Genomic DNA, 72089 nt, shown 5'->3' on the forward strand with positions numbered 1-72089 from the left:
ATACCTCCCTTTCTGAACTTCCTGCTTTTGTCTTGGGTTTGAATAATGTAGATATGATGCAATTCTAGTGTCTCTTTAAATTAGTCTTCTGCCCTCATCCCAGTAGTCCAGAATTTGTACAGATTCAATGTTCTAAACTTGGTTCAATGCACACTTAAAGAGCGCTGGATGAAAATGCTGTGAACATTAGCTATTATATCTGATAATATTTAATCTCTGAATTACAAATAAGTATTTGTGATAAGACAGTTATTTTTCTTTACTTAATATATTATATTTTGAAAAGATATATATATCATTTACTTTCAAGTAATAAATAAATCTCTGCTCTATTCTAAGAGTGTGCAAACATACTAACTAATTATTTTGATCAGGTTTGATAAAGTTGAGTTTGAATTGAATGTGAAAGGCAAGATCATCTTACATTTGTAAGATGACTAGGCTCAAAGAGGTAACATTCCACACATGTGTGATATATACAACATAACATATGAAGTGCTTCTTAAGGGTCCTGATGCTGATTTTTATGCATCATTGGTGTTATTTGAATTATGTCTTATTAAATCTGTAAATTAGATGCAGAATTTCATTTTCTTTTTAGAAGAACAGATGAAAAACATAGATCTGATACTCTCCCACCATTAACACAATTGAATGGCCTTAATTTCTCAATAGAATCATTCAATATTCATTTTTTAATTTCTGCATTTACACATAATATCTCTCTGGAGGCCTCTAACAGATTCGACTGCCGCAGTCTTAATGAGAACTATCAAAGGTTACTGTGAGATGATGATCTATACTTAATTCAGAGATTTCCCCAGACATTTGTGCAGTTCAGTGCTGTTTAGAGACTTTCCTAGTTGTATTGTCTTGAAACATCTATCCTTATTTTAACTGTATCTTTAATCATTATTAGCATAACCCCTTCATTCCTAAAGTTAATATTTTGAGAATTAATGCAGAAAAATTATGGATTTCTTAGGAAATTTAATAACTAATTCTGATTGTGAAGAAGCACGGAGAAATTATTTTGCCCACACATGGTGTTTCAAAATAAAGATTGGTCAGACTTTTCCCAGAAACCCAAAATATTCATGTTTCTTCATCCCAAATTTCAAATTATGATTTTTCTTGTACAAATGTTTCTTTTAAAGTGAATATATCATTTTGCCCATGTATAGGTTACTGTTAATACTTATTGATTTTATACTGTGTATATGTGTAAATGCAAAAGTATTGATATAAAAGAAAAAACCAAGTGAGTTCCAGGAAAGCCACAAAGCTACACAGAGAAACTCTGTCTCGAAAAACAAAACAAAACAAAACAACAACAACAAAAAAAAAAAAGAAAAGAAAAGAAAAAGAAAGAAAGATAAAACTAAATTAAAATCTAAAGTAAAAATCTTTGGATCAGTGTTTTGGATCACTTAGAAGTTATGTGATCCTATTAAAAATGGAAGGCTTTGTCATATATAGGTAACAATATGAACTCACATCAACAAGGTCAAACACAATAGTTGGCAATAAAAAAATCAAGGTTTGAGGGAAAGAAAGCTTAGGGGAGCAGGAGATCCCAGCTGGATCAAGAACAGAAAGGGAAAACAAGGAATAACAGACCATGATAAACAAAGACCACGTGAGAACAGGAAGAAGCAAAGTGCTAGAGAGGTCCCCAGAAATCCACAATGATACATCCACTGTAGAGTACTGACAATGGTGGAGAGAAAGCCTGATCTGACCTAGTCTGGTGATCAGAAGGCCAAACACCCTAACTGTCGTGCTGGAATTCTCATCCAATAACTGATGGAAGTGGATGCAGAGATCCTCAGCCAGGCTCCAGGTGGAGCTCCAGGAGTCCAATTGTTGAGAAAGAGGAGGGACTATAAGAGTGTGAATTGTTGAGATCAAGATTGGAAAAGCACAGGGACAAATTATCAAATGAATGGAAACACATGATTTATGAACCAAAAGCTGTGGAGTCCCTAGCTGGATCAGGCACTCTGCATAAGTGAGACAATTGAATAGCTTGAACTGTTTGGGAGGCACCCAGGCAGTGGGACCCAGACCTATCCTTAGTGCATGAGCTGGCTGTTTGGAACCTTGGACTTACACAGGGACACTTTGCTTAGCCTGGAAGGAGGGGACTGGACCTGCCTGTACTGAATCTACCAGGTTGAATTGAATTCCCAGGGGAGTCTTGGCCCTGGAGGAGATGGGAATGGAGGGGAGGGGCTGGGGGGAAGGAGAGGGCAGGAGTGGGAGTGGGGAGGACAGGGGAACCCATGGCTGATATGTAAAATTAAAACACAAATATAATAAATAAAAACGGAGAAAAAATCAAATATTTTTTTTATATATTTTGCTTTGTGATGTGAGGCATGCAAATAAATTAGATCTGTTTAATTGGAATGGAATATAATCCCTGCCACTACATTCTTATTTAAAATGTAACTTTAAATTTAATAAAGTTCTCTACTTTAGTGGGAGCTTTCTGGGTCAAAGCCAGGCAACTTTGATAGCTGCCCTCTTAAGCATCATCATAGATTATTCCTTCTCACAGAAATTATGAGAATGCCTAACAATTCTTAATTTTTTTAAAGGAGTGCATGTTATATTTCTGTTTCTGACTTTGTAATTTTATCCTAAGGAAGCTGAACTTGTTCTGACATATTACTAATTTCCATCTGGCACAGTTTGATCTTTCACATTGTTAAACATTTCCTAGGAAGCCTTTGGTAGCCATTATAATACAGTTAGTTGAGACCCGGTGCTGGTTGTGGTTCATGTCAGGTGTTAGAAAGCTTTTGTATTTAGAGATCTCTCTCTGTCTCAGTCAAATGCAATGTGAAAAGTCTACACTAGTCATAGATAATTTTCATCTTATAGTTCAGTGGTAATGTTCTGTCTAAGAGCTGTTTCATCCAGGCTTTATGAAGATTTATTCTGTGCATCCACAAATACACTTCATCCAAGGACATAGATTTCATTATAACATCTAGAATGATTTCTCTATGTAGTCTCCCCTTTATAGTATACAAGTAGCTCTTATTATTTAAGTTTTATCTTTTATAGTTTTCATTTCCCCATTCAAAAATGTTCTGAAAGATTAAATGGAAAATTGGAGAAATAAACAATATTAGTTTAGGTATTTTTTATTTTCTTTATTTTCATTTTAGGCAAATTACTTTCTTACTGTGTCTAACTTGTCAATTAAAGCAACATATGGGAGACTTTTGCCTCTTGTTGCATAGACATGTTCCCATTTGGACTTATGCTCTTGTTGTACATGACTAGATATCTAAAGAAAATAGTAAGCAATTATTTTGGATGCTAGAGAAAGACTCAGTACAGGATTGTGATTCTTGGAGTAAATGAAGTGACTGATCTAGAATAAATATCTCTGAGAAAAGACAAATCAGGTAACTTCACATTGAAAAGTTCCTATACATTGGTCCAAAGACCTTCAGGTTGACACCATAAGCATTATACACAATCACATGTCTAGTCCAAGCAATGGAGTTCTCTCTCAAGCTGTAGTCACCCATTAAGTGTCTTGAAACATGACTCTCATTAATGTAGAACATTGCTCTATTCTACACATTCCAGAAATCTAGATACCACCTAAACCAGTTTGTCCCTCTCTCTCTACTCAGCCATACACCCTACCCTTTGCTTGGTTTTATAGCCTCTACAAATATGCCTGGTATCTAAGCATAACATCTTTGATGCCTAAAGCTTTGAGTACTTTTCCTTTGGCCAGGAATCACAGCCCTGTGAAGTCTTATCAACTATTTGAAACAAGCTGCCTTATCTTCTTAATACAGCAAGAAAATAAGTCCCAACCTAGACATGTCTACAGTATTTCCTGTGGTTGCTTTCTTATCATTTAATTGTGTGTGTGTGTGTGTGTGTGTGTGTGTGTGTGTGTGTGTGTGTATGTGTGTGTGTGTGTGTGTGTTGCTGGGGGTGTTTTCTTAATGTGCTGTGAATATCACTCTGTATGCTGTAAATGTGTTGCTCTGATTGGTTAATAAATAAAATGCTGATTGGCCAGTAGCCAGGCAGGAAGTATAAGGGGGACAAGCAAGAGGAGAATTCTGGGAACAGGAAGGCTGAGGGAGGAGACACTGCCAGCCACCACCATGAGAAGCAATATGTAAAGATACCAATAAGCCAAGAGCCACATGGCAAGGTATAGATTTATAGAAATGGGTTAATTTAAGATGTAAGATCTAGCTAGCAAGAAGTCTGAGCCATTAGGCCATACAGTTTTAATTAATATAAGCCTCTGTATGTTTACTTGGGTCTGAATGGCTGTGGGTCCAAGCAGGACTGGAGAAAACTCCAGCTACATTAATGCATTTTTTAATTTTGGAGAATTTGAACTAGAAAGGTAGATCAGTGATTAGAAGCTTTGTACAAAGGCCTGCCACACTGAGTTTGAATTGCAGATCTCACAAGACAGTAGATGTGAAATGACTCCTGATAGTTGCCCCTTTGCCTTCTACAAGCAAACAATCAAACTTCTGACTTTAAAATAACATCTTTAAAAATAATTTTCTTTTTGTTTCTATTTCACTTTTTATCATTATACTTATCCTTATTATTATGTATTAATATTATTTTTTACAATATACCCATAAAATAGAATTTATAGTTACTACATGCCATGAAGTAGCAATTAAATAGGCGAATAAACTATGAGATTTGCATTTGTCAAAATATATTTTAGATATTTAGTGTTGTATGTCTTTTGTGTTGTATCAATGCTGAGGATGGAATACAGGACACCACATATGTTAGGCAAGCATTCTATCACTGAATTATACCATAGTCATAGGTACATAATTAAAAAAAGAACATTAATATTAGTCAGTCTAGATGGCACATGTCTATAATCCTAAAACTGGTGACAAAGAGGAGGTTGTTCGCTGTGAGCCCAGGCTAGCCCGAGCTGAATAATGAGACCCTGTCTCATAACAATAACAAAAACTGTAAATGTTAATGTATCTTGATTCTCATATTTAGTAAAACTGTTGATGCAAATCCAAGAGGGGTTTGAGGAATCTCCACTATGTATACAAAAAACAAGATAAATGTCTAGTCCCATAGTATGTGCTGGTACAAAGCACAATATAGGACATGTGGCTACCATTAGTTGAAGCATAAGAGATGAGAAGAAAATCTATTAAATGACAAATGGTAAAATCAAAGAACACAGTATATGAAACATATCATTTCTATGTTTGGAGTAATGAAAAACTGATACTTTATTATCCCATCTAGCTTCTACACTACAAGATCACAGTTTGGTTTTAGATTGTAGTCTAGTGGAGGTATGTACATAGAAAATTGACTTACATGAATTTTGACATTGAGTTTCCTGAAGTACCAATGGTTCATGTGATGGAGTTAACCACTTTTAATATTTGTAACTGATAGAAAACTGGATCTTTTCAGCAATACCTATGACAACTATGGTCTTTGCAAAGTATCAAGAAATATTTTATCCACATAATGTATCCAGTTACTTATATCCAACAGTTTCATAGTAGATTTCTTTTAATATAAGCAACATAGTTTAACCCTTTCATATAATATAGTTATATAGTAGATTTATTTGAATATAAGCAACATAACTTAATCCTTTCATATAATTTTGGACCATGCTCTATAGTTTCTCAGTTAGATCTAATTAGGAGCTATTGATGTCTAATAAATGACCAAGTTATTAGTGGCTTAAAGCTGTTAATTATCAACTAGTATAGATTCAGAAAGTCAAGTGGATAGTTCTTATCATAAGTGACAAAACAAATTACCAGTGAGAATCAGTTGTCTTTGTGGTTATCTGGAGATCGATTCTTGTTAGATTCTTTTATTCTAGCTGTGTGCTATTATCCATCCATCTGTACCTTGGGTAGGTAATTGGACTATGACTCAATCTTTGTTCCTTCAGGAAGTCTCATTCTCATGGCACAGTGGTATTCACATTACAAGCAGAAATTTGCAAGCCCTCATAAGAGCAAGTACCTGAGGTCACACCTGCCTAATTCTTTTAGACATAGAGACATAGAGATTTCGGAATGTGCTGATGAAGAAACACACTCACTCTTGATGGAAGAGATGGCAATTGTATACTTTTAGTATAGTAGTTTTCCTACTAAAGGAAGTATTGGTAGCTGTTTTAGCAATTTTTCAAAGAAGTACTTTTTTAAGGAAACAAATATATGGCTTTGTAGCTATTATAGGTATAACAAATTAAATTTATAGTGTTTGCTACTATATCACTTTCTCCTCAACTGATGACAACAGCAATAATGTCTGCAGACTCAGAGCATCTACCAACTCTATTTCTTGCTCCCTGCAGGCAATGAGATAGACCCTGTTTTCTTCTCATAATTATAATGCAATTTACTGAGATTGTTTTCCATCCCAAAGTTTGCCACTCTTTAAACATGGTCAGATGCCAATTAATTATCTTAATCTTCTCTCTCCATTCACATCAAACTGAGTTCTAAATTGACATCTTTTTTAGCTGGATGGTTGGAACTATTCCCTCAGAAAATAAGGCTCGGGTTAATCTAAGTCACTTGATTGCTCTTTTCACCAATAATCCAGATGGCTTTATTCTGTATTCCTCTGGTAAAATGGAGGTTTGCTTACTGGCTATGTGGGGACAGCAATATTAAGATTGACTCATTTTGAGTTTTATAGGTTTTATGCGATAATTATGTTTCTATCTATTAGTGCTTCTAACCAAGCAGATCAGCCTCCCCAAAGTGATAAAGTCAGTTAAGCAAAGCACTGTGATCTATCATAATCATCTGGAGAACTTTCCTTTCACTCATTATTTCTCCAAGTAAGGCTTGAAATGGAGGCAATAAACAATATATAAGGCAGTATTTGGTATCTATATTGAGACATATAAATCACATACCAGAGAGGCATGCTTTTATTGAAGAACCAAGGGAACATAGGTGTATGTATGCAGCTTTAAGCAGAAAGAGTTCTGCCACTTCTCAAACCATGGGGAGAAATGCTCATTTCCTGCCTTCAGAGATAAAGTTAGTTTAGAATAATTAGTGATTTAAAGATGAAAGTATAATAGTCTCTAATCTGTCACCTCATAAAATTAAATTTCAAAGTAAAATAACCTAGAAAATTTAGCAACTAGAGACTCTGTTAGATCATTAACTTTCCCAAATGTTCTATCAATCTTGATGGGCATGTGGGCAATTTTAGGAGCAAAAGGAATAATATTAGAGAACATAGTTGTATAAGTGAAATAAAACCCAGGCCTTAAAGCATATATATATGGAGATGTGAACCAACAAACACCTATGTCTTCTCAAGCACTGTTAAATCCTTTAGCATGAGCAAAAAGGAAGATAATAGCTTTTGTATTGTCTTGGATGAGGTGACTGTTTGACTTTTGTCACTGAGAAAATATCTACAATCAGCAGTGGGGTGACATTCTAACATTCAAGAAAGCCATGGAGGTAAGAGCAGGGATCTGACAGATCATATGTCATCATCACAGAGAATACAGAAAGAGTGGGGTGGGTAGGAACAGTGAATGAAGTCTAACTATGAAACCTTAATGAAGTACCTCCTCCAAAAACATTCCATCTTCTAAAGGATCAGGGAGGGCCACCAGCTGGGGACCCAGTTTTCCAAACACTAGCCAATTAAGAACATTTCATATGCAAACCACAACAGCACCTAACAAGTTAGTGGCTTTGTCATTCAGTTTAGGTCCTTCTGGGGTAACTGGCTGTTCTGAATCCATGATGGGTCAAAAAGGTGTCTCTGATAGTCTTGGCTAGTTTCTCAGATCTATAGCATGTTTGCTAGAACTGTTGAATTCTCATTATACTGCAGCTCACATAGACTCTTTTTCTTAACACAAGCAAGCTTTCAAAGGAGGACAGATGTAGGCAAGGGCATGTGAGACTCAAGCCATTCTATTATGTCATTTCCAAAGATTTTTATTAGTGAAAGTGTTAGGGTGATTTCATTTTTCTTTCTTTTTATGACTTTGATTTTTTAAGATTATAATAGAATTACTTACACCATCTTCTTTCCCTTTTCTCCCTTAAAACTGTCCCATATACCCCTCTGTGGTGGTTTGAATGTAATTGGCCCCCATAATCTCATAGAACGTCACTATTAGGGGGTATGGATTTGTTGGTGTGGATATGGCCTTGTTGGAGGAAGTGTGTCACTGTGGGGGGTAGGCTTTGAGGCTTCCTGTTCTCAGAATACCACCCAGTGTCTCATTCAACTTTCTGGTGCATGCAAGATGTAGGACACTGGGCTATTTCTCCAGTACTATACCTGCCTGCATGCAGTCATGGTCCCCACCATGATAGTGGATTGAATCTCTGAAACTGTAATGAAGTCCCCTCAATTAAATGTTTTCCTTGTAAAAGTTGCTATAGTCATGGTATTTTTTCACAGCAATAAAAACCCTAAGACACACTCCTTGCTCTCTTTTAAATTCATGGCTTCTTTTAAACTAATTGTTGTTAAATGCATATATCTACATGTATATATATATATATTCCTAATTACAACCTGCTCAGTCTAGGTAATGTTATTTGTATGTATGTTCTCAGGCCTGAACATTTTGCATTGGATAACCAGTTATTGTGTTCTTCTATGAGAAAGGCTTTTTTCTTCCACTCTTAGCATTCCTTAGTTGTCTATAGATCTTTGTGTAGGATTTAGACATCATGGTCCTTCTCCTTCCACTCCAACTTCTCTATTCTAGTTCAGCTCATGTTTAGCTAAAAACCACCATTTTACCAAACTGGCACAATCCCTGACAACATTCTAGGTATTGTTTTTATACCCATAGGCAAGTATAGTCTTCAATACTCACCAAGCAAATTTATCTTTGCAACAGATGGAGACCATTACAGAAAACCACAATTATTCAAAATGCAGAATTGTGAAGCTCAGTGAAAATGGATATATCTGCAAAACAACTTCCTCCCCTAATGCTCAGAAAACATTGTGAAATAAGAGCCAGAAAGACTGTAAGAGAGAGGAGATCATGGACTTTGCCATGAACATTTGTCTCCTAATAATGTCAGAAGCCACACCAATGATACCACATTTTTAAGTGGTCGAGAATAATCACTGCCACTGAGAAAAAACAAAAAAACTGCTAACTCAATAATAAAAGGAAGTAGACACAGGGATGAAAATGGTTGTAGATACTTTTCTAGTAAGCTATCACTTTGATTTATATGCCTGGGTTTTGTTTTTGATTTATTTTCTTTGCTTTATTATTATGAGCCAAGTTTGCACCATGCATCCCAGGTTGAACTCAAACTTACCATCCTCCTGCCTCTACTTCTATAGTGCTGAGAGCACAGGCATCATGTCTTCCTTCTTTTGTTACATTTGTTAAAAAGAGATGGAGTCATCTGACTCTTGGAGTTCTAAGTAAAATTTTGAGTCATGAATATATACTTCATTTTTTTCTGAAATGCAAAAGAAAAGTTTAAAGAATATTTGATTAGATCTATACCCACTCAAGAAAGAATTAAAGAGATGTTCAACATCCTTAGCCATCAGGGAAATACAACTCAAAACTACTCATTTTATACTCACCAGAATGGCTAAGATCCATAAAGAAGTGACAGCTCATGGTGGCAAGAATGTGGATTAAGGGGAACACTTATTTATCGTGGGTGGGATGAAAACTTGTACAGCCACTATGGAAATCAGTATGATATTTCCTCAGGAAGTTGGGAATTGATCTATCTCAAGATATAGCTAATCTACTCTTGAGCATATAGCAAAGGACAATTCTTCCTTCTGCAAAGACACTTATTCCCATTGCTGCTTTATTCATAATAGCCATGAATTGGAAACCATCTTGATATTCCCTGAACAGAATAATGGATTAATGACAATGTGGAACAGTTACACAATGGAGTATTATTTAGCATTTAAAAAATGAAATCATGAAATTCACAGGTAAATGGATGGAACTAGAAAAAAAAATCACCCTGAATGTGGTATCCCAGAGCCAGAAAGATGAATATGGTATGTATTCACTAATATTAGGATGTTAGCTGTTAAATCAATGATACCCAACTTCAATTGGTAGACCCACAGAGGACAGGTATAGAGTAAGGGACTAGAGCAGTGGTTTTCAACCTCCCTAATGCTGTGACCCTTTAATATAGTCTGTCACATTGTTGTGACCCTTAATAAAATTATTTTTGTTGCTACATTATAACTTTAATTATGCTACTGTTATGAAATATAATGTAAATATTTTTGGAGATAGAGGTTTGTCAAAGGGGTCACAACCCACAGGTTGAGACCCATTGGACTAGAGGATACAGAAGAGCCTGTTAGGAAAGGGAAAAGAACTTATAGTTATTAATAGATGGGGGAGGGCTCAAATGGCAAGATCAAGTGGGGATGAGGGGAAGGGATGGCAGGAGGAATATGGGGAGAGGCAGCTAAAATTAAGGGTCATTTAAGGAGGAGTGTAGAAATTTAATACAGTAGAAACTTCCTAAAATTTATAAATATATGAAAGTAATATAAATGAAATTACCAAACAATGGGGAAGCAGAATGCTAACTGGCCATCTCTTAAGACCAATAAAGGTTCTAGTACTAGGATTGGGTTACATCTAACTGAATTGTTGGCCATAGGGGCCCCACAATAGTTCCTTCTGCCTAACCTATGCTGTTGCCAAGAATATAGGTTGCTTTGCACAAACAGACAGGAAGTCCTTATTGATGAAAACAAGTGCTACACAACTCATTCTACATGGAGAAACATAGCTCACGCCTACATAAACTCTTCAGACCTACACAATACTGTTTCTGATAGAGGAAGGGACTCTGAAGACTACACAAACAGAAATGTAAACACCAAACCAGCCATAGAGAACTTGATCTTCAATGGTGTCCCGCCTGCTAGGTGTGCTTTAACAATGGCATCACAAAGCTGGAGGGAAAAATCAATCAATGAGAGTAAGCAACTGTTATCTGATTTGATTTAAGACCCATTTTAGGGTGGGGAGCCCATACCCAACACTGCTTGAGAGATCAATAATTGGAGACTAGATAGTTCAGGGATCTAGGGAAAAACAAAATATCCTGGTTAAAAAAAAAGAAAAGAAAAGAAAAAAGAAAAAAATATCCAGTTATAAATTGACTCATGATAACATTCTGCTTTACAAACAGGCCACTTCCTTGCTCAGCCATCATCAGAGAAGTTATTCTTATAGCATATATGAACAAACATAGAGACACAAGCCAGACATTATGCAGAGAAGGAGAGCCCTTGGGATACTCAGCCTTAAAAGGGATGTCTCTATCAAATCCATCCCCTCAGATGTAGCTGGAGTTTTTCTGGTCCTGCCTGGCTCACAGTCAGGACAAATCTCTCTCACCTGCCAGCCCCACAGTTGCTCAGACCCAACCAAGTAAACACACAGACTTATATTGCTTACAAAGTGTATGGCCAAAGCAGGCTTCTTGTTATGTAGTTCTTCTATCTTAAATTAACCCATTTCTATTAATCTATACTTTGCCACATGGCTTGTGGTTTACCGGTACCTTACATCTCACTTGTCATAGCGATAGCTGGCAGTGTCTCTTTGCCTCAACCTTCCACTTCCCAGAATTCTCCTCTCTCCTTATCCCACCTTTACTTCCTGCCTGGCTACTGGCCAATCTGTGTTTTATTTATTAACCAATCAGAGCAACACATCTGACATATAGAACATCCCACAGTACTTCCTCTTTTCTTTTTTTCAAAAAGGAAGATTTTAACTTTCACATAATAAAATTACAGATAACAAAAACAATTGTCAAGCAAGAATTACAGTTATAATATCTAGTCTATTTATAATAACTTGTCTATTTGGCAAAATTAAAGAATATTTCTTGTCTTTTATTTTTGAGTCTAAGGTTTCATATCTAACTTATCTTTTATCATAACTAAGGAAAATTATAACTATCTCTTGTCTTCAACTACATCAACGACCTCAGAAGGATATAATACTACCTGAGAAATGGAAGAAGGATGCAAGTAACTTTTGGGAGTCTTGCAAGAGCAGACAGAGACAGCTGGTAGCCTGGGCAGTCATCCAAAGTTCTTCTGTAAAGTTGGGGTATCTGTCTTCAGCCCACAGGTTTGGAGTCTATTAGTCACTTTTCTCAGTGTCCTGTAGAATGTCTGGCAGTTTCCTCTGCAAAGCAGGAACCTGAAAGACCATTTTGCCAAGCAAAGTTCAGGGGTCACCTTTCTACGGGTCCTGCATGTCCAGTCGATCAAGCAGTCCAGGCAAGAACAGTTTCTTGCCCAAATAGCTATATTTGCCAAGGTGAAGATAAACTCCATATGAAGTGTCTTTGATACCAATCCTCCTTTCTGAAGTAAATCAGTGATGCCAGGAGCAGACATGTCTCACTGTCCAGAAAGTCTAAATTTTTAAAAATATTTTAAATGCCATATTCTGTAGGTCTTTGGAGTGTTTGAAGATTACCTATCTATCTGAAATATATCTATGTATACCTAGAAAACTTAACATGACTATAAGTTTGACTATCATAGCAGACTATGTGATCTGTATTTAATTATCCATTACAATCTAAATGATTTATATAAACATAACACCTTAAACTAGAATAGAAATATACACACAGTATAACAAAATTAACTTTAAATTTGTATCAATAAACTAAAATCCATAGCAATATAAAACATTTTAAACAAGTTGTTGCTCTTTAAAAGTAGGTTCATTAATCTACCCTATCATCCTATTGATAATTACATGTAATCTACGCGCATGCGTGGAGTACACACAGGAGTCCCTGTACGCATGCACGGCCCAACCTTTAAAAAGCCGGTGCCACCTTGCAGGACTCTTTCTCGGGCTCTCAGTCTCTCTCCTCCTCCTCCTCCTCCCCCCCCCCCTCCCCCCTTCTCTCCCCACCCATGTGTGTTTCACCCAGGCCTGTCACCTCTATCCACTTTAATAAAACTCTTCCGTGGTCTTGTTGTGTTTGGGACGTGTTTCTAGCGCAAAATAACTAACATTTTGGTGCCGTGCGAAAACGGGCGCTTCCGGGCACTCTGTGCCTGGAAACCCGGGAACCGGGACGTAAACTGCGCTACACACGCCGGGAACTCTGCTCCGTTTGCGACAGACCACTCTCCATTTGCCTGGTCGCACAAATCGGCATGCAACACCGCTACTGATTGGTGAGTTTTCCCCTTTTCTTTACTGGCTACCGCTGGCCCCCATTGCGGGCCCGGATTTCCAGCCACTTCCCACGTCTGCAGCTTGAGATATTTTGCGAAGGGACCACCACCGTCAGGTGCGTTCCGGGGGTCGTGTGAAGCCGGCACGGTCTTCGTACCCGACAAGGTGGCTGACCGTGAGAGAGGCTCCTGGGGAGACCTTCCTTCACACGACCGGCCCCCCGCTTATCGGCTGACGAGCTGATAAGGCGGCTTGTGCCCGAACAGATCTACATTCGATATTTGGGGACGCCCAAAATCGGACCTCTAGATCACGTTTTGTTTTTTTAATTTTTTATTTTTTGCCTCTCCACTGCGGACATGGGAAATAAGTTTTCCAACTCGATCAGCCCTACTTACAGATTCCTAAGCTTATCCGTCTCTGTACTGAGAGATGGCCCAAGTATGCTTTAAAAAAATAACAAAAAATCCCAATCTTTTATGGGAGTTATCTAATTCTGGCCAGCAAACAGGCAAATGGAAAGAGTTGCTCTTTATCTTAGCTTTCTTTCTCTCTAAAAGCTCTAAAAAGGTAACCATGGCTTCTGATTCTTCCGCCAACCAGCACGTACCTCCTGCTGGCCGCCGCAGGTGGTGACCAGCCATGAGAAGCATGGCTTTCCATTATTGATACCGCCATGATTTTTCACAGTGAGTCTGCTGTTCTAATGGCTGAAATCTGAGCTATATGTTTGTGACGGACAATCCTGGGGGTTGTCCAGGCTGTGCTGGCATTGGCAGGCACATTTTTGCTCGGAGCAAGAATGGCGTCTGGGTCTACCAGGTGGATCCACCGCAGCACAGTCACAGCTCCTCCCATCCCTTGACGAAAGGGGGGGGACTTTAGCTGAGCTTAGATCTTACTTCATTCTCAGGACGCCTGAGTTGGAGTCTGATCCCGGTTTGTTATTTTAATTTTTTATTTTCCACTCAGTTACAGCCATGGGACAGAGGGCAGATACCACCCACTTACTTTGGCAGATAGGGCGGTACCTGTAAACCTGACCACATAACAGTATGGCAGGTACTTCAGCCAGTAACCGTGAAAATAAGAGTTGCTTCATCATCTCCAAACTTTCTGCTAAAGCTCTAAATCCTTTCTTCCCTTTCTCACTAAGGCATCTGCCACGTGTAACCTCTGTCTGACTTTCGCGCCATTGGTGGGCGGGCTCAAATGCACAGGCTTGGGTGGTTCCTAAGAATTGCCCTAACGCACCTTAACTCCATCCACTCATTCTCAAACTGCCTTGAGAACCACAGACGGGTCTAAAAGTAGCTGAGATCTAAACAATTAAGTTTACAATAATTGGGATGGCTCCTAAGCCAAAAGAAATCAGCTTATAGCCTCAGGAGAGTCTTCCAAAGGATTGGTTTACAGTCTGCCTACTGGCAGATCCTTCCAAAAGCTGTCCTTAAGCCACCAATCGTCAGGAAAAATTCAGGACATAGAGTAAAATCCATCTCTTGTTCCCGGCTAAAAGTTAAGTATCTGGAGAACAAGGCTCCTGACCCCACGGGCAAAAGAGTCATCTGTGGCATTTAAGGTGTGTCAGGAAAGAAAAGCCCGAAAACATAATTGCCAAATGCTGGCACTCGCTGACTCCTGAAAGCTGTTGGGTCCCTGTTTTAAATAAAAAAGGCCATGGGCTAGCAAATGCCCTGCCCATCAACAGCCTTGTCCTTGTGCTGCCTAGAAAGACAACCAGTCAGCTGACTGCCCCCAGGCGCCAAGACGCATGGGTACAGCAAGCTAAGACTTCCAGCAAACCTAGGCTTGGTTACAGACACAGCAGGGAACCCAGAACTCAACAGGGAATCGATCAGTTTCTTTCCTTCTGGACACCAGAGCCATTGACTCAGTCCTGGGAGCTTTAGGATGTCACTCCTTTCTATTGTCGGGAACAGAGGACAGCCTTACTTACCTCACCAGATTTAATTGTACTTTCAGAGTTACTTAATGAAAAAGATTTCCAACTAAGGTAAGAGCTCATTGTCTCATTTCAAAGTTACGGCCTGTGTTTCTCATGTGCATACAGACAGGGCCACGATCTTTGCCTTGTACCTAATTAAAAAATAATAAGTTCTCTTCCACTCTCAAGCTCCAGAGGACACCAGGATCCACTGCCTTGTCACCAATTCCAGAGGAATTTCCCAACTAGGGCCACATAGAGCCGGAGGCAAAAGAGACCGTCAAAATATCCAGGCGGTAAGGTTATAACAATCTATCACTGTTCAATACTCAGTAACTGATCACCTGTATTTCCCAAACGCTAAACTAGCAAAACAAACAGGTGCCTTAAATAAACCACCTCAAATGAGGCTTGTCTCAGGTAAAAAAAACCAACCAGAGTACTTAAACATCACAGCCACCTTTAACATGTCTCCAACCAGACCGACCAGACAGTTCTACTTCAGATAAATGTCAACTCCAAAAACAAAATAATAATGAATCTTTTGTCTAAGCTTTTATGTCACCAGTGTTTTGTCAGATAGAAGGTTCCCAGCCATACCATGGAGGACGGACAGCTGCAGGATCTCATCCTAGGATCAGCCACACCATGGAGGATGGACACAGCTACAGGATTTCATCCCAGAACTTCAGGAGACGGCTTCCCCATCTCCCCCCAAAAACCAATCAAAGTCCATCATTCAGCCTGAAGCAGTCTTTGAGAGAAATGGCGTCCCATACCCATCTATCCACATTTTTTTCTTTTTTAAAACATGAGAGTCGGGAATGATAGATAATTACATGTAATCTACGCGCATGTGTGGAGTACACACAGGAGTCCCTGTATGCATGCACGGCCCAACTTTTAAAAAGCCGGCACCACCTTGCAGGACTCTCTCTCGGGCTCTCAGTCTCTCTCCTCCTCCTCCCCCCCCTTCTTTCCCCACCCACGTGTGTTTCACCCAGGCCTGTCACCTCTATCCACTTTAATAAAACTCTTCCATGGTCTTGTTGTGTTCGGGACGTGTTTCTAGCGCAAAATAACTAACACCTATCATATCTAAACTGTCCCCTTTTCTTCTTTAGAAAGGGATTGCATTTTTAATCAACCTGTTTTACATAGGAATATTGGTTTTTCTCTGTCCCACACCAGAGGGCTCTTCTGATTTAGGACACAAGAATCTCTTAACCTTTACTTTTAGCAATATGCCTGGGTTTAGAGAAGGAGTGAGCCAATTCCATCTCCAAAGCCAGCTTGGTATATTTGGGAATTTGGGCATAGCTTCTCTTACTACTTCCTGCTGGAGGGGGATGCTGTATCTTATGGGGACACAAAGAAAATTTTAGAATTATGGAGTAATTCCTGAGGGTGTATCATCTGAGGCAGTTGCCTTGAAACTGTTTCGGATGTTGTATCATCTGGGCCATGGTGTCATCAGAAATCTTTCAGGGGGTCTTGGGCTGGTCAAGCCTGATGTATCTTAATCTGGAACAAATCCATAGCCTCTGGCTTTCTGTGGAAACAAAAGCAGAGCCTCCTTTCCAAAGTAACATATCCTTACATCCACATTTTGAAGTCAAGGCACCTTTAAAATATCCATATTGGTTTAACTCAACAGCTTTTATGATCAAATCTGCAGTTAAAAATCCCAAAGACAACACAAACAAGATTCACCGTGTAATATCCATCTTTACATGGCTTATTTTTTTATACTACCTTTACTGTCTCTTTAAAGCCTTTTTTTTTTTTTTTTTTTTTTTTTTTGAGCTGAAGATTGAACCCAGGGCCTTGCACTTGTTAGGCAAGCGCTCTACCACTGTGGTAAATCCCCAACCGCAAGACTTTATTTTTAAAAACTATGTATTTCTTTATATAACTGAATGTATTCCTTTTTCTCTCTCTTCCAAGGCTACGTACATTTTTACTCACATTGTAAAGCATTGAAACTCTTGTTTCATCTGAATCTTCCTTATTGTGTAACTATTGCTTTAAACTGCAGCATTTGTATGACCAAATTGGCCACTGTCTCTGGTGGCTCTGCCCACCTCAGCTTCCCAACATGGTGGTGGTACATTTATCACCAGCTATGAGAGCCATCAACTCTTCCAAACAGTGGGTCTATGCTTTTATCAAAGCAGTGTGTAGCCCATTTTTTAAAATTTACTTATTTATTTATTTTTGTACTAGCAAAGGCTAAATCTACCATGTAGCATAATGTGCCACTTGTAGACACCTCATTCCCGCCATACTCTGGTCAAACACACATGCCAGGAACCTCTCATAGTAGCTCAAAACCCTCAGGCTGCCAATATCTTGAGAGAGACAGCTAGGAAGCTGTTTTTTGCTCCATTTTAGAATCTTTTCAGGTTTTAGTTGGAAACTCTTTCCAAACTGTTGGGCGCTAAATGTAGATGAATGGTCTTATTAAATAAGAAACACAGAGCCAATTGCAGAGTTAAAAACCAAAAGGTCAGAGCAGTGGCTGAGAGCTGAGACTTATAACCTCCTCACCTTACCTGCAGCTGCTGTCTTTCCTCTCCAAAAGAGACCTAATTCCTGTGTCTGTCCTTTTTAATTGACTTTCTGTTCTGCCTTCTCATTGGTTGTAAACCCAACCACATGACCTCCTCATCACTGCCTATCTGTACAGACCTCCAGGTCTTCTATGGTTGGTATTGAGATTAAAGGCGTGTGTCTCCATGCTGGCTGAATTCCTGAACACACAGAGGTCTGCCTAGCTCTGCTTCCTAAGTGCTGGGATTAAAGGCATGTGCCACCACTGCCCAGCTTCTGCTATGGCCTGCTATTAGTTCTGACCCCCAGGCAACTTTATTTATTTACATACAAATAAAATCACATTTCAGTACAAATAAAATATCACCATACTCAGAGGTCAGGGAAACCCTCAGAAGACAAGGGTGAAAGTATATAAGAGTCAAAGGGGGTTGAGGACACCAAGAAAAAAGGCTCTCTAAAGAAAGCAACCTGACCAAAGCTCATATGAACTCACAGAGACTGAAGAAGCAAGCAATGGGCCTGAGCAGGTCTGCACCAGGTCATCTGCATGTATATTATAGATTTCAGTTTAGTATGTTTCTACAGGACTCATGAGTGTATGAACAATAGTGTCTCTGCTTCTTATGCCTTCTCTCGGGGATCTCTTTCTTCTCTTGGTTTGCCTTTTCCAACTTTGGTGTGATTGTTTTTGTTTGTTTTATCTTATTATATTTTGTTATGTTTTGTTGTTATCTCTTAGAAGCCTGCTCTTTTATAATGTGAGACAGAAAGTCAGTGGATCCAGATGGGAGAGAACTTGGGAAGGGATTTGGGGGAGTAGAGGGAGGGGAAACCATAACCAAGATATATTATGTAAGAAAATTATTTATTTTCAATGAAATGAAAAATTTAAGGAAAGTGTCCCAACTAAAAATAAGCCCAGATTCAAAGGAATTAATCACAGATTCTTCCACATCTTCAAAAACAAACATCAATACTCCTCAAATTATTCCCTAAAATAACAAAGGAAGGGGCACTTCCAAACTTTTTTTTATGAGGCCAAGATTACCTTGATTCCAAAAACAAACAAAGGTCAAACAATAACAAAAATTATCAGCCAGTCTCCCTCACAACTAAATGTAATTGTCTGATGCATACATCATAGAACTATATCCTTTTCAGACTTGAAAAATATAAAACAACTCAAATCATCTGACTTGTTTGATATAAAACTATTTTAAAAAACAGTGTTTCCTATCTGGGCATGGTGATGCACAACTTTACTCCTAGCACATCTTTAATTATATCATTCAGGAAACACAGACAGGCAGATTTCTATAAGTTCCAGGCCAGTTGTCTACATAGAGTTCTAGTGTGACAGAGTAGGACATTGTTCCAATAAATAAATAAATAAATATCCCTACTTTTAAAAAAGTGCATTTATGTACTTTAAGATATTGTTTTAGTAAGTCAGTTTGCTATATGTCTGGAAATCCCCTTAAGTGAGAATTAGTTATGCAACCAATATCATAATTACAGTCTTATTAGTTTTAAAAATGACATATTTGCAAAACATTTTCAAATGCAATTATTTAAGCAGATATAAGACATTAACCCCAGCAAAGATTCTGACCTAAAAGAAAGTTAACTTTCAGGTTTCTAGTAGATGTATCTCAATATATTCAGAATAACTGCTGATATTTAATGAATTCAGTATGATTCTATATTTTATCACAACACTTCCAGATCTCAGCATACTGGAAGACTATCAGAGTAAAGCTGTAAGCTACAGGTGAAGCCTAAGGAATACAAAGCACACCTCTTGGTCCTCTATGTTTCGTGAATGTTATTTTAATGCTTTAGTATTCATGAAGAATATAACTATTGATATTCCCACTTTGAGTGTGATGGACTGTAGGTCTACTACATGAAAGCTGGCAACATTCTGTAATGTTGCACAAACTTTATGTAGAGAGAGGCACCACCAATAATAACCTGGGTTAAGTGCTAAAAGAAATAGTTAGTAAAATAATGAGAAAACCAGGTCAGTACAGTCAACTGCTTCTTCACTTCTAGACCTTCATTCAGCCTTTATCTATATCCCTCTAAAAATGATGAGTTGAAATTCTTATTTATGAGAGACAGAGACTCGTCTGACCATCTCTTAACATAAAACAAAATTTCTGGTATCTAGACTTGGGTACATCTAATAGAGATGTTGTCCACAGGGATTCTATGAGAACCTGAAAACTTCCCAGGTTGTTTTCAAGCCTATAGTTTGCTTTCTATAAACTGACAGCAAGGTCCCATTGGTGAATACAACTCATTGTACATGGAGAAATCAAGCTGGTGCCTACTTAGAGCCTTGAAACCTATATTCTAGCATCTTTAGTGTAGGAAGATACTCTGCACACTACCAAAGAAGGAAAATAAACACCAACCCAGTAAAAACCCATTGATTTACATGGGGTCCTACCTGCAAGAGATGTTTCAGCAATGGTGTGATAAACTTTGTGGGAATAACCAATCAACATGTGATTTGACTGAAGACCAACACCAAGAGATAGAATCCGTCCATATTCAACACTGCTTAGTAGACCAAGATCTGGAGACTAGGTAGTCCAGAGACCTAGAGTTAAACAAAAATACTATTGTTCTTAAAAAAATAAAATAAAATAAAACCAAACAAACATTAAAAAAGAACTTAGCAATAAAATGGCTCCTAATGACATTCTGCTAAACTTATTCACCCATCATAAGGGAAAATTCCTCCTGCAGCAGTTGGGAACAAACACAGAAAACCACAGCCAGACATTGTGCAGAGTGTGAGACTTTGGAACTTTCAGCCCTAAATATTGTGTGTCCATACCCCCCCCTCCGCCGCCCCCCACACACACTTCAGGGCTCAGGAAGCTCCTCAAAACAAAGGGCTCAAAGATTTCAAGAGCCAGAGGAGATGGAAAAATGCAAGACAACAATGCCCTCTAAATACACATCAAAGCTCATATGAACTCACAGAGACTGAGGCAACAGGCACAGGGCCACCACGGCCTCATCCCTAACCCAGAAGTTATTTCCAATTAATAACCATTTCCAAATAAAATGTGCTTTCCCCAATGGGGTCTCACTGGGGAAACAAACTATTCTTAAGGGTAGGTTGCATGCTTAGCAATAGAATGCCAAATGAAATTTACTTTCTTCCATGCGAATGTCACTGGGGAAACAAACTACTCTTAAAATAGGTTGCATGTTTAGCAATAGATGGCCAATTGAAAACAAACTGAATGGCCTTGTTGGAGGTTCCTTGTCTCATAATGCCATGCTAGGTTTTCCTCTTTTTAAAAATTTTATCTTGTATTTTATTTTTTTTCTACTTTTATTATCTGTTTTTACTCTACAGGTCTTTTGTGTATATATTACAGCTTTCAGTTCACTGTTTTGATGGGATTCTCCAGTGTGCAAATAAGTGGGCCTCTATTTCTTGTAGTTTGTTTTGAGCTCCTTTCCTTAAGTTTGTCTATTTTGTTCTATTCCAATATGTACTTATATTATATTATCTTATTATATTATAATAATTTTATTATTTGTTACCTTTAGAATCCTTTTTTCCCCAATGAGAGACACAAAGGGGTGGATCCAGATGGGAAGTGAGGTGTGAAGAAACTGGAAGTTGTAGAGAAGGGGAAAATGTAAGCAGGATAAAAATATTTATTTTCAATAATTACCCCTTCAAAAACAAAGAAAAACCAATTTCCATTTGCTTTGTTAGTAGAAGGACCAAGATGTGTCCTTGTAAGAAACAATGACTTTATCCTTGTCCTGAGATATCATGAGAAGGAAATGTGTGGATTTTAAGTCATGTGGAAGATTTTGTGTTAAAAATCTTCTTTAGATATTTTGATACACTGTGAAAACTATTCAGAGATTCTGCTTCTCAGTCTACAGAACAGGGAAGCCAATTCATGTTAAAATAAAAAGTATTAGACTCTGACAGTGAAAGTGTCCTAACCATAGCTATGTCCACTGGAAGGATTCTTACAGTGTCTTCCAGAACCTCAGCTGTAACATGAATCTCAAAAGGTCTTATTAAATAAAAAATCTGGGAGCCAAGTATCGGGGTAAATTCTGAAAGATCGGAGAAGTAGAACAAGCCACAGCTAACCTCAACTTGTCAAATTCTCAGTTGATCCTGTTTCCTCAAACTGAAAGCCTCTGAGTCCTCATCAGAATGGATCTCAGCTGAACTGCTGCTCAAAGTTTAAAAGCTTAAAAGCCTATAGTTCTTGATTCTCATGCCTTATATACTTTTCTGCTTCCTGCCATTGCTTCCTAGGATTAAAGGTGTGTGTCACCATGCCTGGCTTTTTCCAGTGTGGCCTTGAACTCACAAAGATGTGGATGGATCTTTGCCTCCCAAGTGATAGGATCAAAGGTATGTGTGCCATCATTTGTAGATGAATTTCTAAACAGTCTTATTAAACAAGAAATACAGAGCAAAATACAGAGGAAATAGCCAAAGAGATCAGAGCAATAGCCACCACTAGCTTTAGCTTACCACCAGCAGTAGCTCCCACACAGAAAGAGCTTCTTCCCATCTAGCCTGTGCTTTTATTGCCTTGCTGTTCTGCCTTCTCATTGGCTCTAAGCCCAGCCACATGACTTCTTTGTCACTGCCTGTCAATAGAGACCTCCAGGTCTCTATGGTTGGTACTGGAATTAAAGGCTCGTGTCACCATACTTGGCTATGTCCTTGACCACACAGAGACTCTGCCTGCCATGTGAAAGGATTAAAGGCATGTGCTACCACTGCCTGACTCCTGTTTTATGGCTATTTCATCTCTGATCTCCAGGCAACTTTATTTATTAACATAGAAATAAAGTATCACATTTCAGCACAAATAAAATATCACCACAACCATTTTCTGGCCCCTATATCTATCTAGTGACTATTCTGTTCTCTGACCCCAGATAAGTTTATTAGGGTGCACAATATATTGGGGGACACAATATCACCACACTGCATCCCCTCCACATTGCTCTAATCAGTGAGAATAGAGTGCAGTATCAGTCATTTTTAGCTCACCAGTCTTACAACTAAGGTGGATGATCTGTTTATCATGGTACTCATTACTAAATCAGGACTGTGAAAAACAAACAGAAGTTTCAAAACAGTCTGAAAGTTTTTACTCAGCTATCATCAATGTTTTTTGCCAAGCTTATATGATAACCACAATAGACACCTGTTTCCATTTTCTTATAAATAGCCCTTTCACAACATTTAATGTTTTAAATGTCATTTAATAGCAGCGAGTTTCAGCCTAAGTTCATTATTATTTACCCTTATACAATTTTAGTGAATAATTGCAAATTGCTAGCTGAGTGCCTGGGATCACACTTTCAGGGAAATGTAGTTAACATTCTAATGTCAAGAGTAGGAAACTCCAACGATGCATTTACAATGCTGTTTGTCTGTAAGTAATTTACATTTCTGATATGTACTATTTGGTGTGGTATATGAAACATATAATGTACTTATTTTTATTAGTACACAATGACAATGTTTACTTAATATTTTATAATGCCTCTTTTTACTATCAAGATTACATTGAAAATTTTTATGTGGGTAATACTATATAAATAATTTCTAAAATTCAAAGCATTAGCACTTCTGTTTGGAATTAACACACCCCACGTGTCACATTTGAACTGACAAATCAATCTGTGAGAATTTAGCTACTGCCTATTCTATTCCTTCCTTTGAAAATTTTCAGAGCCTACATTTCTAATTTTATTTTCATTGTCTAAGATTCCACTCTTTCTTTTATTGCAATCTCTGTGGCTTGAACACATTTTCTGAAGAATATTAGAATGTTCAGCAAACGACAGACATTTCTCAATGAAGTTTTAGTCAGCATCATCTCTTACTGAAGAAAATAATTTTTGATTCATATACTTTATCTTTCCCTCTTATTAAAATAATGTTCAGGGTAAATTTAAATGCTGCTTCTTAAGTACATTTTCTATCATGCAAAGAGGGATCATGAATTTTAATTATTATATATTTTCAAAATTTAAAGTTTTTTTCTGTTTCCCAACTATATTTATAATATAATTTTAATATGATCATTCCAACATGTGAGTATCTCCCCAACCCTGTCACAAAATTGTATCTCATAGAATCTCTAGTACTCTGGGAAAAAATATTTGCTACACATGGCACCACATGCTTGAATTATATAACCTCTTCCTAACCTTTCATTTTTACTTACTACAATGTAAGACAGTGCTCACTAAATGACACGACTTTAGAGATGTAGGAAGTAACCACACTAGAATTGCTAAATGGATACTTCTTTCATTTATGACAATATTCCCCATATGAGGAGTCGTGGTGCTAGCAATTCCTGTGATTCAGAAAGTTAGTTAGTAGAAAACTACAGTTTCGTTCTAATTAAACAAACAAGCGACACCTTAATAGACAAACAAATGACTCTGCTATTCTCTATTCTCTCATACTGTTTCCTATTTTTTTTTAAAAGCAAACCTGTTGTCAGGTTTAAATTAGCTTTCTTGGTTGAAATAAGCAGCCTTAATTTGCAATTGAAATCCATCCAATTAAACAATAGATTGCCTGGAATTAATGGTAATTGAACAATCTAAATTAAATGGGAGAAATTGTGGACAAGTGAAGAGGAAAATACACATGACACAATTGAAGCTTGAAAAGTCATATGCATTAACAAGAGCAGGGAGCTATGTTTCCTGAGATGCAGTCATATCCATAGACACCTTTGTGGGACCTGGCACTGGCTCCTTAGTAGGTACGGGGGCCAAATTGAGATAGCTACTAAAGTCCTCTGAATTGAATGGATTGACTCTCTCTTGGTTAATAGAACATGGAAAAACATCCCCATGTTACCATTAACCACATAAATGTGACAAGAAAAGAATTTTTCACTGCATGCATGGTAATATAGCTCCATCAAAGGGTCTCTGTGTCCCTTCTTAGCTGTGATGCAATAGCTGAGACTCTGGAAAATAACTGTGTGGCTGCAGCTTATGGTGATTTGTTTTCTTTAGAGAGAACTATAGAAATTCAATGCATTTGTGTGTGTGTGTGTGTGTGTGTGTGTGTGTGTGTGTGTAAGTGTGACTAAGTCTGTAGAAAGATAACTGACAGAAACTTGCCTTTGGAAAAAGGGTCTCTGACTATCCAGTAATAGGCGGTCTGTGAACCAAGCAAGGTGACTTTTATGTGTTATCAACTGAAGAAGAAAAGAGGCTGCCACCCAGAATTTGGCTTGAAGAGCCCTGTGGTGCAACAAACACCTTAAAGGAGCACAAAAAGGCTTACTTACATCCTGAGTTTGAAAGGAAATTCTGAAAAGGATTGCCTTCTCAAGACAGAAATGTTTTGAGAGATTGAAAATAAAAGTATGCTGGTCTAAGTTTTCATTATGTTTAGAAGATGGAACAGAGTGGTTGCTCTTTGATGTAGTTACCAGATTTGTGCTTTTAGTATCTGTCTACTGAAAAGAAGTGCCAACATCTTCTCTTTACTTAGTTTATCCAGGAATGGAGCATAGGGAGACTTGAAAGTACTCAGATACTGAGTATTGAGAAGGAACAGCGTCAAAGCAGGAATCACTACCTGCCTGGTCCTGATGCTGAGCTGATCAAGTACTACACTTCTCATCTGACCCATCACCACAGCAGGCAGGAACTTCATTGTTTTAATGTAAACTTCAGATTGCCTCAGCTACTTCTCCACAGCTCTGGATTCACTAGCTGCGTTGTCTTTCTTGTTTCCTTAAATCCAAACACTTTTCATAGTATATTTATTAGCAATATATCTGGAATATTAAATTAGGTAATATTGTAGCATTGGGCTCACTGTGCAGACATTGTAAAATCTCCTACAATATGTATTTTTCCATTGAACTTTACGGCTGTCATTTTCACTCCATCACTTTTCCTCATGTAGGCATTTTAAACTGTATCTACATAATACAAAGCTTGACTAGAACACTGTAATTGTGGGGATTTGAATAGTTTTTAAAAATGATTTGACCTCATTTTGCTGTATCTGTTTTCTCTAACTTTGGTTAGATGATTTTCTCCTTCAAATTATAATGTAGACCTTTCTAAGCTGGATATTCCTAAATAAACATGCTCTTTCCAGGTTTCCTGCCACTCTAATGCCACAATTAACCTCTTTATCTAGTAAGCATTTATATGCATGTTTCAGAAATTTTAGGTTCGATATTGAACTTAATTATCATCATTCCTTTTCCCGCAAGCTCATCTTACTGAATAGTCATCATCCTCATTATTGATTAAGATACAGATGTAGATGTTTCATTCTCTCTTTGCTCTTTATTTTATATGTGAGAATTGCACATAGTTAGCAATACAGTTTGATTAGCTTGGGCATTTGCAAATACTCATAGCTTTATTGACAATAGTCAAGGTAATTCACTCATCAAACTGCTACCAAAATGCCTTAGTGTTTCTTTGCATTTGTTTAATTTTGCATTGTGTCATAAGTATACCTCAAATGTGATTTGTTCTTAAACTGTTCAAGTGCATAATACCATGTCTTTCCCTACAGACAATGCTATTTACATCAGAATCTAGAACATATCTATCTATTATGATTTAAATTTTTATTCATTGAATAACACATTCTCATTCATCTTACAAAGAAAATATAAATTTTGGTAAGTACATGAAAAGATTTCTAACACAATTAATTGCAGAGTAAATGTGAATCACCTCTTCTAGAACCTCTTTAAAATAATAATCAAGAAAAAACGAAAGGAACAAGTCTTGGCCAAGATACAGATGAATTTAAACCCTTGCATAATGTTGGTGGAATGTAAAATGGCACAGTACCTATTAAAAACATCTAGAGGATTTTCAAAAGTCTAAAACTAAAAGAATCACCTTATTCCACAGTGTTTTTTCTATGGAAAGTTTTAACATTTGATGCAGATAAAAAGTTATTGAACTTCTATTATTCAGTTCATTGTAATTTAGTTGTTCTCTTCATTGTTTATTTAATGAAACCATAAAATGTATAGCCTAGCCCTTAAGTATTTCTTCAATTCATCTATTTCTTTTAAAAAAAAATTCATGGGTATATTCATTTTTTAGCATTTCCCCCAGAACTGTTTTATCCTTGTATTGTATTCATCCATACAACTCCAGTGGCCAGTAAACATAAAGAAGCAGGGTTAGCTCACAGTTCTTGATGTGCCAGGGCCCAGCAGTAGGATGAGTTCAGATGTTTCTATATATTATTCCAATGGTGAGAGTTTATATAAAAGGAAAAGATATATTGAAATTCAAAAAACTCAAAGAACTTTCAAAGACCAAGCTCAGGTTTCTATAATGTCATAGTCTCTCAAGAACTAATGCAGTCCCATGAGAACCACCTTCATCCTTTTTGATGGCTTTGCAGTCAGCCCTAAATGTTAAAGGTTTCAGCACCTTCACACTTCTACATCAAGCTTCCACACATGAACCCCTGGGGTACAAGTAAAACACACACACATCAAAACACCAACTAACTGAAAGTTTCATCACATTTTTCTTCAGTCAAACTCATTCTATTGGATGTAGATAGGATTTTCCTTATGAAATTGTCCAATAATTCTTCCCAGAGTGAAATATTTAACTGCATTTTGTTATTCTAGGTGAAAAGACAAAACTCTCTGGCATGTTTTAACTTCATCTTGTGATTTAAACATAGCACCCTCTCGTTTTTATGAAAATGTGTTGCAGGTTTACTCCCTAGTGTCCCTGAAGGCTGTTCTTTGGAGAAGGGACCTATAGGGTCTGTGCACATGTGATTAAGTTATTTGATATTACGTTAGATTAGAATGATCTTAAATCCAGTGCCTGATGCCCGTATAAAAAGAAAGGCATTTCCTCACAGAGAGAAAAGAAAGCTAACTAGCAATGGGAGCAATAACCAAAGCAGGGGCAGCATTGTAAGTGGCAGCGGTGACCCCTAGCTGAAGCAGAGAGCCTTCCTTTGAGTTCTCAGGGCAATGTTCCTCCTGACACCTCCATGTCAGACTTCAGCCTCCTTCCATACCTGAGTGATGGAAATGACATGTTCAATCTGTGGGTAAATTTCATATTTTCATTTTTATCTGTGTAGTTATAACAGTCATCACACTTTTACACCTTTTCTTCTTCCCTGCAAGATATATAATTTTATAATTAATATTTGGTAACCTTTATTTTCACTTTTACATATTTTTCTGTTTACATAGTCTATGTACACATAGTATGGCTGTAAATCAACAACAGTGGATTCAAACTGCAGAATATTCAGAGTCTAATAAGATTTTTTTTCCAAATTCCCAAATGTGGGCAGAGGCAGGGAGAAACAAAGGATCATGAAACATCTAAGGTTGAGGAACATAGAATACAGTACCCATTTTGGACAGTGAAAAGGTAAAAGAGAATCCAGTTAGTAGGTATTGTGGAGGGAACTATGAAGGCCTCCTGTCGGAAGCTATGACTTCAGCAAATGCAGTCTCCAGTACAGAGAAAAGCAGCATGGAGGAAAAAGGCATACCCATATTTTAGCCTCACTTCTCTGCTTCCTCTCAGATATTCTACCTTGATGTACTATAGTCAGAAGCAAATTAATCCAAACCAATGTGAATTGCAGCTCGCTATGTACAAAGCTCAGACTTCCAGGCACAGAGATGGGTGATGGACCAATACAAGAAACCCAGGACAGGCTGGAGCAGGAATTATCCTCTTGAAAATTTAGTTTGATGAAACTCATTAAAAGTTTTGGAAATATAAAAAGCATAAAAATGCTATAGCTCATAAGTTGCAGCTTTTGATGAAGTAAAAAATAATTTCAAGGTTTGTCTCCCCAGCTATCACTGGAATGGATATAATTGCCAGCTGATTATTTTTATAGCTGGAATAAGTCCTGACTTTACACTGCTAGTTTCCTTCAATATGGAGCATCATTTATTGGTAAAAGCAGCATGTTTTATCTGATTCAGCAATGACTGAAAGCTAGTCATTGGCTGAGTTCATTTTTGTGAGTCTGCATGATAGCTGTTTCCCATCAGAGGCATTTTCATATAATGAAAAGCAGATATTTATGTTTTGGTATGACATGTTAGTGTTACTTCAATTTAATTAGTAGAAAATACATATGTCTACAATTTTTCTTCATGCCCATCTGGAGTCAGTTGCTGCAATATAATGTCACTAGCATTTTACCCAGAGACCCATGACACAAAGATCTTATTCATTCTTGAATCAGAATAATATTTTTGAAGGATGTATATTATACTAAATATCACCTACTGAATAGTATTGAATAGTCATTTTTTAATTTGAATATAGATGCCTCTATCATATAATACATTCCGACCAGTTACCCCTCCCTGCATTCCTCCCAGCTTCCCCCACCTCCCTCTTCCCCAGATCAACAGCCTTTTTGTTTACCTTCAGAAAAGAGAAGACCTGCAAGTATAGCAACGTAATATGACAAAACAAGATATGATAAGACAAGGCAAAGACTTCATAGCTTGCAAGACTGGACAAAGCAACCCAATAGGAGGAAAACAGTATAAACAGCAGGCAAAGGAGTCAGAGAAACATCTGCTTCCACTGTTTCAAGTCCCACAAAACACAAAGCTAACAGCCATAACATACACACGCACAGGACCTGGTGTAGAACCATGCTTGCTGCTTCAGTCTCTGTGAGCCCATATGAGCCAGGTTTAGTTGATTCTGTGGATCATTTTTTCCTGGTGTCCTCCATTCCTCTAACTCCTACAGTCTTTCCTGCCTCCTCTTCCCTGGGGTTCTCTGAGGTCTTAGAGGAGGAACCTTATAGAACTCTCCTGTTTAGTCTCTCTGCATAATGAGTGGCCATGGGTCTTGGCATCCACTCACATCTGATGCTAGAGGAACTCTCTCTGAAGACAACTGGACAAGGAAAAAAAGTCTATGAATACAGCAGAGTATTGTTAAGAATAAGTTTATTTAATTATTTATTTTAAACTTTTTATTATATTTGTGCTTTTTTTTTTTTTTACTTTATTATGTATACAGCATGTATGACCAGAAGAGGGCACCAGATCTCATTACAGATGGTTGTGAGCCACCATGTGGTTGCTGGGAATTGAACTCAGGACCTTTACAAAAGCAGGCAGTGCTCTTAACCTCTGAGCCATCTCTCCAGCCATATATTTGTGTTTTAATTTTACACATCAGCCATGGGTTCCCCTCTCCTCCCCACTCCCGCCTCCACCCCTAACTTACCCCCATCCCCTCCCCTCCATTCCCATCACCTCCAGGGCCAAGACTCCCCTGAGCATTCATTTAAACCTGGTGGATTCGGTACAGGCAGGTCCAGTCCCCTCTTTCCAGGCTGAGCAAAGTGTCCCTGTGTAAGTCCAAGGTTACAAACAGCCAGCTCATGCACTAAGGACAGGTCCCTGTCCCACAGCCAGGATGCCTCCCAAACAGTTGAATCTATTCAATTATCTCACTTATCCAGAGGGCCTGATTAAGCTGGGGGCTCCACAGCCTTTGGTTCATAATTCATGTGCTTCCATTCATTTGGCTATTTGTCCCTGTGCATCTCCAATCTTGGTCTCAACAATTCACACTCTTACAGTCCCTCCTCTTTCTTGACAATTGGACTACTGGAGCTCCACCTGGGGCCCAGGTGAGGATCTCTGCATCCACTTCCATCAGTTATTGGATGAGAGTCCAGCATGACCATTAGGGTGTTTGGCCATCTGATCACCAGACTAAGTCAGATCAGGATTTCTTTCGACCATTGCCAGCAGTCTACAGAGGATATATCACTGTGGATTTATGGAGACTTCTCCAGCACTCTGCACATTCCTGTTCTCACATGGTCATCATTTACTATGGTCTGTTATTACTTGTTCCCCTTTCTGTTCTTGATCCAGCTGGGATCTCCTGCTCCCCTAAGCTTCCTTTCCCTCAAACCTTGCCCTTCATTACTCCCACTGTTGTCCAGGTTGTTCATGAAGATCTCATCCATTTCTCTGTCTTTGGGTGATCCCTGTGTCTTTCCTAGGGTCCTGTGTTCTAGGTAGCCTGCCTGGAGTTGTGTAGCAGTCTAGTCATCTTTGTTTTGTACTCCTGAGTGAGTATATACCATGTTTGTCCTTCTGAGTCTCGGTTACCTCACTCAGGATGATTTTTTCTAGATCCATCCATTTGCCTGCAAACCTCATGATGTCATTGTTTTTCTCTGTTGAGTAGTACTCCATTGTGTATATGTACCATATTTTCTTTATCCATTCTTTAGTTGAAGGACATCCAGGTTGTTTCCAGGTTCTGGCTGTTACAAACAATGCTGATATGAACACAGCTGAGCAAATGCCCTTGTGGTATGATTGAGCATTCCTTGGGTATATGCCCAAGAGTGCTAAATCTGGGTCTTGGGGGAGATGGATTCCCAGTTTCCTAAGGAAGCACCATATGGATTTCCAAAGTGGCTGTACAAGCTTGCATTTCCACCAGCAGTGGAGGAGAGTTCCCCTTGCTCCACATCCTCTCCAGCATAAGCTGTCTTCTGTGTTTTTAATCTTAGCCATTCTGACAGGTGTAAGGTGGTATCTCAGAGTCGTTTTGATATGCATTTCCTGGATAATTAGGGATGTTGAGCAATTCCTTAAATATCCTTCAGCCATTTGAGCTTCCTCTGTTGAGAATTCTCTGTTTAGTTCTATAGCACATTTGTTAATTGGACTGTTGGGCAGTTTGATGTCCAAATTCCTGAGTTGTTTATATATTCTGGATATCAGCCCACTGTCAGATGTGGGGTTGGTGAAGAGCTTTTCCCATTCTGTAGGCTGTCTTTTTATCTTATGGACCATGCCCTTTGCTCTACAAAAGGTTCTCAGTTTCAAAAGGTCCCACTGATTGACTGTTTCTCTCAGTGTCTGTGCTACTGGTATTATATTTAGAAAGTGGTCTCTGGTGCCAATGTGTTCGAGACTACTTCCTACTTTCTCTTCTGTTAGGTTCAGAGTAACTGGATTTATGTTGAGGTCTTTGATCCATTTGGACTGAAGTTTTGTGCACAGTGACAGATATGGATCTATTTGCAGCCTTCTACACATTGATATCCAGTTATGCAAGCACCATTTTTTGAAGATTCTATCTTTTTTCCATTGTACATTTTTGGCTTCTTTGTCAAAAATTATATGTTCATAGGTGTGCGGGTTAATGTCAGGGTCTTCAATTCAATTCCATTGGACCACATGTCGCTTTTTATGTCAGTACCAAGCTGTTTTTATTATGGTAGCTCTAGAGTAGAGCTTAAGGTCAGGATCATGATGTCTCCAGAGGTTGTTTTATTGTACAGGATTCTTTTTGCTATCCTGGGTATTTTGTCTTCCCATATGAAGTTGAGTATTATTCTTTCCAGGTCTGTGAAGAATTCTGTTGGTAATTTGATGGGGATTGGGTTGAATCTGTAGATTGCTTTTGGTAAGATCGCCATTTTTACTATGTTAATCCTGCCTACCCATGAGCATGGGAGGTCTTTCCATTTTCTGACATCCTCTTTAATTTCTTTTTCATGGACTTAAAGTTCTTGTCATATAGGTCCTTCACATGCTTAGTTAGAGTAACCCCAAGGTATTTTATATCATTTGTGGCTATGGTAAAGGGTGATGTATCTCTGATTTCCTTCTCATCCTGTTTATCTATTGTATATAAGAGGGCTACTGATTTTTTTTTTTTTTAGTTGATCTTGTATCCTGCTATGTTGCTGAAGGTTTTATTAGCTATGTCAGTTCCTTGGTTGAATTTTTGGGATACTCATGTATAGTATCATGTCTTCTGCAAATAGGGAAAGCTTAACTTCTTCCTAAATCACTTTATGTTGTCATATTGCTCTGGTTATAACTTCAAGTTCTATATTGAATAAGTATGGGGAGAGGGGACAGCCTTGCCTTGTTCCTGATTTTAGTGGTATTGCTTTGAGTTTCTCTCCATTTAATTTGATGTTGGCTGTTGGCTTGCTATAGATTGCCTTTATTCTGTTTAGGTATGTTCCCTGTATTCCTGATCACTCCAAGACCTTTATCATGAAGGGGTGTTGGATTTCGTCAAATGCCTTTTCTGCATCTAGTGAGATGATAATGTGTTTTTTTTTTTCCTTTGAGTTTGTTTATATGGTTTATTACATTGATGGACTTTTGTATGTTGAATCACCCTTGCATCCCTGAGATGAAGCCTACTTGATCATGGTGGATAATTATTTTGATGTGTTCTTGGAGTCTATTTGCCAGTATTTTATTGAGTATTTTTGCATCAGTGTTCATGAGGGAGATCAGTCTGTAGTTCTCTTTCTTTGTTGCATCTTTGTTTGGTTTAGGAATCAGGGTAATTGTAGCCTCATAGAAGGAGTTTGGTAATATACCTTCTGCTTCTATTGTGTGGAGCAATTTAAAGAGTATTGGTATTAAGTCTTCTTTGAAGATCTAGTAGAAGTCTGCACTGAAACCATCTGGTCCTGGGCTTTTTTTGGTTGGGAGACTTTTAATGACTGATTCTATTTCCTTAGGGGTTATTGGACTATTTAAATGGTTTATCTGGTCTTGATTTAACTTAGGTATGTGGTACCTATCCAGAAAATTATCCATTTCTTTTAGATTTTTCCAGTTTTGTGGAGTAGAGGTTTTTGAAATATGACCTGATGATTCTCTGGATTTCTTCATTGTCTGTTGCTATTTCCCCCTTTTCATTTCTGATTTGGTTAATTTGGATGCTCTCTCTTTTTCTTTTGGTTAGTTTGGATAAGGGCTTGTCTATCTTGTTGATCTTCTCAAAAAACCAACTCTTTGTTTCATTAATCCTTTGTATTGTTCTCTTTATTTCTATTTTATTGATTTCAGCTATCAATTTGATAATTTCCTGCTGTCTGTTCCTCCTGGGAGAATTTGCTTCTTCCTGTTCAAAAGCTTTTAGGTGTGCTGTCAAGTAACTAGTGTGAGATTTCTCCAGCTTCTTTATGTGGGCATTTATTGCTATGATTTTCCCTCTTAGCACTGCTTTCATAGTGTTCCATAAGTTTGGGTATGTGGTGTATTCATTTTCATTGATCTCTAGGAAGTCTTTAATTTCTTTCTTTATTTCCTCTTTAACCCATTGGTGATTCAGTTGAGCATTATTCAGTGTCCTTGAGATTGTAGTTTTTCTGTAGTTTTTTTGGTTGTTGACATCTAACTTTAAACCATGGTGCTCCAATAGAACACAGGAGGTTATTCCAATTGTTTTGTATCTGTTCAGATTTGCTTTGTGGCCAAGTATGTGGTCGATTTTAGAGAAGGTTCCATGGGGTGCTGAGAAGAAGATATATTCTTTTTTGTTTGGGTGGAATGTTCTGTAGATATCGATTAAGTCCATTTAAGTCATAATATCAGTTAGGTCCATTATTTCTCTGTTAAGTTTCAATTTGGCCGATCTGTCCTGAGGTGAAAGTGGGGGATTGAAGTCTCCCACTATTAATGTGTTGGGTTTTATATGTGATTTAAGATTTAGTAATGTTTCTTTTACATATATGGGTGCCCTTGTGTTTGGGGCATAAATGTGCAGATTGAAAACTCATCTTGGTGGATCTTTCCTATAATGAGTATGTAATATCCTTCATCATCTCTTTCGATTGATTTTAGTTTGAAGTCTATTTTGCTGGATATTAGGATGGCTACAGCAGCTTGCTTCTTAAGACCATTTGATTCGAAAATCTTTTCCCAGCCTTTTATTCTTAGGAGGTATCTGTCTTTGAATTTGAGGTGTGTTTCTTGTATGCAGCAGAAAGATGGGTCCTGTTTTCATATCTATTCTGTTAGTCTGTGTCTTTTTATAGGTGAATTAAGTCCATTGATATTAAGTGATATTAATGACCAGTGATTGTTCGTTCCTGTTGTTATTTTTATTTTTTGGTGGTAGTGTGTGTGTCCTTCTCTTCTTTTGGGTTTACTGCTGTGGTATTATCTATTGCCTGTGTTTTTGAGGGTGTATCTACCTTCCTTAGGTTGGAATTTTCCTTCTAGTGCTTTCTGTAGGGCTGGGTTTGTGGATAAGTATTGTTTAAATCTGGTTTTGTCTTGGAAGGTCTTGTTCACTCCATCTCTGATGGTTGAAAGTTTTGCTGGGTATATTAGTCTAGGCTGGCATCCATGGTCTCTTAGTGTCTGCATTATATCTGTCCAAGTCCTTCTGGCTTTCAAAGTTTCCATTGAGAAATCAGGTGTTGGGTTTACCTTTATAAGTCACTTGGCCTTTTTCCTTTGCTGCCCTTAATATTCTTTCTTTATTCTGTGAGGGGACTTTTTTTGGGGGTCTAGTCTGTTTGTTGTTCTATAGGCTTCCTGTACCTTCATAGGCATTTCCTTCTTTAAGTTGGGAAAGTTTTCTTCTATGATCTTGTTAAATATATTTTCTGTGCCTTTGAGTTTGTATTCTCCTTCCTCTATCCCTATTATTCGTAGTTTTGGTCTTTTCATGGTGTCCCAAATTTCTTGGACATTTTGTGCCAAGACTGCCTCCACCAGCAAGGAAGAAGCAACACCAGGTTCTTCTTTCTGCAGTTTATTCAGGAACCTTGAACAATATTCTGACCCCAGGGAAAACCACTCACAGCCCTAAGTAATCACTGGGAAGCCAACCCTGATACGCCATGTGGGCACTACCAATAGGTCTAGGTGCGTGGAAGCAAGCCAGATTCTCAGCCTTAGCCAATTAAGGAGTTGTTTATCACAGAGAGTACTCACCATTGGGAAGGAGGAGGGCGGAAGCCGGCGCCATCTTTAAGGTGCAGCTGCACGCAGCTCTCTACAGTTCCCCCTTTTTTATTTTGCAACAGGCAAGAGTAGAGGTCTGATCTGTGTAGAGTGAATCAGGGACATTGTACTGATCTTCACTCAGGTGTCGTCCACCCAATGAATACCAGAACTGTCTGATACCCTTTTTCACAGAGGTGGGACACAGGACATCAACCCACAAGAAATCAGACATGCTCTTCTTGGTTTCCAAGATCTCATCGGGCCCCAACTGCAGTGCTTGAGCCTCTCATCCTGTGCTTAAAACACACTAATCTTTTATGGTAGCCAGTCAGACATGAAGGGACTGTCCTGCTTCAATGGCTGTAAAGGCTTGGATAATCATAGCTGCATTGCGATGCTGAGAACCTCTGATCTGGCAAATGCACCACAGACACACCAAGGAGACTAACCCCAGGAGGCCCGTCAAAGCTCCTAAACCTGCCCACTCCTTAAAATGATTCATGGCATTAGAGATCCATGAAGACGATCCCTCCACTAATCCAGCGTCCACCCGTGTCGAGTTCACCATGAAGATGGCCACCCTCAACTGCTCCATCAGGCTGTCGAACTCTCCCGTCCAATTTCCTAAAAGATAACTGGATAATTGTCTAGACAAATTTGCAGCACAGGTAAAATTTTCATATTGAATAATCCAGCATATTTCTATTGACAGCCAAGCTGGGCTATCTGCCAAAGAGTGTCGATTTGCTCTTGAGCCAGGTCAATCCTTTGGTTGGCTACCAATAAACCCCCCTTTAACTAAGCATTAATGCCCTTCTGCACGTCTAGGGCCTGTGCTCCATTGGCAGAAAGATTATTCAGAGTTTGTGCTGTTTGCACAGAGTGGCTCATGGCAATGGCCTCGGTGGTTGCAGTTCCTCTGAGTCCATAGACTCAGAGGTCTCTACTTCAGTAAGGTCAGGGTATAACCCCCCTCTCTTCTTCCCCTTTTCACTGTTTGCCTTTTCTGATCTCTCCTCCTGTAGCATTTCTAGGGCGGCCTGACCATTCTCTACTGCTTTACTGCAACTCTGATCCTCAAGACAGCCTCTTATTAATTTCCAGACTGGTCTTACCCCACTCTTAAGCATTCCTTATTCAAAGGCAAAATCTAGATCCCTTCCCAGTTTCTCCCAGGAGGATATTGTGTGACTTCCGGAAATGGCGAACCATGGGGCAACAATATCACACTCTTCCAAAAATCTCTCTAAGGTACTTTTCTTTATCTTTAATTTCTTTGAGTGCAATAGCTCGTTAAGAGACAGAAAAATTGGGTGCGAGGAAGAAGCGCCCATGTCTAAAATTTTTCAATCTTTTAGACAATCTTTCACTTTCACTTTTGGCTTGTCTATCGACAAGCCCTTGGTTCCTGCTCTCTCTTTATCTACAGAGAAGAGCAAAAAATCTCCCTGCTTTTGTCATGGGTTCCCAATTTACCTGGGAATTCCTTTAACCCCGCTTTTGTGGCAGATTCCCACCTTACCTGGGAACTTACCGGTACACCACCCTGACTGCAGAAAGTTCTGAGCCCTTGCTAAAAGTAGTGAGGTTCCCTGTAGGGGCCACCACTTGCCACGACCACCTTGATGAGCAAGGAAGACGCAACACCAGGCTCTTCTTTCTGCAGTTTATTCAGGAACCTTGAACCCCGGGGAAAACCGCTCACAGCCTTAAGTAATCACTGGGAAGCTAACCCTGATACGCCATGTGGGCACTACCAATAGGTCCAGGTGCGCAGAAGCAAGCCAGATTCTCAGCCTTAGCCAATTAAGGAGTTGTTTATCACAGGGAGTGCTCACCATCTGGAAGGCAGAGGGCAGAAGCTGGCACCATCTTTAAAGTGCAGCTACATGCAGCTCTCTACAATTTTGGGTCATGACTTTGTTGGTTTTAGTGTTTTCTTTGACTGATGAATCTATTTCTTCTACCGTATCTTCAACACCAGAGATCCTCTCTTCCATCTCTTGCATTCGGTTGGTTATACTTGCATCTGAATTTCCTGTTGTTTATTCAGATTTTCTATTTCCAGCATTTCTTCTGCTAATGTGTTCTTCATTTTTTCTATTTCCCTCTTCAAGTCTTGGACTGTTTCCCTTGCTTTTTCATGATTTTCGTTCAGGGACTTATTGTTTTCTTCTGCTTTATTTGTCCTTTCCTCTAGTTTTTTATAGTGTTCTTCCTATTTTTTGTTTTTCTGTTCCTCCACTTTATTTTTGATTTCTTCTATATAAAGCTCTAGCCTCTTCATGATGTTACTTATAAGGTTGTTTTCTTCATCTTCTTCCATTCTGTGAAGTTCTGGTCTAGCTGTTGGAGAAGGGCTAGGTTCTGGTGATGCTGTATTGCTCTTTATTTTGCTGTATGTATTTCTGCCTTGAATGCTCATCTTTGTTCTTGTTCTTATCAGTGTACTTGGTCCAGACAGAGCTGACAGATTTTGGGAGCCTCTCTCTGGTCCAGATTGAAGCTATGGGCCAGATGGGAGCTCTGGTCCAGATGAGAGTGCTGGCCTGATAGGAGCTGAGGGGCTGGACTCTGAGTCTCAGGAAGTCCCTGGGGTCTCCTTATCTTGTCCATATGGGAGTTCCTCTTGTCTAGATAGGAGTTCCGGGGCAGGATGGAAGCTCTGGTCCAGGTGGGAGTTCTGGGGCAGATGGTAGCTGGGGGCTGGTTTCTAAGTCTCCAGAAGTGACTGGGGTCTCTCTGGTCCAGATGGGAGTTCAGGGGCAGAATGGAGCTGGGGGCTGGTCTCTGAGTCTCAGGAAGTGGCTGGGGTCTCAGGCAGATGGGTGTGGGGACAGGGTGTGGAGATTGCAGGGTCTGCCTGCAGTCTTGGAAAAGGGGAGCCTTCCCACAGGGCCAGCCAAATGGCCAGAAACTGGGACCAAGTTGGGCAGCTCTTCCCTGGATGGCTGGTGCCCAGGGGTGGGACCCAGAGGGATGTGCCTCTCTGACTATAACCCTAGGCACTCACCTCTGGTCCAGATGGGAGTTCCAGGGCAGGATAGAAGCTGGGTGCTGGTTTCTAAGTCTCAGGAAGTGGCTGGGGTCTCTGGCAGATGGGTGTGAGGGCAGGGCCTGGAGTTTGTATGGTCCACTGGAGGGTCTTGGAGAGGGTGAACCTTCCCAGTGGGGATGGGGGCCCTGCCCTATGGCCAGAACCTTGGGCCCAGTTGGGCAGGTCTTCCCCAGAGTTGCTGGTTCCCAGGGCTGGTACCTAGGTACGGGCCTCTCTGGGTGTAACCCCAGGCACTCATCTCTGGTCCAGATGGGAGTTCAGGGACAGATGGGAGCTGGGGCTGGTCTCTGAGTCTCAGGAAGTGGCTGGAGTCTCAGGCAGATGTGTGTGGGGGCAGGGTGTGTAGATTGCAGGTTCTGTCTGCAGTCTTGGAAAAGGGGAGCCTTCCTGTAGGGCCCATGGAATGGCTGGAAACTGGGGCCAAGTTGGGTAGGTCTTCCCGTTATGGCTGGTGCCCAGGGGTGGGACCCAGAGGTGTGTGCCTCTCTGACTATAACCTCAGGCCTAAAGTCAATTTTTAATGACATGAGCTAGATCAGTTGAATATACATAGACAAATGAACTTTAAACCACAATATACCACACCATTTATGTTATATTTGTATTACATGCATACATACACCTATGTAATAGCAATTAATGAAGAAGGGATCATAAATTTGAAAAGAGCAAGGATATATATGAGTTTGGAGGAAGTAAAGGGAAGATAGAAAAGTAATTATATGATAATCAAAAAATTTAAATTTTTATCCACTCTCTGGTTACAGAATTACAACTAAAATGTCACCCTCATTACAATGTAAATGCAAACATTTATAAAGACTTGTGCATGAGTTTTCATTAAGGTAGATTCATAAATTAAACATAACCATCAATGTTGGAAAATACATGTATGGACAAGTGGAGTGGTATTTCTATACATTAGGTTATACTCCAGCATGGAGGATTCATATACATAAGAATAAATTAATTTGAAAGGTATTGCTGTTAAATAAATTAATAGTTGAAATTTCAAATGCGGTATTCAGTATGATTACATATATATATATATATGTTAAGAAAAACTTTTTACTCATTTTGCATACCAATCAAAGATCTTCTTCCCTCCTGTGGAGTAAATTCATAATCTAAATTTAAAAAGAGATACTCTATATGATTCTATGTATTTTTTATTTAAGAAATTTTTTTATTCATTTTACATACCAATCAAGTATCTCCCCTTCCCTCCTCCCACTCCTCCAGCCTCCCCATCCCAACCCAACTCCCATTCCCTCCTACAAGAAGGTAAGGCCTCCCACGGAGAGGTACATTTAGCAGAGGCAAGTCCAAACCTCTCCCCCTGCCTCAAATCTGTTTGAGGTGTCCCATCATAGGTAGTGAGCTCCAAAACTCTGCTTAAGCACAAGAGAGATTCTGATCTTACTACCAGCCCTTCCCCCCAAGCAGATCAAGCTGCACAACTGTCTTTCTATGCAGAAGGCCTAGTCCAGTCCAATGCAGGCTTCACAGAGTTTGACCTAAATTTCATGAGTTCCCACTAGTTTGATTTGGTTGTCTCTGCAAACTTATACAGCCACTTTGGAAATCAGTATAGCAGTTTCTCAGAAAATTGGGAAGCAATTTTCCTCAAGACCCAGCTATACCATATATGGGCATATACCCAAGAAATGCTCAATCATACCACAGGGAAACATGTTCAACTATGTTCATAGCAGCATTATTCATAATAGCCAAAACCTGGGAACAACCTAGATGCCCCTCAACTGAAGAATGAATTAAGAAAAAGTGGTACACAAGGATGACCCCAGTTTAGACTACTAGCAGTAAACAAATCAGTGAATACCCTAACTGTCATCATAGAGCCTTTCTCCAGTTACTGATGGAAGCAGATGCAGAGATCCACATCCAAACACCAGGCGAAGCTCTAGGAGTCCAGTCAAAGAGAGAGAAAAGGGATTCTCTGAGCAAGGGAGATCAAGATCATGATGGGGAAACCTACAGAGACAACATTGTAGCTGTGGGTTGTAGTCTGATTATCCTTTGCTTTAAGTCTAGTATTCACTTATGAGTGAGTACATATCATATTTGTCATTCTGAGTCTAGGTTAACTCACTCAGGATGATATTTTCTAGTTCCATCTATTTGCCTACAAATTTTATGATGTCATTGTTTTTTAGTGCTGCATAGTACTCCATTGGGTATATGTGCCACATTTTCTTTATCCATTCTTCAATAGAGGGCCATCTAGGTTGTTTCCAGATTCTGGCTATTATCAATAATGCTGTATGAACATAGTTGAGCATATGTCATTGTGGTAAGATTGAGTATTCTTTGGGTATATGCCCATGAGTGGTACAGCTGGGTCTTGAGGTAAATTGATTCACAATTTCTGAGAAACTGCCACACTGATTTCCAAAGTGGCTATACAAATTTGCATTTCCACCAATAGTGGAGGAGTGTTCCCCTTGCTCAGCATCCTCTCCAACATAAGCTGTTCTGTTTTTGATCATAGCCATTCTGACAGTTATAAGTTAGTATCTCATAGTCACTTTGATTTGAACTTGCCTGATGACAAAGGGTGTTGAGCATTCCTTAAATGTCTTTCAGCCACGTGAGATTCTTCTGTTGAGTATTCTCTGTAGCCAATTTTTCACTTGGATTGTTCAATATTTTGATGTCTAGTATTTTGTATTCTTTATATATTTTAGAGATTGGCCCTCTGTCAGATGTTGGGTTGAGGAAGATTTTTCCCCATTCTGTAGGCTGTTGTTTTGTCTTACTGACCATGTTCTTTGCCCTACAAAAGCTTCTCAGTTTCAGGAGGTCCCATTTATTAATTGTTGCTCTTAGTGTCTGTGCTACTAGTGTTATATTTAGGAAGTAGTCTCCAGTGCCAATTTATTCAAGGTTACTTCCTAGTTTCTCCTCTATCAAGTTCAGTGAAACTGGATTTATGTTGAGGTCTTTGATCCACTTGGATTAAGTTTTGTGCCTGGTGACAAATATGGGTCTATTTGAAATCTTCTATATATTGACATCATTATACCAGCACCATTTGTTGAACATGCTTTCCTTTATCCATGGTACAATTTTGGCTTCTTTGTTCAAAATCAGGTGTGTGTTCATAAGTGTGTGGATTAATGTCAGGATCTTCATTTCTATTCCATTGGTCCACATGTCAGTTTTTATACCAGTACCAAGCTGTTTTTGTTACTCTAGTGTGATAGTAGAGGTTGAGGTCAGGGATAGTGATGCCTCCAGAAGTTGCTATATTATCCTGGTTTTTTTTTTTTTTTTTTTTTTTTTTTTTTTTTTCCATACAAAGGTAAGTATTGTTCTTTTTAAGTCTGTGAAAAATTGTGTTGGGATTTTGAGGGGGATTGCATTATATCTGTAGATTGCCAAATGTTTGACAATCATTTATTTTCTTTCAAAAACTCTACGTATGAAGGATCTTTCTTTCTTGCTAGGTCTTATTATGTCAAATGTAAAGTTTCTTTACTGTATTGTGTATTTCTGTAAATTATTCATTTTAGAAGCATCTTCAATCCTTAAGTTCACCAGTTATGGAGTAATACAAAGGAGTAATGATGAGAGAGTGACAACAGAACTGAGAAAGTTTCTCCTTCCTAAGAAAGGTCAATACGAGTGGTTCTTCTACCCATGGCCTATTTCCATTTGTAGTTTTACTCCATATCTGTCAGGACCAAAATATCAGGAACCAAACATGAACCATGGAAAGTAGTAGCTAGGCCAGAGAACAAGTCATAAGCCCACTGCCCTTTCCCAGAGCAGGAACACCTGTTTACTAACCAGAGGCCCCAAAGATAAGAAGACATTCCACAGTCAGGTGCCATGACAACCGAACATAATGAGCATTCCATGGTCAGGTAGCCTAGCAAGAGAATAAATGACCTCTGACCAGTGACCTTAGCCGACATCTCACAGTTGTGTGATCTGTCTCCCACGTCTTGCACCCCTTCCATGTTCTGCACGCCCCTTTTCCCCTTCCCTCCTTCCTGCCCCTTCCCCTCCTATGCTATATAAGCCTTGATGAGGAAAATAAAATTTGCAGCTTGATCAGAATACTGTCTTGCTATTGTCCCTTTGTGTCCCCTGTTTTCTTTCATTTGCTCCCACAGGTGGGTCGCCCCCCATTGAAACCCCGCTGGCTGGGACACATATCTATTCAGACAAAATTTAAGAAACTCAGACTGACCATCTTCTGTAACCAGACAAGGCTTCAGGCAATGGGACTTGGACTCTAACCCAGCTACAAAACAATCTGTTCTGTCTGCAAGACCTGCTGGGGAAATGGTGGCACAAAACTTATGGGAGTGGCCAACCAGTAACTGGCCCAACTTTGAGGTCCACTCCACAAGAGGGAGCCCATGGAGGTCACTGCCTGGATTTCCAGGAATCAGAGTCTAGACAGCCCAGACACAATAGAACCAAACATGGCTGGGAAGAAAATTCATTGAAATGATGACTAGTGATATTCTGCTAAACTCATAGATAGGTGCTTAGCTCATTAGCCATCAGAGAGGAGTCATCCAGCAACTACTGTGAATATATAGAGACCCACAGAAAAATGTTAGGCAGAGTCAGGAGAACCCTGTAAAAAATTGTTGGTGATAGAGGGAGTTGCAGGAACCAGAGGGGCTGAAGACACCATGAGAATACAGTCCACGGAATCAACTAATCAAGGCCCTTAAGGAATTACAGAGTCTCTGACTCTGTTGCCTGCTCTTGGGACCCTTTTACTTCTACTGGATGGCCTTGTACAATCTTGATTTGGGGATTTCTACCTAGTCTTACTGTAATATGTTATGCCATGTTTGGTTGATAAACTGAGAGGCCTGATTTTTTTTTTAAGAGAAACAAAGGCAGAATGGATCTGATTGAAAAGGGGTGGGACTAGGAAGAGTGGAATGAAGGTATGAGAGAAGAATAAAAGAAAAACTATCTCTACTTGCATCCCAGGTAGCCCTATTTTTCAACTGCTTGGTGTGCTGTGTGGGGTTTGTTACAACACTGATCTGGGCATGGATTCAGTGAAATATGAAAAGAAAGATGACTTATAAAACAATTGATTTATAGTAATGAAAGGATAGATATGTTTGTTTGAGTTTATGGAGAATTCTTTGCAATATTGTTTAGGATGCATGAACAAAATTAAACACTGACATGAAACAGATTACAATGATGGGCTAAATGGAATGAGAACAGTAAGAAGATAGCTTAAAACTTGAAATGTGCCATGCCATGTATATAACATGATTCTAAGATAATCAGAATTTCTATTTCAAAGGGAGGTATTTGTCTTCTCTAAAAGTGTCTGCTAACAATCCTTGAAAAATATTATGAAGTGTATATTTCCCTTCCAAACCTGCCTATCTAAAAGCTCACAAGTATGGAAATTGAAAATCTACACATGAGGAAATCTTTTAATTATACACAGTAACATGAACACGAAAGCAGAGAAATCCATTTAGGAATAATGTGTGCTATCTTTCCAAAGTTAACTCTCAAGCTGTGTGTTTTCCTCTGAGAGTTCCTCACTCGTTGGTTTAGTTTTAATAGTGTTTTACTTTTTCTCTCTTAAACTTGACTTAATGTTGATTTAAAAAGTACCCACAAACTTTAAAATGCCCCCCCTTGTTTATGGGATATTTACAATGTCTGTAGACATCTACACAATATAAGGTGGGCATTTCAGAATAGAAATAGTACATAATTCCCCAATGTTGCTACTAATGTAATTAATTCCCAACATCCATGGGAAAAAAACTTTCTAGTCATTTTTAAGAATTTGGCTCAAGTTATTAGAATGGTATTATATACTAGATACTAGAATGGTTTTATATTATATATGCATATTATCTTTTATATATATAATAGAATTTCTTATATTTGAACATGTGATAAGAAGTATAAAGTCATAAACAATGGGTAAAATTAATAACTATTGAGAGGCAATCATCATGGCTCTTGCCAGATGTGGATTTCTATAAAAATAGATCTTATATTTTAAGATTTTTTTTAATCTTAAAGGATCTATTTCATGATACTATGGTTATTATGAGACCTTGAGATAAAAAGTAGATCAGAAAAGTACGTATCTCTTAAATAAGGCTGAGCTTGGCATGGCAAAATACTAGAAAACTAGAGTTTATAAAAAGAGGTGACTCAGTTCTTCTCATAAGGGAGATGGAAATGTAGGTCCTGAAGTTACCTCTGTCCTACCAGCCACCTCCCAAATAATGACACAGAGATGTATCATTAATTATAAATATTTGTCCAATAGCCTAGGCTTGTTGCTAATTAGTTCTTACATCTTAAATTAACAATCATTTCTTATCCATACTCTACCATGTTGGTACCTTTTTGTTAGAACAGTATGTTCATGTTTCTTCTCTCTGTGTCTCCTGGAGACTCTGCCCTCTTCTCCAAGTGCTCTTTTTGTCCGCAAGTCCTGCTTAACCTTTTCCTGTCTAGCTATTAGCCAGACAGCTCTTTATTAACCAATGAGAATAAAACATATTCACAGTATACTAAAAGATTGTTCCACAGCATGGAAATGTCAAGAATAAGAGGAGAGAGATTTTGAAGATACACTTAAGATTCCTGTAACAGAATTTATCATTCAGTTACTGGTCCATCTCCAGCTTGTGAACTTCTTACTAAAGAGAAAACAATGAATAATTATATGCACAATAACTTTTGTTTAATTTCAAGAGAGTTTCTATGCTTCAGGAAAAGTTAACTAACCAATACTCAAAGGTTACATTGAGTTAAAGAGACAGAGTAGAGTGCGTCATTTAGTTAGAAGCTGAGACAAAGTTAATGAGGGAGGGCTTCATAGTGTGCTCAGACATGTACAGAGTCCACTGGAATTATAGAAGACTGAGCTCTGTGTCGCAACACCAGCAAATGTTCGGTCACTAAACTAGGAAATTTAGAAGATTTTGTAATGTGTGAATTGTTGAAATATAACAATGAATATTTAAGATAATGTAAACGTGATAGAGAAAATGAGAGTACACAAGTGAAGGAATGCATGAATTTGAACAGTACAAGAGTGATTTCCCAACCCTGTGTGTCTCTGTAGGCCAGTGGTAGGTAAGTTAGTGCTTCATACCAGTTCTAGAATTAACTCTAAGCAATAGAAGATTTAAACATACTGCTATTTTCATTCTCCTGAATCCCATTATGTTTTCTTGCCCAGTAGAGAAGACCAACCCATGGAGCCAGAACAAGGACACTCAAAGCACCATGTATGCTGGGCCGGATGCCAAAAACATGAACAGGTTTGACTCAGAATGTTGCTGATAAATTAACACTGAGAACAGCTGCCCCACCCTGAGACTAGAATTCTAAGTTAAAAGTAACTAACTCTCCAGGAAAGAAAGTGACTTTTCTGAAGTCAAATAAAGTTCATTTCTGATTTCCTTTCTCCTGTCTCACGCAATATAACTGGCTTTAACCCAGGCCACTTAATAATAATAATGACAGGCATTTTCTATTCTGTGGTGATACCCTCTGACCATTCCTATGCAAGTCTGAATTTACAGTGCTGAGATTTCTTATACAGAGAAAATACTTCATGCTCTTCTGAGGTATGTTATTTATTTCTGACTTGTTATTTGTAGCTTCCATTAACTTCTCCAGATGCTATTGTAACTTTTTAAAAGTGTGCAAAATACTTCACATGCATGTTCATCCACAAGTGTTTTCTAGCTAGTGAAAATAACACTCTTCCAAAATCAGAATTCATTTTCAGAAAATGAACAAATGGACAATGTGAAACCCATAAATGAATATCTTTCACAAATCACTTATAATTTCTCAGCATTAGATTACACTAAGTATTTAATTACTTTTGAAAAAATTAGGATAGTGAAATATAGTTAGCATATGGAATTTTCTGACAGATAATCTATTCTCTACAGATTATCTACATTGATGTTCCTGTAGCTACAGTGGTGATGAACCATTTAGTGAATCTAAAGTCCATAAGGCTTCTCTGGACCAGATGGCAGAAGATGCTTCAACTGTGACACATTTAACTATACAAGTGAAATTTGTTTTTAAATGTGATAGTTGCTAATACTTCTGCCATAGTATTTTCAGATGCTTAAATAAGATAAAAAAAATGATAACTTTCATAGACTATAAGTGTTGTTTGCTACTGCAGCCACAGTGTAGTATTTTGAAATCCTCGGTGAAATAAATATAAAGTAATATAGTTTAGAAAAGAAAAATTGGTATTTTTTTCTAAAAATTAGCACTTTAATTTTTAGTAAGTTATTTTACTTTATTATGTACATGTGTGTTCATGCATAAGCATGAGTGTGTGTGTGTGTGTGTGTGTGTGTGTGCATATAATATGTGTGTTTACATGGAAGGCATAAGAAATATAAGTTCTTTACTCAAATGCTCACAAGTAAAATAATTACAAAAAATTAACTATGTGTTTCTTGGGGTTATTTCTATCATTGGCTCCCAGCAATAAAGCACACTGAGGAAACACAGGCAGTTTAATAAATACGCCTTTGCAAAGCCTTTCAGAAGAAACTAACAAAGAAAATTTCTGGAGAAAAAGACCAAAGCATGTAATTTCTGTAACCACAGGAGATCTTTTCATTAGCCTCCTCTTAGGTTTTTAATAGTTTTCCAGATGCATCTGGGGACCAGGGTAATGATTATCTCTGTACAATTGTTCCTTCTATTTATTGATACACAGAGTTTCAGTCTCACTGAGTTAAGAGAACAAATTCATTTACATCTGTTTTATCTTATGATAAAGTCATTGCTGGGATAATAGGAGGTTAGGATAAAATTAGATTTTAATCCCTTTCTATGTTTTTGACTTTTGATATTTCAAATTCCACTGCAACCCTGATAATTATCTCTAAGCAACTCATGCTTACCTGTAAGGATCAGTAAACACTAGGAAGAGGCAGCATCCTTTTCCATTATGGATGCTAATGTGGTATGAGTAGATTAACTTTATATTTTCCCCTTTATCTATTATTTTTCCTGCCATAAATATTATGCAAACAAAAATCATACATTTCATAAAATCAATTAGAGAATGTTCTTCCTACCATGTCTTCATCTTTTCAGACTGAAGATAAAGAAATACAACCAGACACAGAAGCCACAGTCACCAGCATCACCATTATCATTATCACCATGTTCTCCCAATTGTGACTTACCTCGTTAAATTATATTTCTGTTGATATGTTTTCTATTTAGAAGTAATAGTTTGAGAGTTTTACCCAGGATATAAAGATTGTCTTGATAATCTATTAACAAAAATAAAGTCATTCCTGTTGGATAACTTCCCATGAGTTTTTTTGTTCCAAGGTATCACAGAAAACCCCACATAATACAGGCTACTACTATTGGCTGAAAATCAAATATTAAATGTAAAAATAAAAAAATTGCTAAAAACACCACACTCGTTGGTCACAGGATTTGGAAAAATACAGTTGATACTGACCAGCAGGTTTCTTTTCTACTAGACAGCTTTCAAATCAGCAGAAGGGATGGTTGCCAGGGAAAGAAGTCAACAGTCATACTTAGCTGTGAACACTCTGAGCTACAGTCATTTTTGGCAAGGTAACTTTGTCCATGGGTGCAATAGTGAAACAAATGTTCAGGGAGTAGTGTTAAGGGAATTTGATCTGTTGAGCCAATGGCTTTGGAATAATAAGCCATAGAGTGTAGTCTTGTCTGCGTGTGTGTGACCACATACCCTCTGCATCTGGGTGACAGTTGCGTAGCTGGTCTTTTGTGGTACCCCTAGCAGTGGGACCAGGACCTGTTCCTGTTGCATGAGCTAGTTCGTTGGAACCTATTCTCTATGGTGGGATGCCTTGTTCAGCCTTGATGCAATGGGGAGGAGCTTGGTCCTCTTGCAACTCCACATGCCATGCTCTGTTGATTCGCAAGGGAGACCTTCCTACCCGATCTGAATGAAGAGGGAGGAGGAGTGGATGAGGGGGGTGTAGAAGGCAGGTGGGGGGAGAGAACAGAATGGGAGGAGAGGCTGGAGGAAAAACTGCGGTTGTATGTAAAATAAAATGAAATAAAAAAGAGCCGAGAAAGATGGGTCGCATGCTCTCTTGGGTGGTAAGAGCCAGACCAAGTGGCAGAGAGTGGCTTGCAGTTGGTCCCCACCACCCTTGGGCAGAATGGCAGCTGGATCAGCAGCAGTCTTTACATATTTTGTATTTGTGAATGTGATGCAATTTTTCTCCTTAATAAGTAAGTCTTCCTCCCAGACATCTGTGGATTTCTAGCATTAAGAGTAGCCTCCCCCCCAAATTTAGTTGGATTAAAGACACTCTACAAAAACTTTATGTTTGCTACTATAAATCCAGTCAAAAGCCCACAGTTGAGTAACTCTCAGGCCCTAGGGCTAGTCTACTACTATTAATTTGATAAATGGATACTGTATTAAATTGCCTTCTCAATTTGTATCTCTATGCCCATAGATTGTTGTGTCCTTCCATCTTATCACTGAAGTCTCTCTGTGCAGTGGATGGCCATTAATACAGAAATTCACAACTAATCAAAGTGCAGGGAATAAGTGTTAGTGGGGTTCCCTTTCACAAAGAACGTTTCTATATCACTTTCCATGCTGCCAACCCCAAAGCTCTGGTATAGTAGATAAAAGGGAATGGAAAGACCGTAAGAGCCAGAGGTCATGATAGAATATACAGAAACAGTGTCTTCCAAGCTTAAGAAAACAATGTACTCATGAATTCACATCAGCTGTAACTAGACCTGCATATGATCAAGCTTCTCAAGATCCCAGCATGAAACTGGGAGGGGGTTGACAGCTCTATGGGGAGCTAGGGAAGGTGATATTCTATTCAACTTCAATGTAATATTTTATATTATTATATATCATTTTGTTATATTTTTAAAAAACGAACGATTAACAACCTATTCACTAGGGTAAATGTTAACAAATAAACTGGCGTTTTATACCTGCTGAGACAGGGAAATTCAGTTTTCTCCAATGGAGTGATACTGAGTATGTCAACCATTCCAGGGCAGGCCTAAGGTTCAGAGCAGCTGGCCAATGTATAATGGGCTCCATGGTTTTTGTGTGTGTGCTTTGATTTGGTTCCAGTTTGGGGTCTTTTGTTTCATTTGGTGGTATTGTTTTATTTTGTTTTCTTGGTTTGGGGAGGATTTGTTGTTGCATTGGTTTTCTCTTTGTTTTCTGTGGTAAAGAACTTAAAGTTGGGTGGGTAGAGAGTAGGAGATGACCTGGAAGGAATTGGGGAAAGGAAATAATGTAATCAAAATATATTTAAATTTAAAAATTGTCTTAAATAATAAAAGTAAAACAAAAATGAATATAAAAGGAAATATATTGTATGACTTTCTCAAATAATAAATAAAAATTATACTCATAAAAAGAGTAAGCTACTCATGACATGAAATGTTTAGCATAGCCTGTGTGTTGCACATTTTCTCAACATCTTCCACGGCATGACTACATGTCTACTTTCTCCACTTATACTAGTTTCCTATGCACCAATACTTTCCTGTGTTCATCTGTTGTTTGGGAAAGGAATTTCCCCATTCTATTTCCTCTTTCTGCAGCAGTATTACTCATATTCTTCAATGAACAACTATCTCCCTCATATATCACGATACTTCTCACCATCTTGGGAGCATTTACATTGATTACTAACTACATCAGCAAACAATAATTGGAAGCTGACAAATTAGACTGTCTTTTATTATTCTTAATTAATTGAATTTAATTTTATTTTTACATATTTAACCAGAACTAGATTACATTTCCTTATATATACCCACTTTTGGCATCATAAACCACTAGAGATCAATTATTTCCTACAATATCAATGCATTATTTATGACTCATTAACATGTATCCTTTTGCCTAGACACATGGATGGAAAACTCGTTCTGAATTTAGAACTTACCATTTGGCTTATAACACATACAAGACAATTAAATATTGTTGAGCATTACTGTATGACAAGATATTTTGATGCTCTTATATATTCTGTTTTATCTCCAACAACCTGTTTTCTGTTTTGGCATTCTTACTTCACTCTTTAACTGACTAATAAAATAGCAGAACATCTCCAAACAAACAAACAAAAACACATCATAGAATATAGTATGTGCAGAATAATAATGAGAGGATAATATATTATAACTTTTGAAATATAGACTCTACTTTATAGGGCTCAAAATAATTTAGCAAATAAATTATTGGATAATCAAAAAAATAACAACTTAAATAAATGACTAATAACAATACATGAAAATTAAAATCAAAATGTAAGTATTTTAATTAATTTTGTTTTCCTTGCTGAAATTCTGATTAATGAAAAAAAAGGCAAATGTATTACAATGAAGGAGGTGAAGAAGTGGAAAAATTGGAACAGATACTATAGACACTCAAAAGTAGTGAATATGGAAAGAGTCATAGTAACAACCAACAGGAAATACACTTATTACAATATTCATGCACCCAATTAAACTGAGCACTGCTGTAAAAAATGTATTTGATAAAAATATATTAGAAAAGTCAATAATGTCTGGTGCCTATTATAAAATTTAATATGCACCTTCACCTGTCAACATAGAGAACTCCAAGTTATCAGATTTTAATGGGGACCAACTACTTAATAGGAAAGAAAAATTTGATAGCTAAACTTTCAGAAAAATATAGCTTGAAAATATTTGCAATCCATTTTATTATGTAATATAATTTTAATGTCAACATATTTCAAATATATTAAAATTAGAATTATAGAATAATTTGTTTAATAAACAGAGATAATCTCTTAATAAATTACATGCATATCAAATACAGCATTCTTTTGAAAGATTGGAGGTGTTTCATGATCAAGCAAGGTTTGTGTAAATAGCATTATACCAGAAAAATCAAGAATAATTTATAAAGCAAAGTAAAGCAAGTATTATGATAAAGCTAAACCTCTACATAGAAAATTTATAAAGTATAACAGACTTTTCTGATGTAAATATCTTTAAAATGAAAATAGAAAATCTTTGTTCAATAAGAGGTACTGGCTATACAAATGCCTAATGCCCACATGTTGAAAGGTTGATTCTGACCTAATACACTACTGAGATATTATGGAACATTTAAAATGTAGAGTCCCCTGTTTGAGGGACTGTTAGCAGTTTCTGGTTGTTAAAGAGGGGGTAACCTTGTATTCAGTGGTATAGCCACTAATAAATTGATCCAGCAACTAACATCTGGCAAGAAACTGTAATTAAACTCAGAAGGTCATCCACAAACAATATGTAAAAATAAGAATGAGACTTATTCACAAAAGAATTGTCACCAGGAGGGGAATGAGATAAGGAAAACATAAAAGATACATTAACCCCTGACCTAGAACTGAGAAGAATGCCTCTTTCTTGAGGCTAAGTTCCATGCCACCAGAGGCACCATTCGAGCTTCCTAAGGAAAGAGACCACCAACAGTCCTACCTAGCTATGACACCAATGTGCCATATCAACAACCAGCATGACAGAAAAAATTTATGGGTGAATTAGTGGCACACATACCTTAGCAGTAATGAATAGCTTTCTAATTGGACATAAGACCTCCTCAATTAGATTGATATGATACCCGTTACTGAAATTCTATATAACTACTCAGTGCTATTGAAGTCATGGTTATTGGAGGAGAATCTACAACCACTAACTTATTAACCCAGGATAATCCTTAATAATAATCTATAAAGTTTAGTCCTTATACTCACAGATAACTCTATTTTCACCGCTGACAAATGAAACTTATCTTTGCAACAGACAAAGACTACTACAGAAAACTATAACCAATAAAAATTCAGAGTTGTGGAGCCGGCATCCAATACTCCTGCATCTAAGGCCCATAGAACATTGTGAAAAGTGGAGTATAAGGATTATAAGAGCCAGAGGTTTAGAAATTTTGCTGTGGGATTGTGTCTTCTAGTAATATCAGAAGCTACATCCATAAAAAAAATCTCAAAAATATGACCACTCAAACATGAGCTGAATAAGGATAGTCTTAATGGGCATGACTAAATCAATAGGGAAAATCCTAAGAGGCCTCAACCCTACACAAAGAAGTATATGCAAACTAGGAAAGTTGGGAGCAGGAGAGGTAGTCTTCTGCAGGGAAAAGCACACCCACTGATTATTTAGTGCCAAATGGTCAGTCCTGAAAACAAGTATAAAAGTAACACTATATAGACTGAGGAGGTTACACTAGGAATATATATGTATAAACACACACACACACACACACACACACACACACACACACATATATATATATATATGCATAAATAACAAAGTAAAAAAGAAGACATAAATTTAAAGGTTATCAGGTTAAGTGGTTTATGGAAGTGTTAGGAGGGCATAAACCAAAGGGAAAAATGTTTTAATTATAATCTCAAAGGAGTAAAATTAAGACAGCCATCATACCAATGTATGAAACTCTCAAACACTAATAGGAATTTCTAAATAAGTGATCTAGTGAGAAGTAATTCATAAGAAGCATACCTTTCACAGAGATAGTGGAAAACAATTGAATATGTTATGTGTATTTCTTGAGGCTTTGTGGTATAGTGAAGTTAAAGGTGAAAGGCCAGTCCATCTGTTAGAGGAAATGGAACATTCAGGCAGAGTCCTGAGAATTACTGGGCATTTTAAGCAAAATATATAGTGAGTTCTAGGAACAAAATGAAGTAGAACGAAGTCCTGTTATTTAGCCAGAAAAGGAAAGCATTCATCAGTACTGCAGAACAATACCATTAAAAAGCAACCATTTTTCACAAAGGCACACGGAAAGGTGTCTTGAGGGTTTCTTGGGTACCTGCATGGTCTCACCCATCAGAAACCCAAAAACTATGGTAATCTCCTTTCAATTACTGCAACACAACTGTTGTAACTATCAAACTTTAAAAAGGAAAGGGTTATTTTGCTTGTTATTTCAGAGTCTCCAGGGTATGGCCATTTGGAACTAGTTATATTACACTGTATTGTCAGGGAGTATTTGACATATATACCTCATGACACCATGCAGCATAGCAGGAGGGAGTAGCCAAAGTCTCGAGATATCTTTTAAGGGTACCCACACAATGATCTGACTACTTACTATGAGGTTCCAATTTCTAAAGACCATACTGGATCACCTTGCCCAACCTTAACATTAGGGGATATGCTTAGTCTTACTGCAACTTGATATGACATGTTTTGTTGATACTCATGGGAGGCCTGTCCTTTTCTGAACAGAAAAGAAGGAGGAGTGGATTGGGGGACAGAGGAGAGGTAGTGGGGAGGGAGAGGTAGGAGAGGAGGGAGGGAAAACTGTGGTCAGAATGTAAAATAAATAAATATTTTAAAAAGATTCCATACCCTTTCAATATGGCCATAGCAAGCACTAAGCTTTTGGCATATGGGCATTTTGGGCCACTTAAGATACAAACAATAATAATGTTATAAATGTTAAACTCACTTCACAAACTTAAAACAAAACAAACAAACAAACAAAAAACCTAGGTCACTATGTTTGCAAAGAGCTACCTACAGAATTGCTTCACCAGGATTCATTTACTTATGTTTAGTAATGAAGTCCCACAAAGGTCATAATAGCCATGCTTCAGGAAGCTCTCACATAGCTCTTGCTGGAAGCTGACCTTAGGTCTTCCATAGAGACAGTCTTTTCAGGGATAAGGAATGTAAAAGTCAGACAGTCGTTCACTGAGGTATCAAAAGAAAGTCTGAATGTCTCAAAGAGGCACAATGATGTGATGAATACATAATGACGAAAGGATGGGGCTTATAGTGCTACTGAAACATCATTGGGCATGTGTTTGTTCCATGATGTCAACAGCGAATAATTGAAAAAACTAAAAATATAACTCTAAAGACAGTGAATCTCAAGGAAGGGGGCAACATGGCAGGTAGGAAGACATTATAGAAAGGAAATAGATAGAGAAATATTGGTGAAATTATTAAGGCCACTCCATGTAGTTAAAAGGGAGGTTTATTTGGTGGGGCAGCTTACAAATGAAGGAATAGGTTGCAGGGTTGGGAAAGGTATGGCACAGTCCAGCAGTGTTCTCTAGAGAACTCTGCCCAGTCTACCTCCAGCGTCCAGGGTCCTGGAACCAAGAGAAACCTCTCCTTTTGATCCTTGGTCTTCAGAGTCCTCTCTCAGCTCCACCCTGTAGGCGTGACCATTACCAAAGCCTCAATGGGGGTTGGAACTTCCAGGACAAGGCTGGAATGGCTACCCACTACATCTCCCCCTTTTGTCTAAATAAGAAGGTTCTAACCTAATACAAGACTATGTACAAAGAAATGGTTATCAAATATTGTCCAGGAGTTATGAAAAATAATGACCTAGATAAGTTGGAACTACATTCAATGCAAACAATACTAAAATCCAGGGAAGTCTAGAGCATGGGTAGGTGGTATGTTACAAAGATCATTACAAAAGGTGTCCTATCCTAAAGAGCCTGAGTCTAATCTTAATATATTCCAGCTAAGATATTATATAATTCTACTCTCATTTGAGGTATTATGTTTATGCAACTCATTTAGATTGTAGTGAATAATTAAGAAATACAGATCAATTAGTCTTCTATGATAGTCAAACTTATAGTCATGTTAAGGTATATTTCAGATAGGTAATCATCAAATACTTCAAAGACCTACAGAATATGGAATTTAAAATAATTTTTAAATTTAGACTTTCTGGATAGTGAGACATGTCTGCTCCTGATTTACTTCAGAGAGGAGGATGGGCACTGAAGATACTTCATATGGAGTTTATCTTCACCTTGGCAAAAATAGCCATTTGGGCAAGAACTGTTCTTGCCTGGACTGCTTGATCAACTGGACATGCAGAACTCATAGAAAGGTGAACACTAAAATTGCTTGACAAAATGGTCCTTCAGGTTCCTGCTTTGCAGAGGAAACTGCCAGACATTCTACAGGACACTGAGAGAAGTGACGAGAGACGTTAGCCCTGTGGGATGAAGACATATGCCCCAACTTTACAAAGGAACATTAGGTGACTGTCCAGACTGCCAGCTGTCTCTGTCTACCCTGCAAGACTCCTGAAAGTTGCTTGCATCCTTCTCCCGGTTCTCAGGTAATATCATATCCTTCTGAGGTCTTTGATGTGGTTGAAGACTAGATAGTTAAAATTTCCTCAATTATAATAAAAAATAAGTTAGCTATAAAACCTTAGACTCACAAATATAAGATAGATAGGATATCTTCTTTAATATTGTAACTGTAATTCTTGCTTGATAATTGTTTTGTTGTCTGTAATTTTACTATATAAAAGTTAAAACCTTGCTTTTTGAAAAAAAAAGAAAAGGAGAAGTGCTGTGGGATGTTCTGTACATCAAATGTGTTGCTCTGATTGGTTAAAATAAATAAAGTGCTGATTGGCCAGTAGCTAGGCAGGAAGGATAGGGTAGGCAGTACAAGGAGGAGGAGAACTATAGGAAGTGGAAGGCTGGTGAGAGATACTGCCAGCTACCACCATGACAAGGAAGATATAAGGTACTGATAAGCCATAAGCCATGTGGCAAAGTATAGATTAATAGAAATGGGCTAAATATAAGAGTAAAAGCTAGACAATGGTAGGCCTGAGCTAATGGCCAAGCAGTTTAAATAATATAAGCGTCTGAATGATTATTTTATATGTGAGTTGTGGAACATCAGGGGCTTGGTGGCACCTGTAGAGAAGGTCTCCAACTACAGGGACACAACAATAGTTGAAGCTAATTGAGAAATAGGAGGTTGTCTTTTCGATGAAATGATATCAAAAGCATTGAACACTGTAGGCAAGGGCAGATATGGACATATTATATAGCAGGATATCCCATGGATAGTATTTTGTCTTGCATGGTTCATTCTTTACTACTTTGAACTAATGAAAGTATGAAGAGTTATTTGTGAATTCCCAAGCTGAGGCTATAGTATTGGTAAAGAATAATAGTTATTTGCAGTACAGCCTAAATGTTTTCTTTAAATTTTATTGGTAAAATATATCATGTATGATGGGGTTTTTGAAAGCAGTTTATCATTTAGATTCTGCTCTTAAACAGTACATAGTTTGATGTATCATAGAACCTAATAAAAATGCTAAAACAGGCCATTAAATATTTATATGCCATTGGTACATTGTGTTGGGAAAGGACTTTAATTAGTTTTCTGCACAAGAGAGAATCTGCATTTCCATAAGGGAAGGAATGTTAAGATGGATGGTATAGCCATAGCTTCTTACAAAGAATGCTTTCGGGTCCAATCTGGAAACTATTTGAGCAGCATTAGAGCAATAAGAACAAGATGGAGTAAGGGCAGAGAATATAAAATGAAGATTACTCAATCAATAACAAGTTATATTGTAATTAAGGCTCATGCAAGGAAATGTATGTTATGGTGACAGTTGGGGATATTCTGTGCTCTGATAGAGTCAGCTTTCTGTTTAGTTTAAAGCACATAAGCAATTGCAATTTGCTTCCATATTCATGACAGTTTGGGTGCATTTTTAAGATTTTAATTATTCTGCTACATAGCAGTGCCCCACAGGGCAGCCTAGGGAACAGGAGAGAAATGTAGACTATGAGGGCTATGCTTCCATCCCACTTCTCAGCTGTGCAAACTTGTTCACACTATGCACAGCTATTATTTTTAATTATTGATTAGATACTTTAATAGTTGCCACAAAGTCTTGGTGAGAAGAGTAAGTTAGAGATATTATGATTTAATTTACAATCTAAGTTTTTGGTTCGTAACAACTATTCAGCACGGTTCCTCATCCCATTCTCATTTGTAGGTCATTGTGCTGCAGCTTTTTGTTCCTTGATCTAAATTTTCATTTAATTCACTTCTAACAAATCTTTCTGTCTTTCTGGACTATAACTTATTCTTACTACTCATTGACTTAATTTATAAACTAAAGGTTCAAATCTTTGTTTACCTAAAGGCTGTGTGTGTGTGTATGTTTCACTTTTATTATACTCTGAATTGAAATGATGCAATCTCAGACTTGATGTTAATCATATCTCACATGATAGCTGTAGTTCCTTCTTCCTTAAGCATAAGTGCTTATAAAAAATGAAATATTAAGAAAAATCTTTAATTTTTTCATTTAGAGGTTAACCTTATTCCTAATACTTTAACTGAGATTTGGAATATCCATAGAATAATCCACACATAGAACAATCCACAGTGGTTGTGCCATGAGAATTTCTTATGTTCATATATCCTGCTTATTTGTCTTCTTCACAATCATACTCTTCTACAGTTTTTTACTGGTTTCTTCCTAGATTGTTTCATGTATATTATAGTGTTCAACTGAGCTCAGAGTTTGATATTCACCATGACTTGGAAATTTGTTACTGGTAACTTTCTTATTTCTCAGTTTATTAAAATAAAATAGCTTTGACTCTGCAGGTTCACATATGAACTTTTCAGGCACACAATCATCCAGACCTTATCAGTAACACATTAAAAATATAATTTAAATTATCAACATGAGTGGTATGTGCCCAACATGAAAGTTGACATTAATTGGATATGGCATGGTAATTTACTACTGCTGAGTCATTACTTTTTATTCCATTTTAACCATTAAAAATCCAAAACCACAAAAATGCTGCTTACTGTGGTGGTAGTGTGTTCCCTGAAATATTGTGCACCCTAATTAACTTATCTGTGGTCAGAGAACAGAACAACCACAATATTAAACATAGAGGTTAGGCAGTGGTAGCACACACCTTTAATCTTAGCATTCCAGAGGCAGAGATCTACCTGGATCTCAGTGTGTTTAAGGATACAGCCAAGCATGGTGACTCATGCCTTTAATCCCAGAAAGTGAGCCTTTAATCCCAGGGAGTGATGGCAGAAAGCAGAAACTAGAAGCTTTGGGCTGGTTAAGCTTTTAGGCTTTGGGTAGCACAGTTCAGCTGAGATTCATTCGGATGAGGACACAGAGGCTTCCCATCTGAGGAAACAGGATCAGCTGAAGAACTGGTGAGGTGAGGAGGCTGAGGCTTGTTCTGCTTCTCTGATTATTCAGCATTCACCCCATAACTGGCCTCGTGTTTGATTTTATTAAGAATACCTTTAAGATTCATGCTACAGCTTACTATGAGATCATAATATTCTTTGAAACCATTAGCAAAAATATATGAAGCAATTAATTTTTAGCCGCTAACATAGAAAGGAAAATATTGAAGAGACTGTCAGTTTCTGGGTTTCTAAAAATTGAAAATAACCCAGCTCTCAATGGTCCATTGTTATCACTCTTCCTGCTAAGGTTCCAAGACCATCATGAAAGAAGATAGAAAAAAATATGAGTTAAAAGATGGGAAGTAGTGCTGTGAAATGTTGTCTTCTGGACATGACAAGGACATTACACTTATGAGTTTACTGTAATCATTGTCACCTGCCCAAGACCAAGCCATTTAAAAGCCCAGCAGGGTGATAGCAGGACTCCTAGGCTCTACCCCAAGTTCTACTGCTATTAGCAATTGAAAACTATTGGAAAAATGAGAATCTTCCTTGAGGGTATGGCCACTGCTAGATTGGTTGCCCATGTTCCCGTGGGTGGACTTACACTCATGCTCATATGGATGGTACTAATTTGACTTAGTGAGTTAATCACAAACAAACAAAAAGCAGAGGATGTAAAGATGGGAAGTTGATGTGTTAGAGGATCTAAGAGGACACAGAGGAGGAAGATACAGGATAAATATGATCTCATTTATTATGTATTTAATTGCACATAAGTATGGCATTCTCAAAGAACAAATTTCAAAAGGAAAATTATGTATCACATGCTAATTATATGAAAGAACTAAATAAATTTCCCAATTACTTATATTTTGGTATGTCTGAAATATATAAATAATTTAAGCAGTAGACAGTATGTTTAGAAAATAATATTGTTGTTATGTTAAAAAGCAAAGAATGAATACAACTTAAGGATTTTGGCATTAAATGGAGATAAATAGATATTCTAAGAAAAATGATCTAGTGCTTCCTGGAAGCTTAGTGATTTGTCTATTTGCAAAGGATCCTGGACTGTTTATAATGAAGAACAAACCAACACAAGGTAGGCGCACCTATTTTATTCTAAATTATTTTCTATTGTAATTTTATCAAAATGATATCATCTGGCACATAGTAGATTCTGAATTGTAGTTTACATTTTCCTTCCCTCTCATCTACTCTGCAATCTTCTTTCCTTTCTTTTTGGCTCCTTTGTTCCTATCTTCCTAATATTCTTTGTGTCTTTCTGTCTTCCAAAATCTAAACATTTCTACTTCAGTAAAATAGCATCACCATCAAATCAATCTTTCCTAACCACAGCAGGCTGCACTGTTATACTTGATAGGCTTAAAGATTTCATAATTACTGTGAATCTCATGGTTGCATGGACATAGGCATATCAAGAACTGATAAATTTCTCTGTTCTCCTTACTGCATTTCACTATATGTGCACCCAACATTTCTCACTCTCACTTAGTCATGCATATCTGTTGATAGAAAGTTAATTTTAAATTAGACATAGTGATAAACAAATTTGATCCTAGCATTTGCAAAGGAGGCAGGAAGACTGAAAGTTTGAGAACAGCTAGACTTAAATAGTGAGATGTTTGTCTTATCGTGGTATGGGCATAGCAGAAGAATAGGGACGTTATAGTTTAGTCTTTTTTTTTTTAATAAGAATCAAAACTTAAAAAAAAAAAAGAACTCATGGAGATGTGGTGAGGATTAAGTATGTTCATATGGCCATAGTACATAAGACAATAGGATACAATGCTCTAAACACTCAGACAAGGACTGAGCATAACTAGAAACTAGTGGGCTACTAAACTATATCTCTAGGATAATGCATCTGTATATGTATCTTTACTGTAACTTGATTGAAATTGGATATCATCCCCATTTTACAGAACATAGGCCACAACTTATCATAGGATTAGAGCACAGTAAACTACATCTGAAGGACACATTAAAAACTGCATAAATATGACACTTCAGGATCTGAGGAAGCCATTGTTTATTTGAAGAATCTCCCAATATTCTTAGCCAAGTTGCTGTACACATTTTTTATTATCTAGACTATAAGTCACATGAATATTTTATGGATACAACTTTGTAACTTTCACCCCCCCCCAAAAAAAAAGCTCTTCTTTTCTAACAATAGATTATAGGTTAAAAGTTGTTACATGTTCACTAATACTGCTACTTTTTCATTTTTGATTATGTAGCCACTTCCAGGATAGTCTGTTTCACAGCAGATTTCCTGGTATTCTGACTCTTTTTGTCTTTCCATACCCTCTTCTGTGATTGTTCTCTGAGCCATAGACGCTGGAGCTGTGTGGTATACATGCATGTGACTCTATGATCCCTGATTGGTCTCTGCATTGAGAGCACTTACGGTTTTGCTGTGATGGTCTCTATCTGTTGTAAAATGCAACTCTTCTGAGGGTATAAGGATAAAAATTGAGATGTATCAAGGAATTATGCTAATCTAGAAAAGCAGCAGTAGTAGATGTTTTTCCTAAGATCCATGTTACTAGCCCAGGTAAACTGGCTAGGTTTCCAGTACATGCATCATTTCCCTCCTGTTGAGTGGCCCCTAAGTGTAATTAGACAGCTGTTGGTTGCTACTGACATGTGAGTGCCAGTGTTTGTTATTGCGTGCTGTGTCACACTGTTAATTGTCATAGTTCCTAGATGTTATAGCTGGGTAGGATTGTTTCATTGATTTGCTCCCTTGGTAGCTTGCACGATATTGTCTGGAACCATGAAAGTTAGACCCCAAGAAAAGGTTTTCAGGTCAGATACAATGTGTTATCCAAGTCAATTGTGAAAATTTGTGGGGTTCCATGCTGAGACAAAGAACCATAAGGAACTATTAACTGCTGGAGGAAAGAGAATTAGCCTATTCCAGGGTATTGGTTGTCTAATGCAGAGTGGTCAGCCTGGAAACCATATATACATAAACAACAAAAACAGACTCAGTAATTTGTATTTATATATATTTCTTAAAACATACACAGACACATGCACAAATGTACAGTGCCATATATGTAACAAACATAATAAAAATGGAAATTATTAATGTGAGAGTGGAAAGGCTAAGGACTGGCTGAAGGTAAGTGAGAGAGACTGGATGGAGGGAAACGGGGCATGATGTCATTCTATTTCAATTAAAACTACATTGCTAAGAAATATTAGATTATATGTAAAAAAACAAAAACAAAACTATAAAAACAACTGTAAAACTAGAAGGAAAGAGGTAGCTGCATCCTTATTTTTACTATCGGAAGTACATAAATATTTCTGTAAATAAACAAATACGATGCAGATGCTGCAGTTATTTGAACAGAAGTGACAGAGAAACTGAGTATTTCTTTCCCTGCCCTTTTCTTTCTGAGTTCAATGTATTTTACTAATCCACTAGCAAATCCATAGCTCCTCTCTTGTGGTTTTCTGAATTGATGTCTCTAGAATCTTCTAACTCCTCCTTCCCCTTTTGCTTGTACTCAGCTGTCTGTAAAATTGCCCTGCTTTCTAGTCCATGCATACCACTGGTACAGACCTAAACGATGCTGTCCTCACTTCACTCTTCCTTACAAATAGAAGTGCTTTGACTTTTTCCTTTCACCCAGGTTCAGTCTACTGTGTGAGCCAGTATAACTACAGCATCCTTCATCATTTCCACCTATAAAGTTAGGCTAAAATTTGTAAAATACAGTGAACTTTCATAGTTAAAATTTTTCATTTATAGGGAGGGCTTTTCATAGTAATTCAATTTACAATTAAGTGAGAGATGTTATGGACATTTACATGAGTTAATGTATATAGTACTAGATCAGCAAATGCTAAAAAAGATTAGTATTGATATGACAATTTCATTACAAATATTAGTACCTCCTGTGATAATTTTGTAGTTTTGTTTGTCACTATTTCAATATGTTACAAATTATATGTCAATAATTGACAAGCTTAATCCTTTTCAAATTCCCTGAAGGAAGAGTCTGTATTTGTCTTTCAGTTTTTGTCATTCATCATAGGGTAGGACAGAACAGATGCAAGAGTAATGGAAATTCCAAACTAATGAATTACTTGTATACTTTTCTGTAAAAAGAACAACATATGCATTTATTATACTTAACACAGTATCAAATGCCAAGTCTTTAATTTATCATTTGTAGTCCAAACAGGAATAATGTACATTTTGGGGGTCTATAACTATGTTTTCAGTCAAGCATCTGGAGTCTTACCTAGAAATGAAATAATTAAGATGAGTATATCCCTCTCAGGCTATGCAACAGCTGCTAAAATGAACTTGAGCTCTGAAGCAGGTAAATCCTTGTACAACACTGCATTTTCAGTAACAAGATGTCTTTCATGCTTAAGTATTTATAGATTATTTTCCCTAGTAGCTAAATTTGTTGTTTGAAACCTTCACCAGAAATTGATTTTTTTAAAAAATATTGTTTGTGTGGCACAATTTAAAAACCTAAGGAATCTTCAATTTTTTTTTCTGATATTTAGAATCATACTTATAGAATTACAATGCATTATCAAAGTGTTTACAGGGTAAATGCATTAGGAGAGATTTTCCAAACACTTAAAAATGTAACTAAAAATCCTTGGTTTTCAAATACTGCTACTTAATCTATATTCATTCCTCAGGCTATGTGTTATTTTGAATTGCAGCTGTTATGTACACAATGTATACAAGTTATAAACTCAAGGAGTATCCTTAAAGATGGAGGCTAATGCAAACACTCAAAGACTGTTGCTTTAAGATAATTGAAAAAACACAAAAACGTAGCCAGCATAACTCCTGTAGTATAGAAAAAAATAAGTTTTTTTTTAGTATTATACAATTTTCATTTATTTCATAAATGAATTTAAGATGGATTTTAAACAAACATGATCCAAATTAGTTGCAAAAAATGTAAAAAAGCATATCATCTTTTATTAGTCTGAGTTTTAGATCTAGTGAGTCCAGTGTGAGCTATAGCATGAATCTTAAAGGTACTTGTTAATAAAAACAAACCTGGGGCCAGTTATTGGGGTGAATGCTGGAAGATCAGAGAAGCAGAGCAAGCCACCGGCTATCTCACCTTGCTAGTTCCTCAGGTGATCCTGTTTCCTCAGGCTGGAAGCTTCTGAGTCCTCCTCCACATGATTCTCAGCTGAACTGTGTTGCTCCAAAGCCTGAATGCTTAACCAACCAAATGCTTAACTAACTATATTCTTTACTCACTTAGTTCCTGGTCCTCACGCCTTATATACCTTTCTCTTTCTGCCCCCACTCCCTGGGATTAAAGGTTGGGTTTCTGGGATTAAAGGCCTGGGTCACCAAGTTTAGCTGTTTCTAAAGTGGCCTTGAACACACAGAGATCCACCTGGCTCTGCCTCCCAAGTGCTTGGATAAAGGCGTGCACCACCACCGCCCAACTTCTGCTATGGCTTGCTCTGACCTGTTTTCTAGAAACCATTTCTGGCTCTGTTCTAGTGGCTGTCTGTTCCCTGACCCCAGATATGTTTATTTCGGAGAACACATAATATTTCAGGGAATACAATACCCACCACATATAAGGCATGAGGACCAGGAACTAAGTGAGTAAAGCATGTAGCTAGTTAAGCAATTTGGCTGGTTAAGCATTCAGGCTTTAGAGCAGCACAGTTCAGCTGAGAGCCATTGGGATGAGGATTCAGAAGCTTCCAGCCTGAGGAAACAGGATCACCCAAGGAACTAGCAAGGTGAGATAGCTGTGGCTTGTTCTGTCTTTCTGACCTTCCAGCATTCACCCCAATAACTGGCCTCAGATCTGATTTTATTAATAAGTATCTTTAATATTCCTACCACAGTGAGCCATGAAACTAACTGGAGGTCACCAGTAGAAAGCCTTAGTATTTTCTGTGCATGGTCATCTCTGGAAGCGTTCAGTATTTAGGGGCTATGGATGCATGACAACTTGTGCCTAGACTCCGAGGCTGGAAGCCAGGCATTATCTCCTGGTATATTACCCAAGCAAAGGGTCCCAGCAGTATTACATCTCCAGAAATTCCTTACTGGAGCAATACCTCCTGGAAGGTGATGCTGTCAGTAGAACCTGATGCTAACAGAACCAGCAGTTCAGGAGAGCTACATGCGCACGGCCTTACCTTGTGAGAATGAAGGTGAATCATACCAACAAAGCTATAGAATCAACTTCCCAGAGCCTAGGAGACTCAATACTTGTCTTAGTATGCTCAGAATATAGAGCATGCCATTAAAGACACTTCTGTAACCTTGATATTTAATGTTTTTTATATTGTAAGTTTCAGAGTTGCTTGGAACATGTCACTTCCTTCTCATCTCCCACTTTGAGAATGGTGACAGTTATCAAAGCTGGCTATTTTTCGTGTCAACTTCACATAAGCTAGAGTTATCTGAGAGGAGGGAACCTCAATAGAGAAAATGTATCTGTAAGATCAAGATTAGGCTGTAGGCAAGCTTGTGAGGCATTGTTTTTACTTAATGATTGGTGTGGGAAGGCTCACATTGGTGTAGGTGGGACCACCCCTGGACGTGTGATCCCCTATTCTATAAGAAAGCAAGTTGATCAATCAATGAAGAGCAAGCCAGTAAGCAGCAGCACCTCCCCAGGGCCTCTACCTCAGGTCCTGCCTCCAGAATTCCTGACTTCCATTGATATGGAAGCATAGGCCAAATAAACCCTTTCATACCCAAGTTACTTTCCCCGTTGTGTTTCATCACAGCAATAGTAACTCGAACTTAAACACTATTATTTGCCCATCTCAGCACTCTGCATTGGAAAGAATGTACTTTAACTTAATTTAGGGATTCAAAACTGGACCATATTCAAAATAAATTGAATCCCCAATTCAGTTTATAGCTATTTTACATGACATTTTGAAATTAGACTTTAAAATTGATCCAGGGGTGAATTAAAATTTAATGATACTAGGGATAAATGAATATCTTTTTTTATTATTTAAAAAATTTTTCTTTTCTTTTACATACCAACCGCTGTTCCCCCTCCGCCCCCTCATCAAGTCTGAGTAAGGCATCGCACTATAGGGAATGGGATCTAAAAGAAGCACATAAGTTTGGAGGAGTGTGTAGTAAAATTCTAGGGTTTTAATATTTGTGTCTTTCCTCTAAATTTAAGTATTAAAATTTAAGTTCTAGGTGATGAGACTAGAAATAAGTCTTCATAAGTAGCATTAATGTTTTTATATATAAGGGATTTCAGACATTTCATTCATATCCTCTACAATCTGGAGAGAAAAACAATCAAAATGTTAAAACAGGATAGCCATTTTATGAGTGAGCTTTTTTTTTTTTATGGTATCAAATTGTTAGATAATAAACTTAAAAAGAAAAAAGAATGTTTTAACTTACAACTTTGGAAGTTCCAGGCCTTCGTTGGCTGTCATGTTGCTTTGGGCTATAAGAAGTTAGTATGTCATAGTGGGAATACTTGGCAGAAAAAGCTCCTCACTTTCTGGAAACTGGGAACTGACGAGAGTGAAAGATGTATAGTTAGAGTCCCAGAATTTACTTTACATACATACCCACAGTGGCTTATCTTTTTCAGGATAATCTTTGTACATAGTATAAATGTGTGTCTGTTTTACTTCACCATCTGATTGGTTTAATAAAGAGCTGAATAGCCAATAGCTAGGCAGCAGAAGATAGGAAAGACTTTAGGGCCTAAACAAGAACTCTGGAAAAGAATCTGATGGGGAGGGGATTGATTCACCAGCCAGATGTGGAAGAAATCAGATATCGTTATTTAGGAGCAGTAACAAAACCACGTCAGGACATTGATTAATGTAAATGTGTTAATTTAAGTTTTAAGAGCTAGTTGGGAACAAGCCTAACCTAAAGCCAAGCTTTCATATTTAAAAAGAATTTCCTGTGATATTATTTTGGAAGCTGGCATTCCAAAGCAAGACTCTTCTAAACCTATCTTTTTTCAATAGGACCCGGATGGTCAAAGTTCTACCACATCTCAGTGATGTCACAGGCTGGGCAAGGAGGCTTCAGCACCTGAGACTCTTCCAAACCATAAAGCTGTCCCTAAAAAAAGACATGAATTTTCACTTGACTTTGAACCTGCTAGCTCCTTGGCCTTAGACTTTGTATGCTGTACATTTGTGAGAAATAAATACTTGCAGATAATAAGTTAACTAGTATTAGATTAGTTAGGTTTTTGGTTTTTATCACAGAATGTATATATACTAAATAAATTGACTTATTTCTACTTTAACATCAAGCATTATCATTTTTAGTAACTGTGGCTAAAATACCCAAATAATCTTTAATTTCCTCATTAAATATCATGCACTTGGAGTTTATAATCTTTTTACATTATATATACCATTTCATTGTGAGTAGCCCTCCTTGTCTAACACACTGTTTATATTTTAACAATTAAGTAGACAAAGTAATTATACTAAAGAAATGACCACATACATCAAAGAGCATTGTTCAGTAAATGTCTGTCTAGCACTTAAAGATTTTAACTTTTGGTCAACTTCATAAGGCCTTAATTTCATTAAACCTAAATTTTCTCAATAGTAGCATCAAAATATGTGAAAGATGATATTTATCTTTTTTTCCTACTGATGCTGTCTCAGCAATTTGCATAATTTGTTAAATTAAGATTTTTCTTGATTACCTTATTACTGCTATAGAAAACAAAGCTTTTCTATAACAATGTGAAATATAAAAATGTCTATTTTATGTTTTAAATCATTCAGTTTCTATAATATCAATTTTTAACATCTGTGTGTTTGCATTAAAATATAAAATTAAGTTATAATATTTGCAGGAAAATGGTTGCTGCTGAAAATTATATTTTTAAGTAAATAAGGCTATCTCTGAAAGCCAACATGATATTTTCTCTGATATGTGGAAAGGAAGAGATCCTAAAGAAGGTGGAATATAATAAAGTAATAAAATAATTTTTATGAGAAAATGGGAGAGAAACAAGGGAAGCAGCTTGTGTAAATGAGTAATGGCAAAGTGCAATAGAATGCAAAAGTGGAAACCATGACACATATTATAAGGATACCATGATGAAATTTATCATTTTGTGTGCTAACTATAAGAAATTTTAAAGATCATAAGTTAATGTACTATACCATTTAAAATACTTTGAAATCAAATATAATTTTGAATGATATTTTCATATTTTGTCTGAGACTTTACAGTAGTAGTTAATTGATATTCTTATTTTGATAATCTTTAATTCATAGATCGGTTTCAGGGTAACACAATTAAGGAGAAATCACAGCGTTCTCATGTGGCCTTTGCTTGTTCACATGTGTGGTCTCACCTTGTCCAGATCTCCCATCACAACAGTGTATGTCTTATAATTAAACATCTTAAACTGACATATCATTCACATTATTATCATCTAGTATCTACATGAAGCTACTCCCTTTTACCAAAACAAGCCAAGAGGAAGCCTTATTATTAATAGTTTTTTGTTTGTTTTTGTAGCCTGATAATAGGTTTTGCCACTGACATAGTAAGTCAGATCAAGCCAAATTAAAAAAAGAAAAAGGCCAGGTTTATTCTGAGCAAAGCAACTCTCCTCCAGCCTCAAGAGGATAGTGAAGAGGCAGGAAAAAAAATCACATGGTCCATCTAAGGCAGGGAGCTTATGTTCGCTGTAGGTGTGGGGTGATAACATCTCCTCCACAAGCTGGGTTTGTGCCCAACTATAATGCTTTAGGTGGGGATTGGGCTGCAGGCAGCTTCATGGGAGAAGCTGCCAGCAGCCAAAAATGGGGAACTGGGCTTTAGGCAGTTTTTCTAAGACAGCGTTTTTTTTTGTTTGTTTGTTTATTTGTTTGTTTGTGTTTGTTTTTGTTTTCCTGAGAAGTAGGATAAGTAAGTTTTCTGTTTTGTTTAATCAATTCCCAACAAAATAACAATGAATATCTTATTGAAAGAAAAGTGGCTCAGATGTTTTCACGGTTCTGTTTGTTTTTTTTTTTTTCCTTTTAGTAAGAAACAGATTCTAGATCCAAGCAACATTCTACTCCAGAAGACTCAGAAAACAGTACCCCTGTGTGCATACGTCACTTTAAGAGGTAGAAGAGTAGCTTAAAGAAATAGTCTGCTTGGCTGGAGTTGAATTTTGCCTTATCCAGTTGTGTGGTAGACACACATGTCTACTCAGCCCAGAAAGGGAGCTCAAACTGCATCTATCACCAGTGTTTAACTTGGTGAATCAATGGTGTTTATTGGGCTATAGGGATGATGCAATGACTCAGGACAGCTGTGCCAACGAAAACCATTCCAGCTCAGGGGACAGCTCACAAAAGCTGGAAACCTGGAGCACAGTGCACATCTGGTAGTCAGCTCAACAGGCTGCAAACTATCCTTTGCAGGTAGTAAGCTGTTCTGAGCTGCTGCAAGTAGTTCATTCCTCTTTGCTCCCTCTAGGTAGTGAGGTTCCTCTATGCTTTTTTGAGGCTGTCTTGTCTCTGGTACTTCCAGGCTTATCTGAGACTCTTCTCTTAGCACTCTTTATGGTTTATTTATTCTTGATTAGAGAAAGTGCAAGTGAATCTGGTCAGTTTGAGGGACTTCCTGAAGCTATTCTGAATCGTTTACTTCCTCTCTTAAGGAACTTCTTCGGAGTGTTTCCCCTTCCCTTGGTATAGTGGTTCTCAACTTTCCTAACACTCTGACCTTTTAATATAGGTCCCCATATTTGGTGACCTACCCCACCATAAAATTATGTCATTGCTACTTCATAACTGTAATTTTGCTACAGTTATGAATTGTAATGGAAATATCTGATATGCAGGATACCCAATATGTGACCCCAAAGGAGTCATGACTCACATATTGAGAACCAATGCCTGGAAACGTTCTGTTGTTTTACCTCCCTGTTAACATCCTGATTGAAGAAGTTTCCCTCCAAGATGGAACGTTTTAATCTCTGATAAAAGTGTTGCACAACACCAGTGAGCAGTGTATGATTGTGTGAAGTCTTACTGTTGAAACAGGCTGAGGCTCAGTTCTTCAGTTACAAAGATACATATAAGTTAGGTGACTATTTATGTTCACAAGACAATTGTAATAAATTCTTTATGAAAAGAGGTGGGTTGAGTCAATCTTATCACCCGATTGCCAGGTTAGTTGGATAAATTTATTTTGGTTTATAAATCCACAATGGCAATGTAAAGACTTTATACATGTAGATTCAATTTTTTTCCAGTTCTTTTTTTTGTGACTTAAATTATCATCATCATCATCATCATCATCATCATCATCATTATTATTATTATATTTGTGTTTCAATTCTACACATCAGCCATGGTTTCCCCCATCTTCCCCCCTCCTGCCCCCACCCCCATCTTCCCCCCATCCCTTCCCCTCCATTCCCATCTCCTCCAGGGACAAGACTCCCCTGGAGATTGATTTAAACCTGATGGATTCAGTACAGACAGGTCCAGTCCCCTCCTTCCTGGCTGAGCAAAGTGTCCCTGTGTAAGCTCAAGGTTCCAAACAGCCAGCTCATGCACTAAGGACAGGTCCAGGTCCCACAGCCTGGATACCTCCCAAACAGTTCAAGATATTCAGTTGTCTCACTTATCCAGAGGGCCTGCTCCAGCTGGGGGCTCCACAGCCTTTGGTTCATAATTCATGTGATTCCATTCGTTTGGCTATTTGTTTTTTCCAATCTTGGGCTCAACCATTCATGCTCTAACAGTCCCTCCTCTTTCTCGACAATCAGCTGGGCCCCAGGTGGAGCTCCAGGTAAATTCAATTTTTAACAAGAAAATTATAAGTGGGATTTGGCATGAATCACTTTTACTATTCAGATGACCAGAATAAATTGTGCAATGTCCTATGTGGTAGTGAAGATTAAGGACATTTTTCTCCTAGGAATTGAAACATAGCAGATAAAATGCCCATTAAAATTTCTATGGAGGTATAAAAATGAAATATGTTTGCTTCACTTAGGCAGTAATAGGGCTACTTAACTAATGGATTCTTAATTATCACATACTTCTGTGAAGACAAATTTCTTCTTTTTCTAAATAACCTTTTCTTTGAAAAATAATCTTAAGTGCAAGCAAAAATTTAACAATGCATGCAGCAGTTTGCTGACCACTGACATGGGTATAAAGAATCTGTGTATGAGTTAACTGGAGGGTTATTAAAGGACACTAGTGGGAAGTGAAAATGACTTTAGGGTCAATGATATGATCAAAAAATCAAAACACAAATAAGCTCTATTAATCTCTATCTCCTATTGAATTCTATAAAACTCCAAATGGCAGTCAAATCTCAAGTTGGATGTTGAACTGGTTGACACTGTGACAGTAATATTGTTTTGATTCTAGACAAAAGTAGGCATCCAAAGGCTTTCCATATGAATGTGGAAGTTAGCCATAACAGAGCATCAAATATATGTTCATGAAAAAATTGCCATAGACTACAAATAATGAATTAAAATGGGTTCTTTTCTAGGCTGACTGTTTATGGTGTTTGTAAAAGAAATTTATGAGACAAACTCTCTTCCCAGTAAAATTTACTGGTTGGCTTATTCTTTGACAAAAGATATGAACAGGACAATTTAGCAATTGCCTGAAAATAAAGCTGGATTTATGATCTGGTCTAATGTAAGGGAAATTTAATCATTTGAAACAGGTGGAAGTGATGTATTCCACAAAACCTCTCTGCCCCAGAACAGCAGCACATCACTGTAAGATGTATCAGCTGGAGACAAGGAAGGAGCAGTAAGTCAGCAAGAGCAAACAGAGAAAGCAATAGAATTGAGAGGGTAAGATGGAGAATCATGGCCTAAAGGTGGCTTGTTTTTGAAATCACATGGAGAAACTTCAAGTATGAAATCCAGTTTTGAGGAGACAGATAAGTCTACATTTCTCCAAAAGTATCCCTATATGGCTCGGATGGTGTGCTTGTCTTTCTGACTCACGTGCTGAAGTTCTGACTCTTACTATCCCAGAGTGTGAACTTAATAGGAAACAATGAATTCAGAGATGTAATTATTTTAGTTAAGGTGAGGTTACTAGATTCTGCTCTAATCTACTATGTTTGGATTAAAAATGAAATCTGGACATAGAGACACACATTTGATAAGAATACATTTGAAAGGAGGAACAGGATGTAGTGACATTCTGCACCAACAACTGTGAACAAATCACCAAAGGTAGGTGGGAGGCATGAATAAATCTTCATCACTAGCTCTCAAATGATCCAACTTGTGTAGATTCTGTGATCTTAGTATTCTTACCTTAATAACTGCAGAACAATATATTTCTTTTCTTTAAATAACCCAGCTAGTAACACTTATTTGTAAAGCTCTGAAAAACAAATGCGCAGCAAGAACAAATTTG

The sequence above is a fragment of the Onychomys torridus genome, chromosome 5 (assembly GCF_903995425.1).
Source record: "Onychomys torridus chromosome 5, mOncTor1.1, whole genome shotgun sequence".
In the NCBI taxonomy this organism is placed as follows: Eukaryota; Metazoa; Chordata; class Mammalia; order Rodentia; family Cricetidae; genus Onychomys; species Onychomys torridus.